At 43.3% G+C, this 72089-nt stretch overlaps 2 protein-coding genes and 1 pseudogene across 2 annotated transcripts in view; 1 reads left to right on the top strand and 2 right to left on the bottom strand.

Annotated features, from left to right (window-relative positions):
* Window positions 1-13677: 13677 nt before the first annotated feature.
* CD244 (CD244 molecule) lies at window positions 13678-60821 on the top strand. The gene is made up of 8 exons (XM_075540797.1): window positions 13678-13714; window positions 35815-36153; window positions 36238-36513; window positions 37648-37755; window positions 38071-38138; window positions 41865-41936; window positions 59610-59666; window positions 60741-60821. Exons 1-8 carry the CDS (start codon window positions 13678-13680, stop codon window positions 60819-60821), a joined length of 1038 nt encoding a protein of 345 aa, XP_075396912.1.
* Window positions 60822-67825: 7004 nt separating this feature from the next.
* On the bottom strand, window positions 67826-69097 carry LOC142437163 (alpha-enolase pseudogene; annotated as a pseudogene).
* Window positions 69098-71794: 2697 nt separating this feature from the next.
* LY9 (lymphocyte antigen 9) overlaps window positions 71795-72089 on the bottom strand; it is an 11919-nt gene continuing 11624 nt past the window's right edge. Inside the window, exon 6 of the mRNA XM_075540796.1 lies at window positions 71795-71844. Within this exon, the coding sequence (XP_075396911.1) occupies window positions 71795-71844 (50 nt within the window). The remainder of the gene's footprint in view (window positions 71845-72089) is intronic.

Genomic DNA, 72089 nt, shown 5'->3' with positions numbered 1-72089 from the left:
GACCTTGGAAACCCTATAATTCTGTTTAGACCTATAGAGTTCCCATCAACAACAGAAACCAATGATGGAGAAACAGGTGACATGTGGTGGTACCTTAGGGCCAGGCTGACAGTGGGGTGGGATGGAGACAACCCTGAATAGTACTTGAAGGACACAGTAAAGAATCTGCCCATTGTTGGAGGCCAGTGCACAGATTCACAAGCACTTAACTGGGTTCCCATGAGGCCTATGAGACAAGTAGGCTGGGCTGATATAGGTTCCAGCCCAGCCAGCAGCTAAGTTAACCTGTTATTGTTGTTGGTGAGTTTTCTCAAGTGGGTTGCACCTCACGGTGGCCTCTGTAAAGCTAACCTCTGACCCCACTGGTTTTCCTGGAATGTATTGAGAGTCAGATAGCAGAAACATGATTCAGAAACAGGATGGCATCACCGTGGCAGTCAACAAACATGGCCTCTCATCACCAGTTTTACTTTCATCATAGAGAGTTGGCTCGATTCATCCTTATTGTCTTACAGAACTGTTAAAGTTCCAATAGCTAGACCACTCACTTCACAGGTGTTAGGCATTTTCTTGTCTTTTTTCCTTTTTTTTTTTTAACTCTGTATGAACATTTTATTGTGGTTTGGGTGAAGATTTGCAGGACAGTCTGGTTTCTCATTCAACAATTTGTACGTAGATTGTTTTATGACATTGATTGTGGTCCCTTCCAGGTGTCAGAACCTCCCCTGCTTCTGCCTTGGGTTCCCATTCATCTGGCCTCTCTGCCACTTCCTGCCTTCTGAATTTTGCTTTTGAGCTGATGCTTCCCTTGTGGTCTAATGTGCATGAGTGTCATGGGGAGTGTATTCCTCACTTATGTTGTTGTTTTCTTTGTGGCCTGCTTATTTGTCTGTGGGGTAGTCTCTGGGGGAGAGCTCAGTGCTCAGTTTGAGGGTTGTCTGGGACCCATTATCTTGGGAGCTCCACTAGTCTCTATCAAGCCTGTGCGACTGGTCTTTTTTAAGAACTTGAATTTTGTTCTGGCTCTTTCTCTCACTCCACCTGGGACCTTCTGCTATGATCCTGGAGGGCACTGTTTGGTTCTTCTGGTCTCAGTTGTGGGGTCTGTGGTTCTCATGGCCCGCTGGTCCTTTGGTCCAATAATCTCCTGGAATCTTTAGCTTTATCCGTGTTCTGTTTGCTTGTTTCCCATGGGAAAAGCCACATGGTTATATCTTGGATGGCATTTGCAAGCTTTTAAGACATTGAACATTTTACCACTTATTTTAAAATCAGCTCTTTTTCTTTCACACTTTATGGACTCACCTATCAAAATATTGGTAAGAAAAGATGATGTTTTGAATCAGCATGCCCAGCTTACTTTGTAGAGTAGGATTTTGTTTAGTAAAAAAAATCTTGTATTAGTGAACAACAACAACAACAAAACTCTATGTACAGGAGTGAGCCTGAACTCCCAAGTTCACTTTGAATCCAAAATACAGATTGGGTTGTGAAATCCTAAAGCAGTGGTTCTCAACCTTCCTAATGTCGCAACCCTTTAATACAGTTCCTCATGTTGTGGTGACCCCCAACCATAAGATTATTTTCATTGCTACTTCATAACTGTAATTTTGCTACTGTTATGAATCATAATGTAAATATCTGATGTACAGGATGTATTTTCATTATTACAAATTGAACATAAAGCATAGTGATTAATCACATGAGCAAATGTAATCATATATTGTGAAATATTTATTTCTAATCACAAATAAATGAAATTTTGTCTTGAAGCATGGTGTAGCATGGGTAACAGTCTTCACACTGGGTACACATATATGGGTGTCTCTGCATATGGGCGAAGCTGCCTAGAGACGGACAGAGGAGTGGTGTCTTAGTTCCTAAGACCACCAGAAATATGTGTTTTCTGATGGTCTAAGGGGACCTCTGTGAAAGGGTTGCTTCACCCCCAAAGGGGTTGCAACCCACTGATTGAGAACTGTCACCTTAAAGGCTACACTGGGACCTGGGGACAGGACCAGAAAAGGGCAGGGCCTGCATCTCTTGGATGGCCGGGACTGTCTGGTTTGGGGGATTTCCGTAGCAGAAAGGTTGAAGATGACCCTACTGAGTCTGTGTGACAGGAAAGCGATGGTTTCTCAATCCCGTGCTTCAGGGCTTGGGCCTCATGTTTGGGCAGGGGGTTGACAGGCCGATGATAGGGTGGGGCTGCGTGAGGGGCACAGCAGTAGATGGACCTACTGAACTTCCTCCTCTTGCTCTGTTGAAACTTTCACTTCTCAGGGAGGGGCTCTTAACTGCTACTGCATTGGCTAGGCGCTAGGCACGCAGAGAGGGTGGAAATAGTTTTTTCTTGCTTCCTTGGGACAGTTTTTCTCATATCAGTGGACACAGCACCACTCTGAAGGGAACCCAGCCTCATGGAAATCACTCTTTCTATAGTCAGGCCACTGGATTTTTAAACAGATCCTTAAAAATATATATAATGTAAAGCTATTTTTACCAGTAAAATATATTAATTTTACAAATGTAGACTTTATCAACTGTTGAGCGTTTGCAAAACTCACACATTCTATTTCAGCTTTATTGTATGATATCTATAAGAAAATATTAATTTTAAATAAGAAAAAATAAAAATGCTTTCAATGTAGAAGACAATAACGCTATATTTAAAGACAATAACTCTACAAGAATGTCTACCCCAAAGATAACAAACTTGCATAGTACAAAGTTTAAAATATGCTTTGGCAGAGAGCAGGCCAAGATACTGAACCCAAACTGTATCATGACTCTTTATTAGAAATCTAAATGCCATCCAAGCTGACTTCTGTTTTAAAAAGTCGAAGCATATCTTTCAGTTGTGCATACTGAATATCTCTTACATAGCAAAAGCCACACCTTCAACTTAACAGCCATTTGAAAATTGTTGGGTTTTCTTTAACTCCCCTTTTTGGACATTCTTTTTTTTAAAAATCTTTTTATTGGGGCTCATAAGGCTCTTATCATAATCTGTACATACATCAATTGAGCAAAGCACCCTTCTACATTCGTTGCACTTGTCATTCTCATAATTCACCTTCCACTTGGGTTCCTGGAATCAGCTCGGTTTCCCATTTTTTCCCCTCCCCGCTCCCCCCTGGTCCCTTGATAGTTTATAAATAATTATTATATCCTATCTTACACTCCCTGGCGTCTCCCCTCACCCGCCTCCCCATTGCCCATCTCCCAGAGAGGAGGTTACACATAGATCTCCAAGATCAGTTCTCCCTTTCTACACCCCCTTCCCTCCTGGTGTTGCCACTCCCACTGCTGGTGTTGAGGGGCTCATCTGTCCTAGATTCCCTGTGTTTCCAGATCCCTACTGCACCGCTGTACATCCTCTGGTATAACCAGGTCCGCAAGGTAGAATTGGGGTCATGATAATTGGGAGGGGAGGAAGCGTTCAGGAACTAGAGGAAGGTTTTGAGTTTCATTGTTGCTACACTGAACCCTGAGTGACTCATCTCCTCCCCACTACCCCTCTGGAAGGGATGTCCAGCTGTCTACAGATGGGCATTGGGTCCCCATCACGCACTCCCCTTCATTCACGGTGATGTGATTCTCACCCCCACCCCGCCTTTGTTGTTTGAGACCTGTTCTCCTCTGCCCTTCACGATCACCCATGTTGGTGTGCTGCTTCCGCGTGGGCTTTGTTGCTTCTGGGCTAGATGGCCGCTTGTTTGCTTTCAAGCCTTTAAGTCCCCAGACGCTATATCTCTCAGTAGCTGGGCACCATCAGCCTTCTTCACCACACTTGCTTATGCACACTTTCATCTTCAGCGATTATGTGAGGAGGGTGATCATACAATGATTGTTTTTGCTCCTTGGTGTCTGCTACATGGTCCATTCAACACCTTGTATTCGCTTAGGCCGTGTTTTACACATTCTTTATGTCAATTGTTTATAATGACTATCAATTATCATTTAAATCTATTGAGTCTGATATAAAGCACCAAGTTAAATATACTTTTAAAAACTAGTCTTTTACAAAAATCTTAAACAAACTTTTAATGTGGCAAGGTATACATTACAGAACATTTGCCATTTCAACCATTTCTATATGTATGATTTCAGTGACATTAATTACATTCACCATGTTCTGCAGCCATCATCGCTATTTGGTTTCACATTTTTAATCACCCTTAATAGAAACAGCACCCCACCTCACAGACGGGGCATAAGGAAGGGATGTGTCAACCAGAGCACAGTATAGCACCGATGAAACACACAATATTCCTTTGGTTCTTTGAGATTTCCTCACCCCGCACTATCCTGACCCAGTCCTGCTTCAGTTCTAGCTGGAATGGAGCATGTACACAGGTACAAGATAAAAGCTCACAACACATGGAATCCAGGTGGGGAGGAAGGAGGAACCAATCACAATGATTGACTCATACCCTGCCTTCCCCTTACGGGTCCAACAACAGCAACATGTGTGAATAGAGACAGCTGTCAGTGTAAGATATGAAAATAATTTATAATTTATCAAGGGGTCATGAGGCAGGGAAGGGGGAGGGAGGGCAAAAAGAGGAACTGATACCAAGGACTCAAGTAGAAAGTAAATGTTTAGAAAATGATGATGGCAATATATGTACAAACATGCTTTATACAATTAACATATGGATTATTATAAGAGCTAGAAGAGCCCCAATAAAATGATCTTTAAAATAAAGAAGGAAACAGTACTATTGAAGCAATGATTTCCCATCCCTTCTGTCACTACTCATAATAAATTTTGGTGTCTATGTATTTGTCTATTCTACATATATTACATAAATTTTATCACACAATGTTAGACCTTTGTCTGTCTTCTTCACTTAGCACAAACATCTGTTGTAGCATGTATCAAACCTGTATTTCTTTATATGCGTCACATTTTATTTATCTGTTAAACTGTGGTGACACCTGGGTTGTTTCTACCTTTTGGCTATCGTGAATAGGGTTGTAATAAACACTGGTAAGCATGTGTCTGAGTCCCTGCTTTCAGTTCTTTTTTTTTTTTTCTCTTTTCTTCTTTTACATTTTATTAGGGACTCATACAACTCCTACCACAATCCATACATATACATACATCAATTGTATAAAGCACATCCATACATTCCCTGCCCCAATCATTCTCAAGGCATTTGCTCTCCTCCCAAGCCCCCTGCATCAGGTCCTCTTTTTTTTTCCCCCCTCCCTCCCCATTCCCCCCCCCCTCATATGCCCCTGGTAATTTATACATCGTTGTTTTGTCATATCTTGCCCTATCCGGAGTCTCCCTTCCCCCCCACTCTGCTGTCCCTCCCCCAGGGAAGAGGTCACACGCGGATCCCTGCAATCAGTTCCCCCTTTCCAACCCACTCACCCTCCACTCTCCCAGCATCGTCCCTCACACCCTTGGTCCTGAAGGTATCATCCACTCTGGATTCCCTGTACCTCCAACCCTCATATGCACCAGTGTACAGCCTCTGTCCTATCCAGCCCTGCAAGGTAGAATTCGGGTCATGGTAGTTGGGGGGAGGAAGCATCCAGGATCCGGGGGAAAGCTGTGTTCTTCATCGATACTACCTCACACCCTAATTAACCCATCTCCTCTCCTAAACCCCTCTATGAGGGGATCTCCACTGGTCGACACCTGGGCCTTGGGTCTCCACTCTGCACTTCCCCCTTCATTTAATATGATATATATATACATATATATACATACATATATACATATACACATATATACACATGCATACACACACTTATATCTTTTTTTTTTTTGCATGATGCCTTATACCTGGTCCCTTGGGCACCTCGTGATCGCACTGGCCGGTGTGCTTCTTCCATGTGGGCTTATTTGCTTCTGAGCTAGATGGCCGCTTGTTCACCTTCAAGCCTTTAAGACCCCAGACACTATCTCTTTTGATAGCCGGGCACCATCAGCTTTCTTCACCACATTTGCTTATGCACCCATTTGTCTTCAGCGATCCTATCATGGAGGTGTGCAGTCAATGATATGATTTTTTGTTCTTTGATGCCTGGTAACTGATCCCTTTGGGACCACTCGATCACAGAGGCTGGTGTGTTCTTCCATGTGGACTTTGTTGCTTCTGAGCTAGATGGCGCTTTCAGTTCTTTAGGCATATGTGTAGGAGTGTAATTTCTGGATCCCATGGCAATGATGTGCATAGTTTTCTGATGAACTGTCGAACTGTTTTGTACAGTGACTGCATCACCTTTAATACAGCCAGCAATGGATTCCTCCTCTCCAACTTTTGTTATTGTCATTTTTTTAGTCACCCCAATGGGGTAAAGTAGCATCACTGTGGTTTTGATTTGCATTTCTTTAATGATGATAAGCATCATTTCATGTGTTTGCTGGTCATTTGTGTATTTTCTCTGGAGAAATGACTAGTCGTGCCTACTAAAAAAATTGATTGTTGTCAATTTACAGGAGTTTCTTATGTATTTTGAGTACTAAACTCATATCAGATCCATGGTCTCCCAGAAAATTTCCCCATTCCATTGATTATCTCTTTATCTTCTGATAAAGTTCGTTGATGCACAAAAATTTTAACTTCTGATGAAGTCCAATTTATCTATTTTTTCTTTTGTTGATTGTGTTTTTGGTATCATAGCTAAGAATCCAGACCCTGAATTATTACTCCTATTTCTTGTTCTAAAAGTTTTAGAGTTGATGAAACATACAACTTTCCTGTAGTTCTTTGATGTTTCCTCCGCCCCCCTGCCCACTATCATGTTCTCAATTCCACCTTACAAATCAGGCTAGACCAGAGGATGTACACCGGTACAGATAGGAATGGGAAACAGAGGGAATCCAGAACAGATAAGCCCCTCAGGACCAATAATGGGAGTCATGATACCAGGAGGGGAAGGGGAAGGTTGGGGAGAGAGAGGCAACCAATCACAATGATCTACATATAACCCCCTCTGTGGGGGATGGACAACAGAAAAGTGGGTGAAGGGAGACATCAGACAGTGTAAGACATGAAAAATAATTATAAATTATCAAAGGTTTGTGTGAGAGAGAGGGTGGGGGAGGGAGCAGAAAAAAATGAGGGGCTGATACCAGGGCTCAAGTGGAAGGAAAATATTTTGAGAATGATGATGGCGACAAATGTACAAATGTGCTTGACATAATGGATGTGTGTATGGAGTATGATAAGAGTTCTATGAGCCCCCCAATGAAATTATTTAAAATATAAATTATAAAAAGAGAAAATAAGAAAAATTGAAAAAAAAGAAAAATTAGATCATTTCCAGTTTTGCTATTATAATAATACTGCAATGAGTCTTTTACACATTTTTTTGTTCATGCATGGGTGCTGGGCATCTTTGTAGGATTAACACCTGCTGGATCATGGGGACTTATGTGCACTCTCTTCTAGAAGATGCTTTCCAAAGTTGTTGAATGAAATCAGCGCATGAGAGCGCCACCTTGCCTCAAAGCTACTAGCTTTTTATTCTGCAGTCTGCAACAGGAGGGTGTGAGCACAGGGGTACGGAATCTGAAAAGCAAGATGCCAAAACTAAGGTAGCTATGCTCCTGTGGCTTTCCTGATAGTGTACACAACATGTCTACCATTCTTCGGAGATACATGAGATGATGTAGTCTTGAATTCATTTAATTAGGCAATGAAACAAAGAGATTCATTACGTACCCACTATGTTCTGGACTATGCCAAGTTTTGTGGGGGAGCAAAAATGAAACATGTTATTTCTGTCCTGAAGAATATTTCATACTGTTAGGGGAAAATGTTGTCAGCGTCTATTGAGTCAACATTGCCTCCAAGTGACCCTACGTACAACAGAATGAAGCATTGCCGGCTTCTGTGACATCCTCACAGTCACCGTTATGTCAGTCCGTCTCCCTGAGGGCCTCCCTCACCCTCCTTGGCACTCTACTTCACCCAGCATGGTTCTTTCCTCTCGCAATCGATCCCTCCTGATGACTTGTCCAAACACGTGAGGCAGACAATGCTCTCTGTGAGCCCTAAGGTTTTCATTGGTGAAATTTTGGACACAGAATATTAGCCTTTCTGTTTCCTCTGTCTTAGTGTAGAAACTGAAACCTGTTACCAGGGGGTGACCCTTCTGGTGTTTGAAATAATAGAGACATAGCTTCCAGCAGCACACAAGCCACCCCAGTAGGACAAGCTAACAGATGGGTGGTCATAGGGGAAAATAGACATGTACAGTAATAGCCTTAAGGGAAAATAGAAAATGCTAAACACCATTGGCAGTCAAATACATACAGAATACAAGGGGGGCTAAGGAAGTGGAGATTCATTATAGGAAGGGGCCCTGGGGACTTAGTCTTGAAGGATAAATAATGATGATGAGGTGGGGTATAAAGTAGAAGGGCATCCTAAGCAGAAGGAACAGCTTGCACCAAAGCATTGGAAATTCAGGGTTTGAATGGGAAGCATGAACAGCAACTCCTCTTATATTGGAGAAAGATAGGGTTCTAAGTGGATGATGTGGCAACTGACACGTACCCTGAAGGAATGGAACCGGTGCTAGGTAAGTACTGATGGAGGAAGGGGGTTGCCTTGCCCTAGGAGAGGAGTCAATATGGTTGAGATGACAGATGGGTCTCTGTTGAGAAGAAAAGAGGAAATAAAGTGGGGATTTGGGTCCTAGAGGATGCTTTACATATTTTAGGCGTTTGCTTTGACTATATCTGGCTCTCGTATTTTTGGGAAACTCTGAGCTCTCTTCAACTGTCCCCAGAAGGCCCCTCCACCCCCACTGCTGCCTTTACACCAAACATGGCTTCACTAGCTTGAACTGAGAAAACCTCAACATCCTTTCTGTGTGTTGGTGGCAAGTATACTTCCTCTAAGCATGTCCCCTGTCCTGTCTCCAGGCTCTCAGGCCTTTTGCCTCAGGCTCATCAGGTCCCAGTTCCAAGGAGGCTACCCAGCTTTGGAGCCTGCAGTTCCTGCATCAGGGTCCAGGGAGGGACTGGATGTATGGATGGGTTAAATGGCCAAGCTGATTATCACGTCTTTCTGAGAAGCTAGTGTCCTCTTCTGGTCTTTTACCAGAGTTGCTGCATCTTACCACATTCTCTTAACCACTGTAGGAGGACCAGAAGCTGCTTAACAGTGGCAGTGACCCCAGGTCACATCCCTGACCACTAGAGGCTACGATAGATCCTCTCTTCTGAACTTCTTGGTTCTCATTGCCAGGCTCTCTTCCATCTCTCCCTGAGCTTTTGAGGACTTGTGTTGGAGATAACTTTTCATACTACCATTCTTTTGTCTATCCATTTGGTGTGTACACCATGTTGGGATAAGGCCTAAGTTCTTTTTGTAACACAACATTTCCATGCAATTCCTAATCACTTGCCTTTCTAGTGTACCCACCTCTTGTCCCATGTCTGCTCCTAACCCCTTCCAGCCCTGTTTAGATCTTGTTCTCTTGCTATGATTTGGCTTCAATTTCTTATTAAAATCTTGCTTTTTCCCTGTGTACTTTGATTTTAAGACTAATTATTCTGGCTCCTGTTTTGGTGCAACTTGCCTTGATGCTCTTAGTATTTCCTGTGAAATACTCAGTGCCCATCTCAGTCCATCAGTGCATCAGGCAGAGTGGATAGTTGAATATCTGTTAGTTAGGCCAGGGCCTGGCTAATGACATCTGTATTCATCTGTGTGGCCTCCTCTCTATCAGGCCTCACTCTTGACCCTTCACAATGAACTAGTTTGGGGTGTCCCATCTCTTCACCTGTTGTTGCTCTTGTTCCTGTGTGTTGTCAGGTTGATGCTAACTTATAGCAACCCTATATAACAGAGTAGAGCTTTCCCACAGGTTTCTCATGCTGTGATCCCCATCGGAATTGACCACCAAGTCTTGTATCCCACAGAGATGCTGGTGGGTTCGAACTGCTGATCTTTAGGTTAGTAATCAAATGCTTAATCAGTGCATCACCAAGGATCCTCTTCACTCTAACACTATGTATGAGGTGGGGCCATTTCCTCTAACTTCACAAGGTTGAGGGAAGGGGAAGAGATTCATCATGAGCATCACTCAAAGCTTATTCCTATGAGATCGGATGTCAGAAATACCTATCGCCAGCCTTTTCAATTTTTTTAAACCTATTGTGACACCAATCATTTCTTCCATAACACTCTGTCCTTTTTTGCTGTGTTCTATAATTAGTTGCATTGGCCACACAGAACTCACAGACAATACTCAGTGATTGTGAAATTTCTTAGGGAAGCAACAGGTTAGAAGTCAGGATCTGAAAGATTCAGGATAGAATTCTTTGATAAGGGCAGCCTTCCCCAGCTGTGTTGTAGGCAGTACTCGCTGTGGCTCTTAGGCCGTCAGCCTGGCCTCTGTCCTGTGTGGGGTAGAGTTACAAAGCTCTTTTAGCTCTGCCGATAAATGCCCCCAGGCACCCTATCCCTCGTGAAGCCTGTGCCCAAAGGCACTCAGCTCCAGCACTGTGAATCAATAAACCTAGTTCTATCAAGTGCTTAGAGCCACCCCATGCTGCCAGCAAGCCTTCTACATTAAGAAACTCATATTTCTCACTCCATTAGCACCACTGAAAAATGCCCAGAGGCATCCCACTTCATCAGCAAGCCTCCTGCCTGAAAGTACTCAGCTTTCTTACTCTGTGGTCATCAAAGCCCATCACTCTATCTGTTTCAATTCCCTGGTTCTTCCACTTGCACTGCCAACATTTCCCTGCTGCTGCTTCTTGCCATCTCCAGTGTCATAGCTTTCCAACTTCTGGATTGAGGAAGATCTCAGTACAAGGATACCAAATCCACAGGACTTTCTCTACTACTGGCCCTACTCTCTCAATGGTGGGGAGGTATCCTTTTTTGCCTCTGGGATGACTCATTTTAAGTCTAGTGGGATGACAAAATTGACCAATACCCATGGTAGGGTTCTATATATCTTAGTTGCACGGTCTCATCCCAGCAAGAGTGACATGGACCTTATTAGTCATGTACATTTTCCAGCCTGATTGTTGGCTACAAGCACCTTAGGTTGATCAAACACGGCCAGAAAAACTACACCTTCCTCACAATCAATTTTAGAACCCTTACTATTCCCCTGTACTCATCATTATTGGCTCTCCTCTACCCCTCCCCTCCCATGACCCCAGGAACCATTGTTCCTGTCACTGTCCATAGGATTGCATATGCTGCTTGTCTTGTATAAACACACACACACCCATATGTAAAACCATGTCATCTGCAAATAACAATCATTTCAAACGTATACCAGTGTATCTTTCCATTGACTTAAATTATTAGCTAGGACCACCAGGATAATGTTGTATAGAAGTAGGGACAAGGGGAATCCTTATTGGGCCCTCTTTTTCAGTGGGAATGTTTTCTTTTATTCTCCATTGATTATAATGCTGGCTGTTGGTTTTTCATATACATTTTAGTATCTTGAGATCATTTCCCTCTAATCCTATCTTCTTGAATGTCTTTATTAGGAGTGGGCATTGAATGCTGTCAATTGTCTTTTCTTTTTCTGTGTCTAGTTATCACATGGCTCTTGTCCCTTTTTTGTCAATATGATGGATAATGTTGATGCATTTTTGGATGTTGAACCATCCCTGCATCCCTGTTATGAATCCCATTTAGTCATGATGGATTAATTTTTTGTATTCTATTGGCCAAGATTTTGATAGAAATCATTTGAGATGTCGGCCTGTAGTCCTCTATTCTTGTGGGATCTTTGCCTAGCTTTGGTATCAGTGCTATACTAGCTTCATAGAATGTGTTTGGTAGTTTAATGTCCTTTTCTGTTCTAGAAGCCCTTGTGTAGAGTTGGTGTCAGCTCTTCCATCCTGAATGCTTGGTAGAATTCTCCTGTGAAGCTCTCTGGGCCAAGGCTTCTTTTAACTTGGTTTTCCCTTGATAACCTTATCTATTTCTTCTTTTGATATGGGTCTATTCAAATTCTTGATGACCATGTGAGATAAGAGTCCTCAAGAAGAAGAATAAAGTGGGTGGGTTTGCATTACCTGACTTTAGTCATAGTTGTCAAAACAGCATGGTACTGGGGAAGGACTGTTTTCCGAGGTGTTGTCCATTTCTTCCAGGTGTTGAATTCATTGGAGTAAGTTCTCCTAGTACTGTGTAATTCGTTTTTAAATTTCATTGGGGTCCATTGTAATTTCCCATTTCATCCCTTATCCTGGATATTGATGTCTGCTCCTTCCTATCTTTTGTTAGGTTTGCTGGTAGTTTGTTGATTCTTTAGAAGAACCAGATTTTATAGTTATTTGTTTCCATGGCTTTGTTTGTTTGTTTGTTTTCCAACCTACTTATCTCTGTCCTTATTTTAATAATTTCTTTCCTCTTGCTAGTAGAAGACTTATTCTGCTGACTCTGTTCCAGCTGCCGAAGGTTTTATAAATAGGTGTCAACTATAAGTCTCTTCCTTCTTCATATGTGTGTGCTTATTGCTACCAAGCATCTTCTGATAACTGCCTTTCTGTATCCCATACGTTTTGATATGTTGTATTCTAATTGCCATTTGTTTCTAGGAACTTCTTAATTTCGTCTCTAATCCATTCCTTTCTAAGAAGAAGTTATTTAGCCTCCATGTATTTGTCCTTGTTTTCCTGTTCTTTCTTTTGTTGATTTCCAGCTTTATGATGTGGTGGTCGGTCAGAGAGGAAGTCTTTGTGACATCTATATGAATTTACACAAGTTTGACCTGTGTCCCAGCATATGGTCTATTTTAGAATATGTGCCACATGCACTCGAAGAAAGAAAATGTGTGTGTGTGTGTTTGGAAAGTCTGAATATATCTATCAGGGTGAGTGGTTTGATTGTAGTGTTTAGTTCTGTAGCCTCTTTGTTGAGCTTATTTACCATTGATCGATCTTTCTTGGAACGGGGTATTAAAGCCTCCTACTATAATTGTCGATCCTGTAATTTATTTTTTCTTCTTTTGAAGGATTTGTTTGACAAATTTTGTGTGTTTCTCATTGGGTGCATACCTATTTGTTTTGCTCACTGGCTCTTGGTCTACGGATACCTTAAGCATTATATAGTTCCCATACTTATCTCTTCTTATGTCTGCACCTTGAAATTGATTGTCAGAGATTAGAATTGCAACCCCCATTTTTTTTAGATTGCCATTCACTTGATATATATTTTTTGCCATCTTTTGATCCTCAACCTCTTTTTGTCTGTGACATTGAGATGTGACTCTTGCAGGTAGAAGAATGATGGGTTTTGATTCCTCATCCAGTCTGCTAGTCTTTGCCTTTTGATAGGTGAGTTCAGACCATTTATGTTCATTGATGTTCAGAGTAATTACATCCATGTGTGGATCTTTTGCTTTCATTTTGTACCTTTTGTGTTAGATATTTTCCTATCTCCTTCCTTAGTTATATGCTGTGCATGAATGGGAGATTCATTCTTGCCTTTTTTTCTTGCCAAGGCTCAAAGAAGCCTTGGGCGTTGCTCTTAGTGTGCAGGCCAGTCACTGGTGTTGGTTAGGAGCCTCAGAGCCAGGCCAGTTGCAAGTAGCAAGGGAAGCACTGAGCAGGCCAAGTGCATGAAGTGCAGGCAACTCAGGAGACCTGTGTACAGGCCAGTCACACGTGCTGATCAAGAGCAGCAGAGCCAGGCTGGTCATGAGTAGTGGGTATCAGGCAGGATGATCGCCTGCAAGGAGACCAACATTCTCAGGCCAGGTAGGGAAGAAACTACTCAAGGGTGTTGTGCACAGGCCAGTTGCAGGTGCTTGTCAGACTGATCACACTCAGGTGGACTAAAGTTCAGGGTTCCCAGTGGGGTCAGGAGCCACCCAAGGACCTGTGCACAGGTCAGTCTCAAGTGTCATTCAGGGCGACCACACACAGGTGGACCGAGTTCAGGGTCCACAATGGAAATGGGAGCCACTCAGTGGACCTATGTGCAGGTCAGATGCAGGATCTGGCCGCAGGCACTGGTCATGCACAGTAGCCCCAGGCTGGTCGTGAACGTGCTGGGATCACAACATGTGTGGGGACTGGGGAGGGGGCTCTCAGGGGAACAGGGTGGGAAGGGGTCTCTGGCCTGGGATTAACCAGGAAGTGCTGGCTTGTGTCATGCAAGAGGAAACAACAGGGGATGTGGTGCATGGGTCTCTGGTGCAGGAGAATCACAGGGGGACATGTGTCATGGTGAGCACAGCTTTGCAAACCATGTGGAAACTATAAGACCCCCAGGGTGCTGTGAAACCAACACTAGGTTAGAATCCCCCAAATTGGACCCCCTCACCCACAAATATGACGACTACTCACAGGGAACTGAAGATGCATGTCCCTAGATGAACACCATCCTCCAGTTTTCATTTCTGATATTATCTGATATTATTTAACATTTTTCTTTTCATTTTAAGCTGTTAATTCATTTAATCAATGCCTTGAGCTCTTACATTTTTCTTTCTTGAAACCATTTTATTGGGAGCCAATACAGATAGCATAGCATTCCATAGTTCAATCACATCAAATAGTATACAATAGCTGCCACAATCCAGTCATCCTTCTTGAACTCCTTGATATCAACTCCTCTTCCTCACTATACCCCCCAGGTATCCATATTCTACTCATTGTCTCTATAGGTTCATCAATCCTGGGTTTCATATACCAAGAAGCAGAAATACATATAACAAAAATTCAAGGAGCTACTCCCAATGATAAAATACATGCGAGATAAACACCAATATGAAAAAAGTAAACCCACAGAAAATGTTGAAAACCAGATCAGGCCCACAGTGTGTCTGAGGATCAAGTGACAAAGTCTTAACTGTTTGTTTTAGTCCGGGTTGACTAGTGAAACAAATCCAGAGACACTCATATATGTGTAACAGAGAACTTTATATCAAAGAGTAATTGTATATTAAGAAAACATCCCAGTCCAGATCAAGTCCATAAACCAATATTTGTCCATATGTCTGATACCAATCTATAAATCCTCTCAGATTCATGCAACACATGAAATGATGCCAAATGCAGGAAGATCACAGGCCAATGGGTAGAAAGTCTTATGGTCCAGTGGTGGTGGAATCATCTCAGCACTGGTGTGGGTCTGCATGTGGCTCTGCCAGCTCCAGGGCTCTAGCTGCCATCCGCACAGCTCAATGTGACCTGTCAATGGGAATGTGCAGCAGGGAGGGAGTGTCTCCCACCTCCAGGGAGGAAGATAGGAATTCCAAGAATCCTCAGGAGGCCATGACCACACAGAGACCTCATTGGCTATGACCTGATGGACAGGCTAGACTTCACCCCTTCACAAGTTGAGAGGAGATTATGTAATGGCCACACCATTCAAGTCAAGTTTATAATTTTGCTCTAATACACTCTGTTTAATAACCAGTTTATTCCTAACCCCCCATTGTGGATAGAGGAAAATCACCAGAGGCTTATTTCCTATGTAGGTCTCACAAATATATCTTGGGCTTCCACTGTCATCCACAGCCTTCTGCAAACCAGAATCTCATAGTTTAGACTCTGATACTATTCCCTCTTCAGCTTTGAAGTATATGATTTACAATCTTTGAGCCACTGATGGTGGTGTGGTTCTTCCATGTAGACTTAGTTGATATCTTATTTAGATGTCTGCTTGTTTGGAACCAAACACTTAAGACCCCAGATGCTATTTTATCTGATAGTTGGGAACCATCTAATTTCTTTACCACAATTTGCTGTAGCACCCATATCTTCTACGTTCTCTTCTTGAGGGTGAGTATTGACAGGGTCATGATGTAAGAACTAATTGTTCTTAAATCGAAGCTAGGATTTAATGCTAGTCCCTAATCCATTACTGGATCTTTGTTTTTTAATCTGCCTTTGGCTCCTGTTAGAGACCTCCTTGCAACAATTTCTTATCTGAAGAACTAACTTTTAGTTTGGCAAATTTTCTCTTTTGGTGTTTAGTTTCTATTTCATAGTTGCCTACTTTTGACTTTATTATTTTCCTCCTTTCAACTTTTTTGTGGGACTATTATTTGTATTTATTTAATAAATTTTTATTTATTTAATGTTTTAGTTTCTTGAGATTAAAATTTATAGTAGTAATTTTAAGACCTCTGTCTCTAATATTTGAATTCACAGCTATACTTTCCCTCTAAGTCATGCTCTAGCTATATTCTATGTTTGGTATTTATTGTCATTTAAAGTATTTTCCAGATTCTATTTTAATTTATTCTTTGGCTCATGGATGTAATGCACTGACAGCCAATATTGCTGAGCTTCCCTTCCTCAGAGAAAGGTTGGCAAGTATCTCCTGAGCAGTTTGACACCACAAGAGAGGAAGCTACCCACATAAGACAGCAAGACATGATAGTATGATAGGACACTAAGTGGAGCAAAGATTTAATAAACAAAGCATGCTTCGATCATGACATGGGTCCTATTTGAGGAAGACCCCAATCTAGGAGTATTACGTCAGATTTTATAGGGTTGAGTAGGAGGCCCTATCAACTTGCCTCAGTCCTTGTTCTGCTTTCCCATTGGCCCTTATTCTTGCTCCCTGATTGGTCCTAAATGCAGTTGCCTGATTGGTCCTTATTCCAGTGCGAGGATTGGTTTTGCAATCCATGCTTGGCATTTCTCATTATCATGTGAGGCAGTTTTGGATGAGTCATCCAGGCCTTGGGTGGAATGGAAGTTGCTAGCTGACCCTGACAATGGGTTGTTTAGAAATATTTTGCATATGTTTCAAACATCTGTGAATTTTCTGGTTGTTATTCTGCTATTTAGCAGATCAGTGAAAACCAAATTGCATTGCACTTATGGTAGATTTTGTCACGATATCACAGTTATCTTTTTCCATCTTGCTTGTATGCTTGCATCCTTTTGTTTTTCTGCATTTCAATTTGTTTATTTTATTTTGACTTCTGGTTGTCTTTCTGTAGTGTCTTAATGACTTGGAAAGCCCTCAATTGAGTTCGTTGCCTGACGATTTTTTATTTTACTTCTAGAATTTTTAGCCAATTAAAAAATTCAGTTTAGCAGTTAGTTTTTTGTTGTACAGTGGAATCTCTGGAGAACTGGAACTGTCAAAAGATTGTGAAAAACTACATTGTTTTTCTGGACCTTGAAAGCTTTCTGTCTTTGTTAGGGTATAATCTTACCACTTTTCTTTGCTCATTTTAATAGGAAAGATTTGCATATTTCTTCTCTGACAGGTTTCTGCCATACACAGGTTTTACTGTTTAACGAATCACTTTTAAACAACAACTAAAAAGACAACTACCTCTTTAGCCAATTGTGCTAATTGATGATTTGGGTTGAGTTACACTGGCATGTTCATCTAGTTTCAGTTTGCATTACTCATGCTCGATGGTCAGCTGTCAGGTTGGTTGGGGTGACTGATCAAGGATGGCCTCAGCTGTATTGATTCATCTTTATTCCATGTGATCTCGCATCTGTCATCAGGCTTCCCTGAGCTTGTTCACATGGCACCTGGACAAAGTTCTAAGTGTGCAATGTCTCTTCAGTTTTATATTAGAACTGGCACTTCATTTGTGTTGCATTCTATTGCCAAAGGGAGTCAGAAGGTTAGCTCAATGATAAGACTGGAGAAGTTGATCCTACCTCTTGATAATGTGAGATTCTACAAGGTCACCTTGCAAGGGAGATGGCAATATTTACCTTCTGCCACATTAATTCTCTGCCGAAATTCTCAAACTTACATGTTATTTTCTTGAACTATGAAACAAAATTATTTAAAATAATTAAAACTATTTTAAATTCTGTGACTTTGAATGATGCTCTATGGATATGCTTAAACAAAATCATGTTTGGACATAGTTCCTCCTTTTATACCTGTTCATTCTTTATTGCATTTTGGACATTGTATATGAAAAAAATTAGAAAGAATTTAATGGTTTGCTTGATGTTATTTTCTGCTAGAGATAATTTATATTTGCCTGTGGTAGTCTTTAAGGTAGAAATACTAGATATTCCCTCATTCATGGCCATCAAATATATTCTTACAATAGGACAGAATAGAATTACTTTTTAGGATTTCTGAGGCTATAAATATTTATGGGAGCAGACAGCTTCATCTTTCTAGTGCAGAGCAGCTCCTGGGCTTAAACTGCTAACCTAAAATTAATAGTCCAATGCTTAACACACTGGGTAAACTGGACCCCTTACTAGAGATCCTAGATTCCTTTATTCTAGTCTAGGCTCAAGATGATTTTTAAAAATGGGCTCTAGTTCCTATTAGGGCTGGTCTATTTCTCAACCACCTTTATTCTTAAAAAAAATCATTTTATTAGGGGTTGTACAAGTCTTATCACAATCCATAGATCCATTCATTGTGTTAATCACATATGTACATTTGCTGCAATCATCATTCCCAAAACATTTGCCTTCTACTTGAGCCCTTAATATCGGCTGCTCATTTCCTCCCCCTCCCTCTCTACTCCCCTCTCCCTCATGAATCCTTCATAATTCATAAACTATTATTATTATTTTGTCATATGTTACACTGTCCGACGTCTCCCCCACACTCTTCTCTGCCTTTCATCCCCCAGGGAGGAGGCTATATGTAGATTCTTGTAATCGGTTCCCCCTTTGTACCCCACATTCCCTCCACCCTCCAGGCATTGCCACTCTCACCACTGGTCCTGCAGAAGTCATCTGTCCTGGATTCCCTGTGTTTCCAGTTGCTATCTGTACCAATGTACATCCTCTGGTCTAGCCAGATTTGTAAGTTAGAATTGCGATCATGATAGTGGGAGGGGGGTAGCATTTAATAACTAGAGGAAAGTTATATGTTTCTTCGATGCTACCCTGCATTCTGACTGGCTTATCTCCTCCCTCTAACCCTTCAGTAAGGGGGTGTCCAGTTGCCTACCAATGGACTTTGAGTCTCCACTCTGCATTCACCCACATTTACAATGATATGATATTTTTGTTCTTTGATGCTTGATAACAGGTCCCTTCAACAGCTCATGGTCACACAGGCTAGTGTGCTTCTTCCATGTGTGCTTTGTTGCTTCTGAGTTAGATGGCCGCTTGTTTATCTTCAAGCCTTTAAGACCCCAGACGCTATATCTTTTGAGAGCTGGGCACCATCAGCTTTCTTCACCACATTTGCTTAAGCACACGTTTGTCTTCAGTGATCGTATCAGGAAGGTGAGCACCCACTGACATGAATTTTAGTTCTTTGATGTCTGATAATTGGTCCCGTCTACACCTCGTGGTCAGACGGGCTACTGTGCTTCTTCCACGTGGGCTTTGATGCTTCTCAGCTAGATGGTCACTTGTTTATCTTTAAGCTTTTAAGATTCCAGACACTATATATTTTGATAGCTGGGCATCATCAGCTTTCTTCCCCACATTTGCTTATGCACACATTTTTCTTCAACAACCTTGTCGGGAAGGTGTGCATCCTGGAATGCCAATTTAATAGAACAATGTGTTCTTGCATTGAGTAAGTACTTGAGTGGAGGCCCAATGTCCATCTGCTGCCTTAATACTAAACCTATAAATATATGCACATAGATTGATTTCCCCACATTCTTATATAAATATGTTTACATATGTACATTCAAGTCTTTAGACCTCTATAGATACTCTTTGTCACCTAATTCTTTCCTTTCTTTCCTTTCACTTTACTCTTGTCCCGTTATCATGCTCAGCCTTCATTTGAGTTTCAGTAATTTCTCTCAGTTACATTGCCCTTGCTGAATCCTACCAGCCTTTCACACTCTCCTTGCCACTGATTTTGGATCACTTGTTGCTCCCCTGTCCCTGGGTTGGTCAGCACCACCTCATTACCCCCACGCTCCCTTCTCCCATGTCCCCCAGAACCATTGGTCCCATTGTTTTCTCCTCCAGATTACTCATCCAGTTTATCTTATCTAGATAGATGTGTAGAGATAATAATGTGCACCAAAAATCAAGGCATAGAAAAATAGGCAATGAATGAGAACACAGAGATGACAACAAAAAAGAAAACCAATTACCCATAGAAGAATAAATTAATTAAAAGAAAAAAATTTAAACATTTTATTAGGGGCTCATACAACTCTTATCACAATCCATACATATACATACATCACTTGTATAAAGCACATCCGTACATTCTTTGCCCTAATCATTTTCAAAGCATTTGCTCTCCACTTAAGCCCTTTGCATCAGGTCCTAAAAGAAAAAATTTTTAAAAAGAAAGAAAAACCTGTAAATAGATCAAGGTCTGATATTTGATCTTTAGGTGTGTTCTTCACTCAGGTCCGATGGGTGCCACGCTCTGGCCCCAGAGTCTGTCCTTTGTACTTCTTCAGGGACTCCCTGCTCTGCTCCCACAGTTGCTCTGCCTCACGCGCCTTTAGTGGTTTGTCTCGGTGTCACGGGGTCAGTCTGGGCCAATCCCTACACTGAGTCTCCAGTGTTGTCCCCCTTAGAGCCCTGGGCCAGCAAAGGATGGCGTGTCTCATAGTGGGATCAGCCATATTTTCCACTCTGTGCACTGGCTGTTCAGAGCAGGGATATCATCCTCCAGGGCTGGTGGGCCAGGATGTGCTCCACTGTCTCTTCCTCCCCCTTCATTTATTCCCATTTGCTCTGATCAGACATGCCCTTCTCCCCTAGCTGCAGCTTCAGTGCCGTCCTCTCAAGTAAATTCTTCTGGGGGGAGGGGCAGTTGTCCACGTAGCTGGTATGGGGGCCGAGCCCTCAGGCCCCTCCACTGGCTCCCCACTCCTTGCCGGCACGCTGCCTTAGTCTGGCACTGGCTTTAAGTCTGGTCCCTCTTTCCCTGTGGAGATACAAACAATAACCTCCCCTGGGGTGGGTCAGTGCCCTATTCCCCCACCACACATCCTTTTTTTTTTTTCTTTCCCTTTTCCTCCCTCCCCGCCCCCTTTTTAGTTGGCTACCATATTTACCCCTGGGTTTGGTCTGGCCCCTGTCATATTACCTGGACCTCACCCCTGGAGTGTTTGAGTACAGTAGCTTTTTCCCTGCATATATATAACTTACCTCAGTGGACTCATGTTATACTTGTCCCTTTGTGCTTGGTTTACTTCACTTAGCATAATTTCCTCCAGTTCTTCCCATGCAGCGATATGCTTCATGTGCTCATCACTGCTTTTTAGCTATGCATAGTACTCCATTGTATGTATGTACAACCGCATTTTAATCCACTCGTCTGTTGATGGAAATTTGGGTTGTTTGCAACTCCTTGTGATTGTGAACTGTGCCGCAATGAACATTGGAGCACAGATGTCTGGTGTGGTTTGTTTCTGGCCTCTTCTGGGTATATGCCCAGTAGGGGCATTGCTGGGTCGAATGGTAGCTCAATTTCCATCTGTTTTAGATATCGCCAAATCGATTTCCATAGTGGCGGTACATACCTACAAGTCCACCAGCAGTGGATAAGAGTTCCTATCTCACCACAGCCCCTCCAACACTTGTTGCTTTCTGATTTTTTTGAATTGGGCTATCTTTGTGGGTGTTAGGTGATATCTCACAGTTGTTTTGATTTGCATTTCTCTTATGGCTAATGATCAGGAACATTTTCTCATATGTTTATTGACTATTAGGATTTCAGACTCTGCGAAACTTCTGTTCAGGTCCTTTGCCCACCTCCTCAGTTGGCAATTAGTTTTTCTCTTATTGTAAGGTTGCAAAGTATAGTAGATTTTAGCAATAAGGCCTTTGTCTGTTTTGTCATTGCTAAAGATGTTTTCCCAGTCGGTGGACTCTCTTATTACTCTCTTGGTGAATTCTTTCGATGTACACAGGTGTCTTCTCTTCAGTATGTCCCACTTGCCTATTTGTGACTCTTCTGTATTTGTATCCTTCCCTATTTCTGGTAGCCTATGTATTCCCTGTGCCAAGGTTCTCAGGTTTGTCCTAATTCCCTCATTGATGGCCCTAATTGTTTGGGGTTTTATCTCAAGGTCTGTGATCACCTTGAGTTTATTCTTGCACATGGAGTGAGGTAAGGATCTTGCTTCATTTTTCTGCAGGTAGATATCCATTTTTTCCAGCACCATCTAGTAAAGATGGCATCTGCTTTCAATTTAATATTTTTCAGGCCCTTATCAAAGATCAGTTGCCTGTATGCTGATGTTTTTATTTCTGGGTCTTCAGTTCTTTTCCATTGGTCTGAATATCTGTCAGTATACCAGTACCACACTGTTTTGACTACTGTGGCCGTATAGTGTGTGCTAAAGTCAGAGAAAGCCCTCCCACTTTGTCCTTCTTTTTGAGAAGTTCTCTGCTAATTCTGGACTTTTCACCACTCCATATGAAGTTGGTAATCTTTTTTCCAGTTCTTTGAAGAAGTATGGTGGTATTCATATCGGGATAGCATTGAACTTATATAGTGCCTTGGGCAGAATTGACATCTTTACTATAATGAGTCTGCCAATCCACGAGCATGGGATATTCTTCCATTTGTTGAGGTCACTCACTCTTTATTTCTTGTAGTAGTGTTTTATAATTTTCTTCATAAAATCTTTCATTTTTTTTAGTCAGGTATATACCTAGGTATTTCAATTTGTGCTTGGCTATTGTAAAGGGTACTACCTTAAAAAAATAATTTTATTGTGGCTCATACAACTCTTATCACAATCCATACATACATCAATTGAGTAAAGCACCCTTATACATTCGTTGCCCTCATCATTCTCAAAATTCTCCTTCCACTTGAGTTCCTGGAATCAGCTCATTTTCCTTTTTTCCCTTTCCCCCTCCCTCCCCAACCCCTCTCCCTCAGGAACCCTTAATAACGTATAAATTATTACACTGTCCTCTCTTACACTGCCAGGCGTCTCCCCTCACTCACTTTCCTGTTGCCCATCCCCCGGAGAGGAAGTTACATGTAGATCCCCAAGATTGGTTCCCCATTCCCTCCTGCCACTCTCACCGCTGGTCCTGAGGGGTTCATCCGTCCTAGATTCCCTGTGTTTCCAGATCCCTACTGCACTGCTGTGCATCCTCTGGTCTAACCAGGTCTGCAAGGTAGAATTGGGATCTTGATAATTGGTGGGGAGGAAGCGTTCAAGAACTAGAGGAAGGTTTTGAGTTTTATTGTTGCTACACTGAACCCTGCGTGACTCATCTCCTCCCCACAACCCCTCTGCAAGGGATGTCCAGCTGTCTACAGATGGGCATTGGGTCCTTTTAATCGTCTCTTCTGTGATCTTTTCTGATGTGTAGAGCAGTCCAATAGACTTCTGTTTGTTGATTTTGTATCCTGCCACTATACCATATTCCTCTATTGCTTCCAACACTCCACTTGTGGAGTTTAAGGGATCTGTAATATATAGAGTTATATCGTCTGTGAATAATGATAATTACGCCTCTTCCTTCCCCAGATGAATACTTTTAATATCTTTTCTTTGTTTTATGTTGTTAGCTAGGACCTCTAGTACAATATTAAATAGAAGTGGGGACAAAGGTCATCCTTTTCTGGTCCCCTTTTTCAGTGGAATTGTTTCCGTCTTTTCTCCATTAACTATCACGTTGGCTATTGGTTTTTCATATATGACTTTTATAATATTGAGGAATTTTCCTTCTATTCCTATCTTCTTGAGTGTCTTAAATGGGAATTCGTGTTGGATATTGTCTAATGCTTCTTTTTGCATCTATTGATCTTATCATGTGGTTTTAATCACTTTTCCTGCCAATGTGGTGAATAATGTTGGTGGTCTTTAGTATGTTGAACCACCCCTGCATCCCTGGTATGAATCCCACTTGATCACGGTGAATTGCTTTTTAAATATGTTTTTGTGTTCTAGTGATCAGTATTATGTTAAGGAATTTTACATCAATTTTCATTAGGGATATTGATCTGTAGTTCTTGATTCTTGTGGCATCTTTGCCCGCTTTAGGTATCAGAGTTATACTAGCTTCATAGAAAGAGTTTGGGAGTGTTCCGTCTTTTTCTATGTTCTGGAAGAGTTTGTATAGGATTGGTGTGAGTTCTTCCCTGAATGCTTGGTAGAATTCTGTGAAGCCATCTGGCCCAGAGGATTTTGTTGGTAATCCCTTGATTTTGTTGTCTTTTTCTTCCATTGCTATGGGTCTGTTGAGGTTTTTGACATCCATCTGGGATAGTCTAAGGAAGGATTGTGTTGCCAAATATTTGTGTATGTCTTCCAAATTGTTGAATTCGTTAGAGCATGTACTTTCATAATATTGTGTAATTATCCTTTTGATTTCAGTAGGTTCCATTGTAATGTCCCCTGTTTCATCCCTCATCCTTTCAAATGTCATTTCCCCCTCCCTTTTTTTGGTTAGGTTTGCCAGAAGTCTATCAATTCTATTAATTCTTTCAAAGAACCAACTTTTATTGGCATTAATTTTTCCCATTGTTTTCTTGTTTTCCCTCTCCTCTATCTAGTCTCTGATTTTCATTATATCTATCTTCTTGCTATTAGGAGGGTTTTTCTGTTGACTCTGCTCTCATTGGTGTAAGTTTTGTGCCAGTGTCTCATCCACGAGTGTCTCTTCTTTTTAAATGTATTCTTTTATTTCTATCAGCCTTCCTCTGATAAATGCCTTTGCTGTGTCCCACAGGTTTTGGTACATCATACTTTCATTCTCATTGGTTTCTAGAAACTTCCTGATTTCATCTCTGACCTGGGTCAATACTCACTCCTTTTGCAATAGGACATTGTTCACCCTACAACTGTTTGCCCTTGTTTCTTCACCGTCCTTCTGTTAATTTCCAGTTTTGTGGCGAAGTGTTCAGAGAGAGATGTCTGTATAACCTATATGTGCTTGAATTTACTCAAGTTCGACTTGTGTCCAAGCATGTGGTCTATTTTCGAATATGTGCCATGTGGACTTGGAAAGAATGTGAGTTTTTTGCATGTGGCTGGAAAGCTCTGAAAATATCTATCAAGTCAAGTCGTCCAATTGTGCTATTTAGATCTGTAGCCTCCTTGTTGAGTTTCTTTCCCAATGATCTGACTTTTTCAGAGAGTGGTGTATTAAAGCCACCAACTATAATTGTTGAGCCTGTGATCTCTTTTTTTCATCTTTTGGAGTGTTTGAGTTACAAATTTTGCAGAACTCTTATTAGGTGCATATATGTTTATTTTTTTATTTTTGCATATATGTTTATTATGTTCACTGGTTCTTGGTCTATTGTTCCCTTGAGCATTATATAGTGCCCCTCCTTGTCTCATGTTATGGCCTGTATCTTGAGGTCAATTTGGTCAGATATTAAGATCGCTACCCCTGCTTTTTTTGCATTACCATTTGCTTCGTATACTTTTCTCCAGAATTAAATTATCAACATGTTTTTGTCTGAGAGCTTGAGATGAGTCTCCTGGAGGCAGCAGATTAATGGACTATGTTTCCTGAGCCAGTCTGTTGGTCTCTGCCTTTTAATGTCTGAGTTCAAGCCATTAATATTCAGTGTTATTATATGCATCTGTGGACTCTGTGATGTCATCTTGTACATTTTGTGTTGGGTATTTTCCTATATACCTATCTTATCTGCTTGTTTTGTGTGTGTGGTTTATGTTTGCCTTCTTTCCACTAATGAGCTGATGCTATCCTGGGGCTGTTTCCTCTTTGTTGCCCTATGGGTGGAGTTGCTCTATGTGATGGTCTTTTATTTTCCCTCAGTGAGTGTTGGTCTGCCCATATCAGAGAGGCAAGGATCTTTTGTAGGGCTGGGTTTCTTTTTATGTATTCTGTGAGGTTTCCTTGTCTGGGAAGACTCTTACTTCTCCATCTATCTTAATAGATAATTTGGCTTGGTAAATATTCTTGTTTTCCTTCAATTTTTGGAATATGTTACTCCATTACCTCCTCTTCTTCATCATTTCCGCTGACAGGTCTGAACATGCTTTTATTGGGGTACCTTTGTACGTGACTGTTTGCTTTTCCCTTGCTGATTTAATGATCTCCTTTTCTTCATAGTTGGATAATTTGATAATTATGTGTCTTGGTGACTTTTTCTTGGGATTCAGTCTGGTGTTCTTTCAGCCTCTTGAATGGTTGCCTGTTTTTCATTTATTAAGCTGGGGAAATTTTCCTCTAAGAATTCCTTTGATATTTTCTCTGTTGACTTCTTTGTTGTGTCTTGTTCTGATAGTCCAATTATTCTAATATTGTTTCTTTTCATAGCATCAGACATGGCTCTCAAGTTTTCTTCAGCGTCTTTGATTGTATTATTTGACTGCTTTTCCTGTTTGCTGAGGTCTGCTTGGTTATCCTCTAGGTCACTGGTGCGATTATCTGTCTCCTCAAACCTATTGGCAAGGTCTGTCAATTTGTCACTGGATTTTGTTATTTCATCCCTTAACTCTTGTATTTCCCTTTGGTGCGTTGCCTTGATCTTGTCTATCATTTCATCTTTCTTCTGCATTGCTTCCCTCATATCCTTTATGACTTCAAGCAGCATTTTGAAAAAATCTTTTTGTGGCAGGTCAATATCTGCTTCTTCTATGCCCATTGTAAGGTTCATGACTTCTTCTGGCATTGTCTTCTGTTTCTCCTGCTTTTTCGTTGAAGCTGTTAGAACTGGATGCTGTTTACCTGTTGTTTTAGAAGAGCCTGGAGCTATCTTCCTGAGCCGAAGAGCCCTGGACTCTCTCTTGGGGGATTTTTATGAGTACTTCTATGAACTGCCTGTTGGTAGCTGTACTGGGGGGTCAGGATATCGCTATATCTTCCTGTGGCTTCACTCTTATCCTAGCCATCCAGTATTCCATTATTTGGAATGTCTGTTGGCTATTCCTCTCATGTGACAATGGTCGGGTTGTTGTAGGCCCACGAAGGCGTCACTTCCAGGGTCAATCTCTAAGTAGGCTTCACAGCTCTTGGAGAACCTCGGCTGGCCTGTGGTGTTTTCTTCTGCAACTGGAGTGCTGAGGAGGGCATGTGGGTATAGCTTCATTGGTGTAGAGCTCTGTAGATAGCAGGGGAATTACCGTAGACAGAGAGATCGCCTTGAAGATGGGTGGATGTTCCTGCCATAGCAATGGAACCCCACCAGTGGTTGTCAGTTGTTTCCTCCAGTCACTTGGAGGGCCTCGGGATTTAGGCTGGGGATGCCCCCACTATTTGCAGGGAAAAACACCTTGATGTTTGGTATGTGAAAGTGGACCAGCGTGAATTCCCCAGCTGCTTACCAAGCCAATAAATGCAGGTGGGAGCTCCCCCAGTTGGGCCTTCAGAGTTTCCTAGGCAGAGAGGGTAGCCTGGAGGTTGCTAGTGGCTTGTGGCATGAAAGAGAGTGAAAGGAGAGGACAAAGAGAGAAAGAAGAAGACACAGACACACACACACAACTAAAATGCACAGAGTAAACAAAAGTGAAAGCAGTAAAAAAATTAAAAAGAAAACAACAAAAAGGAGAACGGAATCTGCTGAAGCTGTGGTATTAAAGAGAGAAGAGCTAGGAGAATAGGAAAAAAGAATAAAAAGTGAAAGAAGAACACAAAGAAAGAAAGAAAAAGAAGAAAAATTGAAAGAGGAGAGAGAATTTTAAAAAAACGGTAAAGAAATAGCTGACACCGTGCTGTGGTGTGTGTAGCACTGACTCGTCCTGTGTGCAGCACAGTCTAAGGGGTCAGGCTGCCCACTGGGTGGGTAGAGTTGCCTTAGGCAGAGGGTAGGGGTCTGGGAACCAGCAGTGGCATGTGAAAGGAGTGAGAGGGAGAAGAGAGAATTATACAATCAGAGAGAGAAGCTAAGAGAGCAAAGAAAGAAAGAGGAAAGAATAAAATAGAAGAAAGAGAAAGGAGAAAAAAAACCCCAACTGTGTTCATTAAGATTGGCTGCGATGGTAAAAGGGAAGAGAGAGAGGAGGAAATAAAGAATAGATAGCTGATCCCTGATTGCTTGAGTGTGTTGTCAGAGGGGTGTAGATCCTGCCCCACAATGGCTGGTTGGTGTGCCCTTTTAATGCAGGGACCCAGTGGTACTGGGATGAATTTCCCTAGTTGACAAGATCGCCTTCGAGGTCTGATGGAGGTTTCCTTAGCAGCACAGCATGGTGAAGATCGTTGTCTCAGCTGCCTTGTGTTGTGTACAGCACTCCCACGAAGGGCAGGCTGGAGTTCCCCCTGCTTTTTGGGTTCATTTGTCCTAAGTGGAGAGTAATGACCTGGAATCCAGTAGTGGTGTATGATAGGAGAGATCGGAAGCTAAGAGGAGAAAAAGGGAAAAAAAGAAAGAGAGAAAAAAAAATCCAACACAAACCTGAGCTTGTTGAGACTGACTTCAGTGGGAAAGATGGAAGGGATAGTGATTAAAGAGAAAAGAAATAGAGTAGTAGGTAAGGAGATAACTGAGACTTGATCACCTGTTCTTGAGGCTGGAGGAGTTCCAACTCTTCCTCAAGGCAGTGAGGTGGTATACCCGTTTGATGTAGGGTTCCACAGATGCTGTATGGGATTACTTTCAAAGGCAAGATCGCACCCGTGCCCAGGCATCAGTTGAGCGCTGGAGTTCACTGGTATAGCTGCCTTGTGCTGTATGTAGCACTGCAGCAGGGGCTGGGGATGGGGTGTTCCCACAGCATCATCTAGGGTCCCCGGACAGGCAGGGCCTCCCAGCTATGTGTAGAATCACTGAGAGGGAAGCTGGGCTTATTGTCTTATCTAGACTGCTGGTGCCCTACTAGATCAGAGGATTTTATTATTTTTTATTTTTATCCCCTGACCAGCTAGAATAGAATCGAATTAAATTGTCTCCCACATTTTCTGGGCTGCAACTCTGTGCTGTTTGAAGCTGAGACTTGCTACAGCAGGTCTTTGTTATGCAAAAAGCCACCAGGCCCTGTAGGCCAGTTTTGGCATTCCTTAGCTAGGCTTCTTTTTATGCTGATTAATGTTAAGCTTATCAGGGAATTGTTTCCTTCTCGGCCAATTGGAGCTAAATTCACCCCCTGGACTCCTACTATCCGTCTATTTTCTCCCACACCATGATCTCCTTCAGGTAAAAACCTGCTTTTTCTTCTACTCTAAATTATGGCTACCCGCCACCCCCACTCCCCAGGTTGTGAGCTCAAGGAAGCCAACAGCGTGGAGAGCTCTGGCGTGGGGCTCTCCTTGTGTCTGGGATTCTTTCCCCTTTAGGGTGTCAGCCTGGAGAAATCGCTGCTCCTGGCACGGGCACAAGGAGCTTTCCTGCTGGCGCCTGCAGGTTTGCCAACCCTAGAACGCTTTAAAGTGTTCTCGGTTTGCTTTGCAAGTGGAAATCATACACTAAAAAGGGGTTCAGGAGAGATCCTAGTACCCTAGTTCTAATTTCAGGACTCCATCTCCCTGTTTCCTTCACATTACCTCCCAATTTTCTAGTCTGGCAGCAGGAGCTCCCAACGGGTGAGTCCTATCGAGTTGCCATTTCCCCCCACTAGTCTCTCACTTTTACTCTTAATATGTAGTCTTTTGGGATATGAACCTCAAATGTTATGATTTTATACATGTCCATTTCTTATTTTCATGTGTTGATTATAAATTCTACTCAGTTCCTGAGACTTCCCACTGCTTTTTTGGAATTAGAAGTGCCTTCAGGCAACAGTAGCCAAAAATGCTGATATTACACATCTGAGATTTTTCTTTTTAAAATATCTTGGGCCAAAAATATTTTACTACTTTATTAGATCTCTGGTGGCTTTAGTAGCTTGCTTTGATATTTTGTCCATCCCCCCATTCCCCTGCCATATGCTCAGAAATGGGGTAGGTTAGCACCCTTTAATTTAGTCTTCAAGATCAGAATTAGAATTCTTTAGAAGATTATTTAAATAATCATTAACATACAGTACTAACAGATGAAGCTCAAAGACCAGAGCTTTCAGTATGAATTACACCTCAATGTAAAAAAAATAAAATTCAACGTAATTGGATCAATATCTGATAAACAGGAAAGATCCCAGTTGCCAAGGATTTCACCTTACTTGGGTCAATAATCAATGCCCTTGGGAGCAGCAGTCGAGAAATCTATTGGTCTTTATAGGTTTGCCTGTTCTTGTCTTTTTATATAAATGAAGTTATACAGTATAGATCCTTTTGTGACTGATTTACTTCACTCAGCATAATGTCATCAGTTATCAAATCAATCAGAAAAGGATATATACTATATAACTTCATTTATATAAAAAGACAAGAAGCCCTGGTGTCATCAAGGAGCCCTGGTGGTAGTGGTTATGCATTTGGCTGTGACCTGCAAGATTCGTAGTTGGAAACTACCAGGCACTCCTCTGGGAAATGAGGGCTTTCTACTCCCCTAAAGGGTTACAGTCTCGGAAACCAACACGGGCAGTTCTACCCTTCCCTAACAGGTCCCTGAGTCAGAATTGACACGATGGCAGTGAATGTCATCAAGTTCCATCTATGTTACCACCTGTCAAGACTTCATTTCCCTTTCTGGCTCAGCAGAATTACACTGTATGCATGCACCATGTTTTGTTTACCAATTCATGCACTAATAGGCATTTATGCTGCTGTCACCTTTTGTCTATTGTGGATACTGCTGCAATGACTATTGGCGTACATACGCCTGTTCATGTCACTGCTTTCAAAGCCCTTAGGTGTATCCCTGGACATGGAATTACTGGGTCAGAGTCGTTCTATTTTTATTGCTTTTTGGAGGAACCACCATACTGTTTTCCACAACCAGCAGATCAGATTTCATTGTCCTGAAATTTTAGCCAACATTTGTCAGTACTTTAAAAATATTATCTACCCTTGTATGAGTGTGATGCTATAGTAACTGGTTTTTATTTGCTACTGTCTGATGGCTCATGATGTTGAGCATTTTTTCATCTTTGGTGGTCATTTGAATATCCTCTTTGGTGAGATATCTATTCACTTTCTTTACCAATTTATTAATTGGGTCCTTTTGTTTTTAAGGTTTCAAAGTCTACATATAGTTATTAGATTCTTACTGGATATGTGGTTTCTGAAGATATTTTTCCAGTTGGTGGTTTGCTTATCACTTTTTTTTAAAAATCATTTTATTAGGAGTTCATACAACTCTTATCACAATCCATACATACATCAATTGTGTAAAGCGCATTTGTACATTCAGTGCCCTCATCATTCTCAAAACATTTGCTCTCCACTTAAGTCCCTAGCACCAGCTCCTCATTTCCCCCACTCCCCTCTCCCACTTCCCTCATGAACCCTTGATAATTTATAAATTATTATTTTGTCATATCTTGCCCTTACAGTGTCTGATGTCTCCCTTCACCCACTTTTCTGTTGTCCACCCCCCAGGGAGGAGGTCACATGTAGATCCTTGTGATTGGTTCCCCCTTTCCAACCCACCCTCCTTCTACCCTCCCAGTATCGACACTCACACCACTAGTCCTGAAGGGATCATTCGCTCGGGATTTCGTGTTTCCGGTTCCTATCTGTACCAGTGTACATCCTCTGGTCTAGCCAGATTTGCAAGGTAGAATTGGGTCATGATAGTGTGAGGGGAAGCATTTAGGAACTAGAGGAAAGTTGTATTTTTCATTGTTGCTACATTGCACCCTGACTGGCTCATCTCCTCCCCGATACCCTTCTGTAAGGGAATGTCCAGTAGCTTACAAATGGGCCTTGGGTTTCCACTCTGCACTCCCCCTATCATTTGCTATGATAAGATTTTTTGTTCTGATGATACCTTATACCTGATCCCTTCGATGCTTCATGATCACATAGGCTGGTGTGCTTCCGCCATGTGGGCTTTGTTGCTTCTGAGTTAGATGGCCACTTGTTTACCTTTAAGCCTTTAAGATTCCAGATGCTATATCTTTTGATAGCCGGGCACCATCAGCTTTCTTCACCACATTTTAATCCACCTTGTCTTCAGCGATTGTGTCGGGAAGGTGAGCATCATAGAATGCCAATTTAATAGAAGAAAATATTCTTACATTGAAGGAGTACTTGAGTGGAAACCCAACGTCCATCTGCTACCTTAATACTAAACCTATAAATATATGCATCTAGATCTATTTCCCCATCCTCATATATAAATATATTTGCATATGTACATGGCTTTATCTAGACCTCTATAAATACCCTCTGCCTCCCAGTTCTTTCCTCTGTTTCCTTTGACTTTCCTCCTGCCCCACCATCATGCTTAGTCCCCACCTGGGTTTCAGCAATTCCTCTTGGTTACATTACCTTTGATCATGCCCTATCAGGCCTCCCACATCTTCCTCACCACCGATTTGGATCACTTGTTGTTCCCTTGTCCCTGGGTTTGTTAACACCACTACCTTTCCCCCAACCTCCCTCTCTCCCATGTCCCTCGGAACTGTTGGTTCCTGTTGTTTTCTCCTCCAGATTGTTCATCCCAGCCTATCTTATTTAGACAGACTGGCGGAGATAATAACATGCACAAAAACAAGACAGAGCAAACCAAGCAACAATATACAACAAAACAACAACAACAAACCAGTGACAAAAAGCGAAACAAAACACAATAAGAAAGAAAAGCTTGTAGTTAGTTCAAGGATTGTTTTTTGGCCTTTAGGAGTGTTTTCCAGTCCAGTCTGTTGGGGCACCATGCCTGGCCCAAAGTTCTCCTTCAGCATTCCCTCGGAACCTCGCCGCTCTGTTCCCTTGCTGTTCTGGTTGCACCTCCTTAGAGTTTTTCCTTGGTGTGGCAGGATCAGAAGGGGTGTAATTCCCACACTGTGTCTCCAGTGTTGTCCCATGTAGGGCTATGGATCAGTGAGGGGCATCATGTCTCATTGTGGGGCTGACCATATGGTCCTCTCTGTGGATGGGTTGCTCTAATTGGGAACATTGTCCTCACAGCCTGGTGGGCCAGGATGTGCTCCACTCCTCTTCCCACTTCATCTGCTCCCTTGTGCTCTGATCAGATATGTCTCTCTCCCGGGGCTGCAGATTCAATGCTGTCCTGTGAGATAAATTCTTCTGAGGGTAGGGGCAGGTGTCCACATAGTAGTTGGGATTGGGGCAGGGCCCCAGACCTCTCCACTGGTTCCCTAGTCCACACCGGCATGTTGCATTCACACCTTGGAGCACTGGATGCTTATCACTGTTTTTGTAAAATCTTTTGATCAACAAAGATGTTTTCTTTTTATGAGGTCCCGTTTATTTATCTTGTGTTTTAATCTTTGAGCTTTTATATTAGATAATCTATTCTTTTAAAATTAGGTCTGACAGCCTTGCTCCTGAATTTTCTTTTAAGAACTTTATGGCTTTAGGTTTCACATTTGGGTCCTGAATTCATTTTGAACTTTTCTTGTTCGTGGCATGTGTGAGACATGGATCCTGTTCCATGTTTTTGCATGTGGAAATCCAGTTTTCCCATTCATTGAAGAGGTTTTCCATTGAATCGAATTAGAAACTTTCTTAATAAAACAAAGCAAAACACTTGTTACATGTATCTACTATTTTACCAGTGCCAGCTATTTTGATTACTGTAGAGATAAAATGACTATCGTGTCAGGAAGTATGAGTCCTCCTAGTTGGTTCTGACCTTTCAAGATTGCGTTAGTTATCCAAAGCCACTTGCTATCCATATAATGTTGAGGATTGTTTTCTAAGAATTTCTGTAAAGAAAACTATTGAGATTTTGATAATTGCATTTAATCTATTGATTGTTTTGCATAATGTTGGCATCTTAACAATAGTAAGTCTTTTTTTTCTTTTTAAAATCATTTTATTGGGGGCTCGTACAACACTTAGCACAATCCATCCATACATCCACCCATCCATTGTGTCAGGCACATTTGTACATTTGTTGCCATCATCATTCTCAAAACATTGACTTTCTACTTGAACCCTTGGTATCAGCTCCACATTTTTCCTCTCCCCCTCATGAACTCTTGATAGTTTTACAAATTATTATTATTTTATCTTGTCTTACACTATCCGACATCTTCCTTCACGCACTTTTTTGTTGTCCATCCTCCAGGGAGGGGGTTATATGTAGATCCTTGTAATCAGTTCCCCCTTTCTACCCCACTTTCCTCTTACCCTCCTGGTATTGCAACTCTCATTATTGGTCCTAAGGGGTTTATCTGTCCTGGGTTCTCTATGTTTCCAGTTCTTATCTGTAGCAGTGTACATCCTCTGGTCTAGCCAGATTTGTAAGGTAGAATTGGGGTCATGATAGTGGGGCGGGGGGAGGGGGAGGAAGCATTAAAGAACTAGAGAAAAATTATATGTTTCATCGTTGCTATAGTAAGTCTTTCAACCCATGAACTCAGAGCATATTTTTAATCATTTGAAGACCTCTTCAATATCTTTCAGTTATGTTTTATAGTTTTCATTGTATAAATCATTAAGATTCCCAGTTTTATTCCTAGGTAGTTTATTATCTTAGATGGTATTGTAAATGGAACCAAACTAATTTCTCTTTGTTGACCTTGTACCCTATAACCTTGCTAAACTCCACTGGTCCCAGAAACTTTCTTGTATATTCTTTGAGATTTTCTCTATATAGCATCATATCATTTACTAATAGAGATACTTTGACTTCTCACTCCCCGGTTTCTATGTCTTTTATTTTAGGATTTGATTTTTTTGTTTGTTTTCTTTATTACTCTGACTGGAATTCCTCACAGGCTTTTTGATGGAAGTGGCAACAGATGACCCACTTGTGTTGTTCCTAATTTTAAGGAGAAAACTCAATCTTTCTCCACCAAGTTTAATTTTCATTGTTGGCTTTTCATACATGAGTATGCTCAATATGATTATTGAAGAACTTATCTTTTTCCAATCTTGTTGAGGATTTTCATCAATAATGTTAGATTTTATAAAATAAAGTTTCTTGTGTAAGATACACTTCTAATTGTTTTCAAGGTAGGGACTCTTGTGAATACTTGCTCAAAACCAAACCAAGCTCACTACCATGCCGTCAATTCAGACTCAGTGTCCCAACAGGACAGAATAGAACTGTCCCTGTAGGTTTCTAAGACTATAAATTAGCAGTTCTCAACCAGTGGGTTGTGATCCCTTTTGGGGTCAAATGACCCTTTTACAGAGGTCGCCTGATTCATAACAGTAGCAAAATTACAGTTATGAAGTAGCAACAAAAATAATTTTATGGTTGGGGGGCCACCACAACATGGAAAACTATATGAAAGGGTTGAGGCAATAGGAAGGTTGAGAACCACTGTAATAATCTTTATGGGAGTAGAAACCCTCATCTTTCTCCCATGGGGCAGCTGGTGGTTTAAACTGTTGACCTTGACATTAGTAACCCAATTCACAACCCATTACACTACTAGGCTTCTGGATACTTTCTAGTGACTACAAAATTGCCAAAATTAAGTAATAACTGCAATCTAATGTGTCAAGTGCTATAAGAGAGGATGATGAATTCAGGCCTATGAGAAGACACAGGAGGAAGCCATGAATTCTCTGTGGAAGGTCAATCTTGCTGGGCCTGCCCATTTGGTTCCTGTAGCAACCACCATTGGTCATTACGGACTTTAGTGTTTAATAACATCATGGTTCTGATATCATGCTTTAAAGCATAAGACATTGGGTTTCAACCTCATCGTTTTTGCTCTGTAACTTGAACCAATTACTAAGTTCCATTTCAGTTTCCTCACCCGTTAAATGGGAGGGGGTGGGGCATCAGTTATTGTGAAGTTAAATAACTAGAATATAAACCTGCCTGTCACATAGTGAGTACTGAAGAGATGCTAGCTGTGAGTATTATTGGCCTGTGGGCTCCTTCAGACTAGGGCACAGAGCTTGGGAGAAGAGGAGGCAGATAAGGGATATGTGCATTAGCACTCTCAGGTCCTGGGCTCCTTATACCTACACTTCTCATACTTTGGGCTCTCTTCTCATTGCTTAGGATTGGTTGATGCCTTTCTGCCACTTTCCCTCTGGGTTCTTGTTCCTAGAATGCCTAAGTTGTACGGAATATATGATTCGCCTCTCGGGAAGAAATCTCCATTTACGTCCATGCAGCAAGTTACAACTGGGAACTGTAGATTCTGTCAAATGGAAGGTGCGGTTCCATTCAAAATCGACATCTCATGTGATACTGACTCAGAAAAATGGCTATGTGCACCAAGAATCTTGGGTTCCGAATCATTTCAACAAAAGACATATTGATATGAAAAAAGACTTGACTCTTTTTATCAATGCATCTCAGCGTCAAGACAGTGGCATTTATTACCTGGATGTCACCTTGAATTCTGGGAAAATTAACAGCAGTCAATTCCATGTTTCTATATTTGGTGAGTCCAGAGGTTAGTCTTTCCTCTAACTCCGACAAATACTTGTATTTTCAATGCGTTTCTTACTAGAATCTCTGCTTCCAGATCATGTTGAAAAGCCTCAGTTGCAGGCGCAGGAGAAGAGCCTGGTTAATGGTATTTGCCAAGTGACTCTGTCCTGCTCTGTCTCCAAGGATGAGAATGTGAGTTATGCTTGGTACAGAGGAAGTCAGCTGATCCAGGCATCTAGGAACCGAACCTACCAAGTGGAGCAGATTAATGTTGGAGTCTCACAAACATACACTTGTAATGCCAGCAACCCTGTCAGCTGGGCCATCCACACCCTCAGCCTCACCCAGGGGTGTCAGAATACTCATCAGAGTAAGTAGGCCACTTTTGGGTGTCACTGGGGCTCGAGGAGTTGAGCCCAACAACCAGGCTCATGTGCAAAAGAGATGTGGTATGACATTCTTAAACTACAATCCTGCAATGGCTCCTGACCATTCCTCTAAGACACTGATGGAAACCTACTTCTTCCAACTGAGTGATAACTTGTCCCAAGTCATATAATTCTCCCAAAGATAACGGACCATGCACAGCAGTACCCTGAGCAGTGGGTTTTGGGTTTGCGTTTACATGTTCTGAAAGTTACCCTGAGTTAAGTTTATACCACTTTTTATTACACGAAGGAAGATGTAATGGGCCACCAGTATGGCCTTAGAGGGAAAAGCAACATGCTATCCCTGTCCTTAAGGAACTTATGCCCAAACTGGGACCAAAAAACTCAGTATTTGTGGCAAAAAGAAATGGATAACATTGAGGCAACAGGTGTAGTGACAAGGACAATGGCTTTGGAGTCATTAATAAGCCTCCACCATTCAAAAGCTTTATGATCTCAGGCAAATTCATCAACTTCTCTGAGTATAATTTTTTCCCCTTTTGGGTAAAATTGGGATGGTCATAAGATTGTTATTAAGTTTAAATGAGATCATGTTTGTAAAGAACCTAGTTACCCAGCCGATAAAACATTAATTTCTTTCCATTTCCCTCTTGTTGGTTGGATTATATACTGGGCTACAAAGCAGCGAAGTCGCAAGGACTTCACGAGGGTTTTATCCCCATTTAACAGGGGGATTGATGTAACTTTTGCCAAGTCATATGCTTTACATAAATTAGTTTATGTAATGAATCCCCATAGGTACAAAACAGTATCTCTGTTTCAGAAGCAAGAAAGCTGAGGATAAGGGAGGTTAAGTAAGTTGGGCAAGGTAAGTTGGGTAAGTTTATGGGGCAGAATCTGAATCAGGCTTATCAACTATTAACATTTAAGCTCTAGACCCTCGAGAAGGCACCTAAATGATTAGAGAAACAGCCTTGATGGTGAATTGGCAGGGCATGTGAAGACCAGCTTCACCAGAAAGGGGTGGGGGCTTGGAGATTGCCCCTGTAAGAGGCAAGTGGGTCAGGCCGTGGGAGAGTTGCTCTCTCAGTCCCCTGACCTTCTGTGTCCCTCAGAATCAACATTTCTGCTTTACCTGATGATCACCATGGTTCTGCTATCCATACTATTCTTTGGCACCCTCACCTGCTTCTTTGTGTGCAAGAGGAAAAGGAAACAGCCACGTAAGTGGAAGATCCTGAGAGGGTCTTCTTTTATCTGAGGCGTCATTTATCAGGTGACCTGGTCCCATGCCTAGCAGGGGTCCTGGAAGTGCGGCATTCCCTTGTCCTCAGGAGTGCCGGGATACTCACGAACGTGGTGGGAGGGAAATGGCAGCTGCTCCGCCCTTATCCCCAGTTTACATGCTATGTGGTGGCCACTGGTCTCGAGATCTTGACCATTTGGAAGGAAGGTGGGGTTTGCCAGACGGGGAAACATGCCCTGGATGGTGCCTGGATGTCTCGGCAGGTGTCCTCTTTGCTTCCTTCCTCATGTAGGCCCCAGCGCGGAAGAATGTCTGACGGTGTACGAAGATATCAACAATCTGCGAGTCGGCACAAATCAAGTATGGCACCCTCGGGCTGGGGTCTCTCTCAGCTTGTCTGGAGGGTAAATTTGAGGGGATAGCCATTCAGAGCAGGAATCGTTCTCCTAAAGTGCTCCTTAATCTCCCCTTACCGTTCTTTTCTCCATAAACTTTGGAAGAGGAAGAACGAGGAAAAGAAAGGAAACAGAGGAGATGGGCGGGAGGGCAGATGGGGCCTTTGGGCATAGACTGCAGCTCAACAGAAACCAACAGTGGGGGTCATAATGCTGATGACTGGGTCCCGTGCCTGCCTCGTCTCACAGAATGAGCCGAGTCCCAAGAGGAATTGAGCCTTCTTGTATTTTCCAAACCAAAGCACACATTCTTGTGTCTATGGCTTAGTTTTCATAGCCCCTTACTCCTTGCTCAGGCGGGGAAAGGGGCCAGTGTGGCTGCAGCTTCGTGGTTGACCCACTGGGCTCTGTTCTCTGCCATTTCTGAAGAGGACTGAATCTGACTGAGGAGCTAGAAAGAGAAGTCAGGTAAGCGCTAAGATACAGGCAACTCTGGGAACCATTCCCTGAGCTCTTTGAAGGCAGCGAGTGCCTCGTATGCATACAAGTATAAAAATGTATAAAAATGTCACGGTGGCTTCTGACCTCCTCTACTTCGACAAGGGGCAAGAAGCATCAGCATCAGCAGCCCAAGGCTGATCTTTATGAGCTGAATATCAGGCAGGCTTTCCTTCTCCAACCTTTCAACCAATTAGGACAGCAGCCATCCTTCCCCGGCACTCTCTACGTTTCTATTGGGCTCACATGAGAGTTCATTGCAAGGACCATACAAAACTCACAAAGGTGCACAATTAGTGGGGCTTCTTAGGGAAGTGTCAGGTCATAACTCAGGTTCAGGGAGGACTTAGGATGCAGTTCTTTAGTTAGGACAGTTTCTTAACTGTGCCCACAGGCAGGCCTCTCTCTGGCCCTGGGTCTCAGCTTTGGCCCCATAGGCTTCTTGGACTTCTTGGGCCGGCCCGGTGTCTACTCTGCACACGCAAAATATTACCAAGCTCTCTGGAGCTGCCAGGAAGTGCCTAGAGGCCCTCCATCCCATCAGCAGGTCTCTGGCTCAAAGGCATTCAGCTTGCCCACTGTGAGGGCGAAAAGACCCAATGAGTTATCTTCTGTTGGCCAGGTTCTGTTGCTTGTATTGCTCTTTGTCTCCTGGGTCTTGGAGGTCCTCAGCACAGGGGTTCTGAATCCAAAGGACATGCTCCAGTCCCATCTCTTCTTTCTTTGTGGTTGCGAGGTCGTCCCCTACTTTGGAATTGGCTCTTGTTTACCTGGTGGGAGGGGAAAAATGTCCACTGCTGTGGTGCCAACATCTCTCTAACTCATTGCTATTGAGTCAGTTCCCACTCAGAGCCCCCTGAAAAGCCAGGGTAGAGCTGCTCGTGTGGGTTTCTGAAGCTGTAACTTTTTGTGGGAATACAAAACCTCATCTTTCTCCTGTGGAGCACCTCGTGGTTTGAAACTGCTAACCTTGAGGTTAACAGCCTAACATGCAACCACCATGTCATCCTACCCACACAAGGCTGACATGCACAAATGTTTGGTGGGCCACAAACACTTTATTTGCTTAATCCCACCAAGTCATTTGGTGAGAGTTGTAGGACTATAGCTCTAAGCACTAGATTAAGCTGTTCACAGCAGCTCAAGAGGGGTAGGAAACCACGGAGGATCTACAGGTTGTCCCAATCCACTGGCTGCTCTGTGGGCAGGTTGTGGTGACAGGCCTAGTGGAGAAGCCCGCACCAGATTATCTTGCTGGCAGACAGCGGGGCAGGATGATGCATGGGAGGAGGTTCCCGCTGCCCGCTCCAGCTCCTGGTTCTCTGCTTCAAGAGGTGACGCACTGAAAGTCACTTCAGGCACAGAGCCTCACAGAGCAGACAAGCAACTTCCCTCTACCCTGGGCTCAGTGGGACCAAATGATCCTTACTTTCATTTGTGTTTTGCTCCAGCAGTGGGAGTATTGAATCATATGAATTCCTGGAAGCAGGTCCATTGATCTATAGATAGTGAAGCCCCCAGCCCCCGTGCTTGTTAAAAATTCCATCCTCATTTTCATTAAGAAACTCTGAATTCGTAAAACAAGGGCAACCACTTGAGGTTCTGACCTCTTTACCCTGCTTCTGACTTTGGGTTACCCCCTGGTTGGTCTCATCTTTCCCTGACTTTTCCCAATTCTCTCCAGACCCACCGTCTGCATGGGCTCGAGTTGATGTGGTCTCACATTGGGACAGTTCAAACCGTCTCTGGAGACACATTGTTCTGGTCAGAGAGGGAAGGAGTACAGCACACTTGTGAGGCAGCTGGTGCCTGTGGCTCCCAGACTCCCAGGAGGGTTGGAATTTCTGTGTCCCACTTGACTTCCTTGCACCTGGTCGAAGGAGCTTTGTTGGCCCCACTGGTTGCAACCAGAGGCCAAACTGGCAGGGTTTGCTCAGGGGGCAAGGGGCAGAAAATACCTCTACCTATAACCTGTTGTAAAGGGGCTTGAGAAGGGGCCACCATGTTTCTTGTCTTTGGCCTTACACTTGGGTCTTCATCCATCTCTGCAGCTTTCTGTGGGGCCGGCCTGAGGCCAAGGGAAACTAGTCCCCAAGACTAGCTTCAGCCTGAGGGTCAGTGTGCTCAGTTTTACAATGTTCAAGCTTTTTAAGCTTTAGCGCCCATATCAGTGGAAGGCACAGAGCAGAGTCCCACTCAGAGTTTATATGGTTTATTTAGTTGAAACATTAGCAAAAGAAGCCACCAATATGAAGCAGGAAATGTCAGGAAAGCCAACCCCTAACATGTCATCACAGGCCTGGCAGGTACAATTGTACAGGGATACTATGTAAAGATTATAGTAAACTCAGAGAATAGAAATAGGAGATATTGTAAAATGAAGTCAGACACATTTTATGGTAGCATGCTCACCTCAGCCCCGCTTGGTGGTCCACATGAGGATATGTAAGGTGGGAATTGGGGAAGCGACTGAGAGAGATTTATTACTAACCAAAGCTTACATTTCTTTTAGGGGCGAGCAAGCTCCCTAATTACTGGTAAAGACATGTCACAAGAAGGGGTTGTACTATAGGTAATACAGTAATTGGAGGGGGACGATGGGGTGTACATGCTACAGGAAGAGGAGGGATTAAGGGTACACATGTGACAAGATGGGCAGATCCTAAATTCATGATAGAGGCCTGACCTTGATTGCTCTTGAGCTGGATAGTTGATTTAGTCTAAGATTTCAGGGGAAGCAATCCACTCTTCCTAACTGCAGGGAGTGAGCCCTACCTATGGTGGGAATAAACAATAGTGTCTGATTGCTCTGGATGGCTGAATGCCTACTGGGAAAATATCTCTAAGCATCTGACCTCCCACCTAGTGCTGGCAAACAGCCTCCAATGTTTGGCATATCTTTGGGGAAGACAAAGCTGGGGAAAGTCTTTTTATTTCCCACAAGGAAACCCTTGAGAAGTGTGGTCTGGTCACTTCTGGGACATACAATTTCCTGACACTTGTCTCTTGTGGGTCTTTTAAAAGAAATTTAAAAAACCCAAAAAACTCCACTTCCTGAATTTAACTGACAAAGATGCTCCCAGGCCCAGTCAGTTCCATCCAGGTGCCTCTCCTTTGTGCTGTCACTTCCCCGCAGTCTAGAAGTAGACAGACTTCCTGGTTCTGACGGCTCTTTGAACTGTTTCTGGTGCAGGAGCAGGAGCAGGAGCAGGAGCAGAATCCCTCCGGAGAAGGCAGCACCATCTACAGCAAGCTCCAGCCCCAGGTACCACTCTGATTTCTGCCCTCCTTCGGGTGCTGATCTTTGGGCTTCCTAACCCCCCTAGACACTTGGTCCTTTGTGGCAGAAGGAGGTCTTGGAATGCTGTGGGGTCGAGGCAGCCAGGCTTCAGCTGGAGGAAGAAGCCATTTGAAAAGTCCAACTGCAGCATGTCAGCAGAGCTGGGATGTCGGATGTGTTTGCTCCTTTTCATCCAGGCTTGCCAGGAGGGCTGGCCCCTCGAGTGGGCGGGAGGAGGACTCTTGTCAGGGGCTCAGCTTCTGTCCTCTCTCTTTGCACCCTTCAATTGTTGTACATGAACCAGACAAGAACAACCCAGTCTCTCGTAAGAAGCTAAACAGTTCATTTATTTGTTTATTTTAAATCATTTTATTGGGGGCTCATACAATTCTTATCACAATCCATACAGACATCCATTGTGTCAAGAACATATGTACATTTGTTGCCATCATCATTCTCAAAACATTTGCCTTCTACTTGAGCCCTTAATATCTGCTTTTCATTTTCTCCCTCCCTCCCCACTCCCTCCTACTTCATGAACCCTTCATCATTCATAAATTATTATTATTTTGTCATATGTTACACTGTCTGCTGTCTCCCCTTGCCCTCTTTTCTGTTGTCCCTCCCCCAGAGAGGAGGCTATATGTAGATTCCTGTAATCAGTTCCCTCTTTCCACCTCACATTCTCTCCACCCTCCAGGCATCGCCACTCTCATCACTGGTTCTGAAGGAGTCATTTGTCCTGGAATCCCTGTGTTTCAAGATGCTATTTGTACCAATGTACATCCTCTGGTCTAACCAGATTTGCAAGGTAGAATTGGGATCATGATAGTGGGGTGGGGAGGGAGGAAGTATTTAAGAACTAGAGGGAAATTATATGTTTCATCGTTACTATCCAGCACCCTGCCTGGTTCATCTCCCCACAACCCCTCAGCAAGGGGTGTCCGGTTGACTGGCATTGGGCTTTGAGGCTCCACTCTGCACTCACCCACATTTTCCATGATATGATTTTTTTGTTCCTTGATGCTTGATACCTGATCCCTTCGACAGCTCATGGTCACACAGGCTGGTGTGATTCTTCCATGTGGGCTTTGATGCTTCTCGGCTAGATGGCCACTTATTTATCTTCAAGCCTTTAAGACCCCAGATGCTATATCTTTTAATAGCTGGGCACCATTAGCTTTCTTCACCACATTTGCTTATGCACACGTTTGTTTTCAGTGGTTGTGTCAGGAAGGTGGGCACCCAGTGATATGGTTTTTAGCTCTTTGATGTCTGATAAGTGGTCTCTTCGACACCTCGTGATCAACCAAGCTGGTGTGCTTCTTCCTTGTGGGCTTTGATGGCCTCTTGTTTATCTTAAAGCCTTTAAGACCCCAGACGCTACATCTTTTGGTTAAACAGTTTATTAAAGGGGGACCAAAAAGAGAAAAAAGAACCTGCACAGGGACCAGCCTCCTCAAAGAGAGGGAGGATAGCTGGTCCCGATTGCTCACAGACTTGGGTTTTTACAGGGTGGGGTAAACAATGGGGGCTTTTCAGCTGTGCGAGCAAGCAAGAACAGAAGCAGACTTTGCAGTTATCCTTGACATTTTAAAACTATTTTTTTCTTCTAGATAGATGGTGTGGCCTTCTCTTGAAGCTGCTTTTTTCTGGCAAATGTTTGCTTGACCTTAACCTCAGGGGAATTTCCATAGCTCGACACAAAATGAAGCCTGCTACAAGATGGTTCCACTCAGGCTATTACATAATATGTGGGGTACTTGCACTTATACAAATCATTTTATTGGGAGCTCTTACAGATATTATAACAATCCATAATTTAATGAGATCAAACATAATTGTACAAATGGTGCTACCACCATTTTCAAAACATTTTCTTTCTTCTTGATCTCTTTGATATCGGCTCCCCTTTATCCCCTCCCTCCCCCACCATACCCTCCAGGAATCCTTATTTTATTATTGTTATTTTAATCATTTTATTGGGGGCTCATACAACTATTATAATCCATACATACATCAATTGAGTAAAGCTCATTTGTACATTCGTTGCCCTCATCATTCTCAAAACATTTGCTCTCCACTTAAGCCCTTGGCATCAGCTCCTCATTTTTCCCTCTCCCTCCCTTTCCCCTCTCCCACATGAAGCCTTGACAATTTATAAATTATTATTTTGTCATATCTTACACTGGTTGACATTTCCCTTTACCCACTTTTCTGTTGTCTGTCCCCCAGGGAGGAGGTTATATGTAGATCAATTCCTCCTTTCTACCCCACCCTCCCTCCACTCTTCTGGTATCGCCACTGTCACCACTGGTTCTGAAGGGGTCATCTGTCCAGTATTCCCTGTGTTTTCAGTTTCTATCTGTGCCAGTATACATCCTCTAGTCTAGCCAGATTTGTAAGGTAGAATTAGGATCATGATAGTGGGTGGTTTGCGGGTGTGGGGAGAAGCATTTAGGAAGTAGAGGAAAGTTTTATGTCTCATTGTTGCTATACAGCACCCTGACTGGCTTATCCATCCTTCACCTTGCAGCAATTCATCTTGGCTACATTTCAATTGCTTAGACATGACCAGAAACTCTACACCCTCCCCACTGTCAATTTTATTTTAATTAATTAATTAATTTTTAAGTTATACTTTCCCTTCTCGCTTTAAAAAAAATCATTTTATTGGGTGCTCTTGTAACTCTTATCACAACCCATCCATTCATCCATTGTGTCAAGCACAATTGTACATTTGTTGCCATCAGCATTCTCAAAACATTTGCTTTCTAACTGAGCTGTTGGTATCAGCTCCTCATTTTCCCCCTCCCTCCCCATCCCCTCTTCTTCACGAACCCTTGATAACTTATAAATTATTATTATTTTGTCATTTCTTACACTGTCTGATGTCTCCCTTCACCCATCTTTCTGTTGTTCTTTCCCCAGGGAGGAGATTATATGTAGATAAACTCCCCCTTTCTACTCCACCCTCCCTCCACCCTCCACCCTCCCCGCATCACCACTCTCACCACTGGTCCTGAGGGGTTCATCTGTCCTGGAGTCTCTGTTTCCAGTTCCCATCTCTACCAGTCTACATCCTCTGGTCTTGCTGGACTTGCAAGGCAGAATTGGAATCGTGATGGTGGTGGGGAGGAAGCACCAAAGAACTAGAGAAAAGTTGTATGCTTCATCATTGCTATACTGCACCCTGACTGGTTCATCTCCTCCCCAGAACCCTTCTGTAAGGAGATGTACAGTTGCCTGAAGATGGGCTTTGAGTCTCAACTCTGCTCTCCCTCTCATTCACAATGATATCATTTTTTTTATTCTTTGATGTTTGATACCTGATCACATCGAAACCTCGTGATCACACATGCTGGTGTGTTTCTTCCATGTGGGCTTTTTTGCTTCTGAGCTAGATGGCCGCTTGTTTACCGTCAAGCCTTTGAAACGTCAGATGCTATATCTTTTGATAGCCGGGCACCATCAGCTTTCTTCGCCACATTTGCTTATGCACCCACTTTTTCTTCACCCATTGTGTTTGGAAGGTGAGTATCATGAAATGCAAGTTTGATGGAACAAAGTGTTCTTGCATTGAGGGAGTACTTGAGTGGACACCCAATGTCCATCTGCTACCTTAATACTGTACTTATAAATATGTACACATAGATCTATTTCCCCATTATCATATATGAGTATATTCACATATGTACATGCCTTTATTTAGACCTCTATAAAGGCTCTTTGCCTCCTACTTCTTTCCTCTATTCCCTTTTACTTTCCCCTTGTCCCACTATCATGCTCAGCCTTCATTTGGGTTTCATAATTCATCTCGGTTACATTGCCCAAGATCAATCCCTACCAGGCTTCTTATACCCTCTTTGCCACCTATTTTGGATCACTTGTTTTCTTGTTCCTGAGTTTGTTAACACCCATGCCTCCCCCTCTCCTGTGTCCGCCCTTGAACCGTTGGTTCCATCGTTTTCTCCTCCAGATTGTTTATCCCACCTATCTTATCTAGATAGACCTGCAGAGATAATAATATGCACAAAATCAAAACAGAGCAAAACAAAACAACAAAAGAAAACAACAACAACAATCCCAACCCCCCAAATAACCAATGACAAAAAAAAAAAGAAAAGAAACCCCTGTAAATAGTTCAAGGTCTGTTTTTTGACCTTTAGGAGTGTTTTCTGGTTGATTCTGATGGGGTGCCATGCCCTGGCCCCAAAGTCTATTTTTTTTATTACCTCAGGACTTCCTTGCTCTGGTCCCCTTGCTGTTCTGTTGCCTGCCCTTAGTGTTTTGCCTTGGTGTCCCCACCGTCAACTTTAGATCTCTTTTTATTTCCTGTCCCTGTCCTTATTTGCTCATCACGTCCCCCCCTTCCCACCTCCTCATTTCCCATGCCCACCCCAGAACCATTGGTCCCATTGTGGTCTCCTTGGGATAGTTTATGTTGCCTATCTTATATAGCTCGACACCCGGTGTGTGTGTGTGTGTGTGTGTGTGTGTGTGTGTGTGTGTGTGTGTGTGACAGAGAGAGGAGAGAGAAAGAGAGAGAGAGAGAAAGAGAGAGAGAGAGAACACCAAATATTTTCAAGACACCAAATATTTTCAAGTCTAACTGTTGTCCAGACCTAGAGCATTCCTCTCTTAAATAGTGAGCCGGCCATGTTATATTCCATTGGTTCAATTCCCTTATTTTTCAGGGTTCCATAATCTAGACCCTGTTTACCTGACAGCACTTAAACCTTTTTAGTTCTCAGTGTTCAAGTCTGAGGGGCATGCCTTCTACAAGACCCCATTGCTCTTCCTGTAGTCAGGGAAGGAGGGGTCTAGTGCCCCACCCTCCACCCCAGTGCACCTTTAGACTTTCGTGTGTCCTCTTGTGAATGTCCCCCAACCAGTTTAGATGAGGTTCCAGGTGCTGTCGCCGGAGTCTGAAGTCTATAATCAAGATTCCACAGGGACTTGCCCCCACTGCTATTCTCTGGTACTGCCCTATTGGTTTATCCCCTGTGGGCGGGTCAGACCAGCCGCACCCCCCGAACTGTATCTTCAGTGCTCTCCTCTGTAGTGCTGTTGTCTAGGGAGGGGACGTCATGTCTTGAGCTGAGGTGGGCCCTGCAGTTCTCTCTCTGTATGAGCAGCTCTGAGCAGGAACGTCACCCTCAAAGCTTGGCACACCAGAATGAGGTTTCTAGAAATTTCCTAATTTCGTCTCTAATTTGGGCCAGTATCCACTCCTCTTGAAGAAGTAAGTTATTCATCGTCCACATAAATGGCATAGGTTTCAGAGAAGGAAGTCTGAGTGAACTCTATATGTTTGAATTTGTTCAAACTTGACTTGTGGACTACTTTTGAATACGTGCCACGTGAACTTGAAGATCATGTGATTTGTTTTGCAGTTGGAGAGCTCTGAATATGTCTGTCATCTAAAGTTCTCTTATTGTAGAGTTTAGATCTGTAGCCACCTTGTTGAGCTTCTTTCCCACTGATCTCCCTTTCTCTGAAAATGGTGTATTGAAGTCTCCTACTATGATTGTCGATCTCGTGAATTTTTTTCACCTTTGGAGGATTTGATTGATGTATTTCACTGGTCTCTGGTTGAACGCATATATGTTTAATATGCTCACTGTCTTTTGGTCTACTGATCCCTTAAGCATTATATAAGACCTATACTTATTTCTTGTTATGTCTTGCACCTTGCAATCGATTTTGTCATACATAAGAATTGTGACTCCTGCTTTTTTTAGATTGCCATTAACTTGATATACCTCCCGTTAACCTTTGATCCTCAAGCTGTTTTTGTGTGTCTCTTGCAGATAACAGATTGCTGTGTTTTGTTTCCTAATCCAGTCTGCTAGCCTTTGTTTTTGATGGGGGAATTCAGACCATTGACATTCAGTGTTATTACATCTATCTATAGATTCTTTGCTGTCACCTCATACCTTTTGTGATAGACATTTTTCTCCCTCCTTTCTTAGCAGTGCGTTATGTATGTGCGGGGGGAGGGGGGATTAATTCTTGCCCCTTTTTTACACCTTGGCTCAAAGATGTCTTTGGTATTGTTTTAATTGTTCTGACTTCTGGATAGTGTTACATTAATGAGGTGGTCTCGTGTTTGTGCTCTGTGGATGTTGTTTTGACCAAAGTCAGTTGGAAAGTAATTTTTGTAGTGGTGTGTGTGTCTGTGTGTGTGTGTGTGTGTGTGAAGTATTCTCTAAATTTTTCTGAATCTGGGAAAACCCTTACCTCGGTATTTTGATGGACAGTTTGGCAGGATAGCGGATTTCTGGTTTACCATAATTTTCCTTCAATTTCTGTAAGATGTTATTCCATTCTCTCCTCTTCTTCATGGCTTCTGATAGGTTTGAACATATTCTTATCCAATTACCCTTATATAGGTGATTGAATTTTTTTCTCTATCTATTCTTATAATTTTTCTTTTTCCTCAAGTTGGATAATTTGACTATTATATACCTTGGTGTGTTCTTCTTGGGGTCCTGTCTAATTGTTGTCCTCTTTGCTTCCTGGATGATTGTTGATTCTCCTTCATTAAATTGGAGAAATTTTCTTCTAGGAATCTTGCTATTTTGGTTGTTGATTTTTTTCATTATATCATATTCTGGTAACACAAATTTTCAAATATTGTTTCTCTTCATAGCATTACTCATTGTTTTCAGAGTTACTTCAGTTCTTTGATTATCTTGTATGATTGTCTTTCATGTTTGATGAAATGGGCTTGGCTATCTTTGAGGTCGCTGATAATTATCAGCCTCTGCTCTGATTTTGCTGCATATGCCCTTAACTGTTTTATTTCCTTTTGGTAAGTGGACTCTATCCTCTCTATCTTTCATCCCTTTTCTATATTGATTCTCTTATATCCTGTATGACTGTAAGCAGTGCACTGAAGATTTCTTTCTGTGGCAGTTCAAAGTTTGCCCCTTATATGTATTTTGCTAGGTATTTTTTCTCTTGCTTTCTTGACTAGGCTGTTGATGTGAGTTGTCTATGTGGCATTTTGGTGGATCTTGGGGCCATTTTCCTGGGAGTCCAAGGGTTCTGTTATTTCTTTTTCAGAAGCTAGTAGGGATGATTCTAAGGACTGCCTAGGTTCTAGCTGTGTATTTATCTCACTGGGACTGACTCTTCCTCTAGACAGCTGGGATATGTGGATGTCTCTTTCAGGCAGGGTGGGTGGGGTGATGGAAAGATGGTGCTGGGAAGGCCGATAACACATAGTTAGGGCTGGTGCTCATGAGCCTTAGTGGGGGAGGGATCTAATCAAGGGATGTTAGGGTCTCGTCCAGCGAGACCCTCACGCAGTGACCCGGAGGGGCAACGAACCTGGATGAGAAAAAGAAAGAGAGACATGGGGCAAGACAGGTGCTGATCAAGCCCGTTTATTTTGCCAAAACTCTGGGTGTATATTCACAACAGAGAAGGAAGTGGGAGGCACATATTCCAATGAAGCACATTGTGTAACAACCGCACACTGTACAACAACCAATAAGTCACATGTTCCCAATAACGTACAAAGGGTGCGCAACAGTACTCAAAGACATCGTGGTGATGTACGGGTGAATTTATCACTATGTTCCTAATATGGTATATCTGCAGTTCATTGGGTGCTCAGTACTTTGACTAATGGCAACAAGGTCAGTTATCGGAACTGCTCATGCTACAGTAGCTTGGATTGTGGGGGCGAAGTTGGGCAGGAAACAAAGCCTTGCTGTTACAAAATGGCCAAGTTTCTGCTATGTGTCTGAGGCCAGGGTCTTAATGGCTATCGGCTCCCAACAAAGGGACCTGTGCACAGACTAATGAGACTCTGGTCACTAGCACTAGTACAAGGTCTGCCTTGAGCAGTGAGGGTGTCACTGGAAAGGCCAATCACGTGCAGGTTCATGAGGACCTGGGTGCAGAGGATTTGGGGGAAATGTATTTAGTTTGTAAGTTGGTGATGAATAGGTATTGTCAGTGTAGCAAGCAGGTTTTAGATGTGGTGCTCGGGTTGTGCGATGGGAATGTTAAATCTACCAGGGTCCCTTATCAACCCTGTAAATTGTGAAAGGGAGAGTGCAGACCTTTAATGATTTGTATTTATAACTGAAGGCCCTTATAGTGGGTTGCTACACAACTTTGACGTCTCCTCTCCTTACTTAAACCCAAAATAGATATAGGTTATTATTGTGGGTACCCCTGTGAGGTGGGGCTTCTGTTCAGAGTGGTCAGGGTAAGGGAACCCCATGTTCATGGGCTACCTTGTCAAGGGTAGGGAAGTTCATCAAGTAACCCTGACATAATAAATCCCAATGCCTGGGGAGGGGGGGGGGCGGGGATAAAGGAGCCCTGGGTTTTCTTTTTCTGAAGCTAGTGCAATTATGTCTAAGAACTATCTGGAGCTACCTGTGTCGTGAGTTCAAGTTGCGTCTCTGACTCCCTTAGGCCAACTATCTCCATAGAAAGCTGAAATTTTACTTGGTGAATTTAAAGGAGGTTGTGTGTTACTGACATGAAGGATCAGGTTCCAGAGGTTTTGTGGTGATGGTAAAAGAGGAGTATAGTGGATCCACCAGGTTCCCTTGATAATACTGTGTATTATGTAGGGACAGGGGTTGGTGGTATGTTGTTTTTCTACCTCGTGGTCCTGTGGGTGTAAGAAAGGGAGTGAGATTCAGCCTATGGGGATGCTTTGGTGTCTGTTCTGGCTGCAAAATCTGTATTCTTGTGATCGAGTGAGTTATCTTGAGAGAATGTATCTCTGGGGAATCAGGTCAGAGGGACTGGGGGTGATGGAGGTGGCCAAGTGGAGGTAGGGGAATGGGGTCTATTCTTGTGGCCTACCTAGGTAGCCTAAAGGTAGTAGAGTATAGCAATGTCTTACTCAACAGAAGTCTTGCTTTGCTGACTGCTGTTGTGTAGTCTTTTAACAGTCTTGCAGAGTTTCTCTGTCAAGCCTCAAACTGGTAAAACCAGTTTTTGGCCAAGGCTGCAGCTTTCAACTCCTGTTGGATATTTCCTGTTTTGTTACGTTAAAATTGTGTTAATGAGCCTGGCTTGTGGTAACTCACTTTCAAAGTTACACAAAGGAACACAGCTTTGGAATGAAAGCATTTTAAAAGTTTTTTTTTTTTAAATGGGCTGATACGCTGCCCTGGTGTGAGGGGAATAGATTAGCTAAATGAGTTTGAGGCCCCCTGGGTCTGAATTCTCCTGTCTTCCTTCCGGTGTCACTCCTGGCTCTCTCCTGCACAGCTCTGTAGGCTGTGGTCTGGAGATCTGAATTTTTCTGTGGGTAAATATCCTAGGGGCTCTCTGATTGCAACAAATTAGTGTCTAATTATCTATCACTCCCCATGTGGCAGGCTCTCAAGGAACTGGGGAGAGGAGGAAAGGGGATGGCTGATGTGGTTGTTCAGTTCCTCCTCAGGGAAGGGAGATGAAATGCCCGCAAATGCATGAGCACAGAGAGTAGCAGAGAGTGGAGGCCTGGTGTGATCTCTTGTGTCTAGTTTTTGGAGGCTCTCCATGAGTCTGGGGTTATGACCACCTCTAGAAATTACTGCATGCTGTGGGTCTTGAATGGCAGCCACAGGAAGGGGTGGTGAGCACCTGCCCACTGGACCTGGCAAGGGATTAGTGAAGTTCATGGGCAGATATGGCGAACTTAGAGTCATCTCAGTGATCTCTCAAATCGCTCTGTAGGCAAAAATCACAAGGGGGCTCTGGCTGAACCACCTACCGTAGTACATTGGAATTATATTCCTACCACTGAGCCTCCCAATATTGGCCTCCTTACCTCTTACTTTTCCAATTTAACAACAGGAGAATATGGTGATTCTACCTGGATGCCATCTTGACTCTTCCTCACTTACACTCTTCCTCCTATCACACCTACGTTCAGGAAACAGTGGATCTGAATGGTTCTCCTTTATCTCATTATGATTTATCACATACTAATCTTTTGATATGTAACAGGTACTGTGAAAAGTGCCTTATATACATGTTCTTGCTGAATGTTACATAACTGCCTCATTAAACTGAGCATCATAGTGGTATGCTAACTGGCTGAAATCTTTATTTTGGGGCTAAATGGTTTGAGTCTTTGATCTACTTCCTCCTACCCCACCTGAGCATTCTGGCATCATAACAATTTATCCACAATATGGAGACACAAGTTGAAGATCAGTTACCATCTCATCAGGTCCAACATTGGTACTTCCTTGCATAAGGATTACAAGACTTGTGCTCCATAGAGTTTACAAACACTACATTTTGGGAACGTTTGACAGGCCTTTCTGCCAGGTGCCTCTGGGTGGATTCAAACCTTCAACCTTTAGTTAGAAATCTGCCCCATTCATGATTTGCACCACAGCTTCTTCTAACATTGACAGTTGTTTACCTTGTATCTCTCTCTTACGTTCTAAGACCTCAAATAGCAACCTCCTCTGAAAAATAATAGAGAACTCAAAGAAAGATCCGGAAAAGGAAGGATACAGGAAGGGAAGTGTGAGAAAAGGAAAAACAGTAGGCAGCGAAGGCAGGAAGCAGGGAGGGAGATGAAAGGAAGAGGAAAGAGACAGACAAAGAAGGCACTTATCCTTTCAGGACCTCTCTGGAATGAGTGGGGTTTGCCTTTCCTAATGCCCTGAGATAATGTGCTTCAATGACAGGGGGTGGAAGTCACCACACATCAAAGAGAAAAGCTCAGCAATTTATTTCTGAAAAGTAGTCAATACAACCCCTGAGGCTGATCAGAGTATCTCGTCCTTATAGTGTTAGATGATGATCCCTTAGGTCAGAAAGATCTCTGACCTAATATACATTGGTTACAACAATGGCTTCAGTAAACAACCACCTGTGAGGGTGTACAGGCCGAGCAATGGTTCATTCTGTTGTACCTGTAATCCTCGTGGGTTGGAGGTGACTTGACAGCCATTAACAACAACAATAGGGTTATTACAAAGTTTAGGAATGAATACATGCACAGAACAAATTCTCAAAAACATTAGCCAGTGCTCTGCTCGATATTGGCCCCCTGAAGAGATTGCTGGAGAAAAGGGTGTAATGGCAGTGTGGTGAAGAAACTCGTTGGTATTCGGTTATGAGAAAGAATAGGCGTCTAAGGCATTACATGCTTGCCTTTAAACAAGCAGTCATCTAACTGAGCTGTCACTAAGTCCTCACAAAAGAAGCACAGTAGACTGTTTTTATAAGAATTGTAAATAATACAATGCAAAAGGAGGGAAAGTATCAGAACATAAATTCTGAATACCCAATTTGCAAAAGGTTATGGACAACAGTGAAAGTTCCAAATCCATTTGCACTGTCCCCACATGGATTTAGCCTCTGGTGAATCTCCTCTGACCACAGTCCAGGGATCTGAATAAAATTGTGGTCAAACAGATAGCGTTGCAAAGTAGATGATGGTAGAGGTTGCTAGGTTAAAATGTAACAATTATTACTTGAGCTTTCTTTTGATGCATTTTAATGTTGTTTCAGTTTTTAATATTTTCTGCTTTCTTTTCATTTTCAAAATGACAATTTGTTTTGTCGTTGTTGTTTTGTATATTTGCTTGTTTCTTATTTTTTTATTTTGTATGTTTTCCTGTGTAAGACATCCAGAATAGGTAAATCTATAGAGACAGTAACTGGATTTATAATAAACCCAGTTTTGTAATAAATAATTGAATTGATAGTAAATCCATTAGGGGCACGGCATGAGAGGCTGGAGGGAAATGAGGAGCTAACAACAATGTGTATGAAAAAGAAGAAAATGTTCTGCAAGTTACTGTGCTGACGATTGTACAACTCTTAAATATGATAAAAAGTATTGGATTGTATGGTATGTGAATTATATGTCAATAAAACTGTTAAAAAACACTAACTGTATAGTTCAGCAAGCAGCCATATGGCAGGGAAGCAACAAGCCCACGTGGAAGAAGCACACCAGCCTGTGTGATCATGAGGTATTAACCGTAAAAGGTATCAGAGTTTCAAAAGAAGCAACCAAATCAATGTGAAGGGGCATAGTTGCAGTGTAGCCCCCCAAACCCCTGTAAGATAACTGGACAGTCCTCAGAAGGGCCACATGGAAGTGATGATAACTCCAGTGTGTGGCATAGCACTGATGAACCACATAACTATCCTCTAGCTCTTCAATATTTCCTCCCCTTATTTTTACTCATTTTACCTCATTTACCATGTTATATTTGTGTATGTTCATTTGTATATTTAAGATCATCCAGTGCATGAGAGCCAAGATAGATCACCCTTCAGAAATAGTAACGGGAGTAATGGTTCCCTGAGGGTATGGGAAAAGAGTAGAGAGAAAGAGCGAGTAGCGAGCTGATAGTATTGATGGCTGTATAACCACACTCAATGGGATCAAACAACAGAATTGTATGCAAATGGATCCAAGGGGATAAGAAAAAATAAGGATTTTTCTTTTCAAAGCTATGTATTTAAAACTTTTTTTTTTTAAACAAAACAACCTATCACCCTCAAGGTACGCTCGATTACACTTAATACATTTGTCAAATCTGTGATTCCATTCTTGAAAACATATTTTAAACTCATCTGTTTAGATGGTTGATAGGATCTCTCCCTCATTTTTTTCTTCACCTCTTCTACATTGTTAAATTTCTGTCCTTTCTCGCTTCATTCACGAAAACAAAAAGAAGCCACCCAGAGCAAAGTCAGATGAGTAAGGTGTGTGGGGCAAGAGAGACATGCAAATTTTTGCCGAAAACTGGTGCACTGAGATGGCTGTGTGAGGGAGTGCATTGTCGTGGTGGCAAAACCAGTCCCCCGTCTGCCATAAATTAGGCCTTTTTTGTTGCACATTGTGATGCAATCTCTTCAGAACATCCAAATAGAAACTTTGATTAAGAGTCTGACCTGGTGGGACAAAGTCCAAGTGCATTATCCACCTCATATCAAAAAAAAAAAAAAAAAGAAAGAAAAGAAATGAAGATCATCTTGATCTTTGATTTTACTTGGCCAGCTTTGGGGTGGGGAAAGGTGATGCTGGCTTCTTCCACTGGCTTGATTGATGTTTGTTTTTGGGGTTGTAAGAATAGGACCATGTCTCATCACCAGTAATGAGCTTGGGAAAAAGTCCGGGTTGCTTCAGCGTTGTTCTTTCAAAGCATGGCATGTTTCCACTTGACAGTCTTTTGTGTGGTCAGTCAGAATCCAAGGCACAAATTTCACAGCGACCCTTCTCATTCCCAATTCTTTCATTAAAATTTGCTGAACCAAGCTCCAATATAGTCCAGATAACTTCCCCATCTCTTCAATGGTCCGTTGTTGGTCTTCGAGCCCAAGGACATAAAATTTAAAGAAAAAAATCATTTATTGGGAGCCAGTGCAACTCTTATCACAATCCATCCATTGTGTCAAGCACATTTGTACATTTGTTGTCATCATCATTCTCAAAACATTTGCTTTCTGCTTCAGTCCTTGGTATCAACTCCTCATTTCCCCCCCTCTATCCCCACACCCCCTCCCTCATGAACCCTTGATGATTTATAAGTTATTATTATTTTGTCATATCTTACTTGGCCAACGTCTTCCTTCACGTACTTCTCTGTAATCCATTCCTTGTAATCAGTTCCCCCTTTTTAATCCACCTTCCCTCCACCCTCCCGGTATCAGCACTCTCACCACAGGTCCTGAAGGGATCATCCACCCTGGATTCCCTGTGTTTCCAGTTCCTATCTGTACTAGTGTACATCCTCTGGTTTAGCTCGATTTGTAAGGGAGAACTGGGATCATAATAGTGGGGGTGGGGAGGAGGAAGCATTTAGGAACTAGAGGAAAGTTGTATCTTTCATCGTTACTACACTGCACCCTTACTGGCTCATCTCCTCCCTGCGACCCTTCTGTAAAGGGGTGTCCAATTGCCTACAGATGGGTCTTGGGTCCCCAATCTGCACTCCCCTTCATTTGCAATGATTTGATTTTTTATTCTTTGATGTCTGAGATCTGATCCCTTCGACACCTCGTGATCACACAGGCTGGTTTGCTTCTTCCATGTGGGCTTTGTTGCTTCTGAGCTAGATGGCCACTTGTTTACCTTCAAGCCTTTAAGAAACCAGACACTATCTCTTTTGATAAGTGGGCACCATCAGCTTTCTTCACCACATTTGCTAATGCACCCATTTGCCTTCAGTGATCATATTGGGAAGGTGAGCCCATAATGATATGATTTTTTGTTCTTTGATGCCTGATAACTGATCCTTTTGGCACCTCATGATCACACAGGCTGGTGTGCTTTTTCCATGTGGGCTTTGTTGCTTCTGAGCTAGATGGCTGCTTGTTTACCTTCAAATCCTTAAGGTCTTATATGCTATAATTTTGATAGCCCGATTCTATCAGCTTTTTCCACCACATTTGTTTATGTATCCACTTTGTCTTCAGTGATCATGTTGGGAAGATAAGCATCATGGAATGGCAGTTTAATTGAACAAAGTGGTCTTGCACTGTGGGAGTACTTGAGTGGAGACCCAATGTCCAGCTGCTACTTTAATACTAAACCTCTAAATATATGCACATAGATCTATTTCCCCATCATCATACATAAATATATTTACATATATACATGCCTGTATTTGAAAGCTAGCAGAGTATTGTAGATTTTAGTAATAAGGCCTTTGTCTGATGTGTCATTGCTAAAGATGTTTTCCCAGTCCATGGGCTCTCTTATTACTCTCTTGGTGAATTCTTTTGATGTACACAGGTGTTTCATCTTTAGTATACCCCACTTGTCAATTTGTGCCTCCTCTGTGTGTGTGTCCTTCTTTATTTCTGATAGTCTATGTATTCCCTGTGCTGAATTTCTAAGGTTGGTCCTGATTCCCTCATTGATGGCCCTAATAGTTTTGGGTTTTGCCTTGAGGTCTGTGATCCACCTTGAGTTTATTCTTGTGCATGGGGTGAGATAAGGGTCTTGCATCATTTTTCTGCAGGTAATATCCATTTTTTTCCCAGCACCACTTGTTGAAGAGGGTATCTGATTCCCATTGGATACTTTTTGGGCCCTTATCAAAGATCCGTTGTCTATATACTGATGATTTTATTTCTGGGTTTTCAGTTCTTTTCCATTGGTCTGAGTACCTGTCAGATACCAATACCATGTGGTTTTGACAACTGTGGCTGTATAATATGTGCTAAAGTCAGGTAAAGCAAGCCCTTCCACGGTGTCCTTCTCCTTGAGGAGTTCTCTGCTAATTCTGGGCTTCTTCCCTCTCCATATGAAGTTGGTAGTCAGTTTTTCTTCTTTGAAGAAAGATGTGGGTAATTGTATTGGGATTGCATTAAACTTAGATAGTGCCTTGGGCAGAACTGACACCTTTACTATATTGAGTCTTGTTGAGTTCGCTCTTTGTTTCTTGTAATAGTGTTCTGTAGTTTTCCTCATTTAGGTCTTAGTCAGATATATCCCTAGATATTTCAATTTGTGCTATCCGATGTATATAGCAGTCCAATGGACTTCTATTTGTTGATCCAGGTGCACAGATTTTGGTCTGGTTGGGAAGATAACAGGTATCTATAATGCGGGTTTTCGTAGATTGACATTTCACCTTTTATGAAATGAGAAAACCACTCATATATCGAATTTTTCCCATAGTTCTGTTCTTGTAAGCTGTATTCAACATCGCAACAATTTCTGTGGCATCTTTCCTGAGCAGGAACCCCCATTTTACAGTTGCACTCTTTTCTCTTAAATTGGTCATCACAAAAAATGTGGTTCAGGTGAAACTGTTTTTATGACAAAATTCACTCTGACCAGAGAGAACTTTCCCAGGTGACACCACTGGGTGCACTAGCTCAGCGAGCTGCTCCATGCTCGCCTATAAGGAAAGATGCTTACTACAAAGCTCCACCACTGGAGCTTTTTTTCTGCTTCTTAGGGGGTGGGGTACGCCCTTGTGTTTTGGATTGTAAAAGATATGTCAAAAAACCCCAACCAATTATAGGGAAGAAAAAAGGGGTAGGGGATAGGGTGGGGATAAAGGGGATAAAGGGGATCTGATATCAAGGAGTTCAAGAAGAAAGAAATGTTTTGAAATTGATTGTGGTAGCAATTGTACAACACTGCTTTATGTGATTGAACTATGCAATGAATGATATGATATGTGGAAGAGCTCCCAATAAAATAATTAAAAAACCCAACACTACCCATTATTAATGACACAATAGGACCAACTCAAGTTGTCTGACCTTGGTGCCTGGCTATCAAAAGATATAGCATTTGGGGTCTTAAAGGCTTGAATAAAGGTAAGCAAATGGCCACCTAGCTGAGAAGCAACAAAGCCCACATGGAAGAAACACACCAGCCTGTGCGATCATGAGGTGACAAAGGGAAGAGGTATCAGTCATCAAAGAACAACAAATCATATCATTGAGAATGAGTGGCAGTGAGGAGTGGGGACACAAAGCCCATCTGTAAGCAACTGGATATCCCCTTACAGAAGGATTGCGGGGAGGAGATGAGCCAGTCAGGGTGCAGTGTAGCAACGATGAAACATATACCTTTCCTCTACTTCCTAAACACTTCCTCCCCTCCACTATCATGATCCCAATTCTGACCTACAAATCTGGGTAGACCAGAGGATGTACACTGGTACTGATAGGAACTGGAAACACAGGCAATCCAGGACAGATGAACCCTTCAGGACCAGTGGTGAATGTGGTGATACTGGGAGGGTAGAGGGAAGGTGGGCTAGAGAGGGGGAACTGAGTATAAGGATCTACAAGTAACCTCCTCCCTGGGGGATGGACAACAGAAAAGTGCGTGAAGGGAGACATCGGACAGTGTAAGACATGACAAAATAACAATAATTTATAAATTATCAAGGGTTCATGAGGGAGAAGGGGTAGGGAGGGAGGGGAAAATGAGGAGCTGATATTAAGGGCTCAAGTAGAAAGAAAATGTTTTGAGAATGATGAGGGCAACGAATATACAAATGTGCTTGGTACAATGGATGGATGGATGGATGGTGATAAGAGTTGTATGAGTCCCCAATAAAATGATTAAAAAAATAACATCCTTGCACTTCAATACTTTAAAGAGTTCTTGTACATCAGACTTACCCAATGCACCATGTCTTTTGATCACTTGACTCCTGCTTCCATGAGTACCGATTGTGGATCCAAGCAAGACTAAGTCCTTGATAACTTCCAACTTTACTTCATTTATCATTATGTCACCCATTGGTCCAGTTGTAAGGATGTTGGCCTTCTTTAAATTGAGTTGCAGTCTACACTGAAGGCCGTAACCCCTGATCTTCATGAGCAAGTGCTTCTAGTCCTCACTTTTAGTAAACAAGGTTGTGTCATCTGCATAGGACAGGTTGTTAATTAGTTTGTGTTAGAAGTGTTTTAATTACATGTGTGTGTGTATATGTTTTGTGTGGATTTCAGGTATAGATGGGTTTGTTTCTAACCCTGGTTCAAAGAACATCATCATATCATTAGCAAAAATGAACTATGCCTTCCTTGGAGACAACAAGCATGATGGTTAGTTTCTATGGTAGGAGGTCCTGTTCACTTCTGTTTGAAATGGTGCTATAGGAGCTTTCTGGGCTGAGTCTCCTTTGGAAGCAACCACAACTTTCATTATGATGCTAAGCACTCTTAACTCTTTGCTTTGTTCAGCCTGAATCCGAAATGAAGAACCACGGCCCTTCCTTCAATAGCACCATCTATGAAAAGGTAAGATTCCGGACCCATTTCTGAATGGGCTGAGTCTCCAAAGCCCTGAAATCCAGCCTTCCAGAAATGCTACTCACGGAGCCTCAAAGCTGAAGGGCTTTTAAGAGTCTTCTAATCTAATCATCACTTTAGAGATAAAACACTTGAGACTCAAGGAGGGCTAGCATCCATCTTAAGATCATACCACACTGGAGCTCGCCAACGATTGGGGAGCTGAATGTCTATCGTAGGACTGTCCGCAGACTATGGGCAACAGACTGGATTTCTCTTTTTACCAAAAGTGTGCCTATAGGGACAGAGAGGGACATCAGCTAAAAAATAATCATAGTTTTTTATGTTTATCACGTAATTGGCAGTCATTCTAGGACAATGGTGTTATTGAGTTGCTGCTGGAGTGGACATTGTTAAAAGACACCTGATCATGGTGGCTGACTTTGTTCCTATCGAGCCATTTAGGAAGTGGAGAGGAAGAGCCAAATGTCATTGAGGGCTTTTGATGTCTATGACACTCTGTTAGAGTTTTCACATGAATGATCTCAGTTAGCCTCACACAGTCCAACGAGGTAGGCATACTTAAGTTTCCATTGGCCCTTGGAGAGATTTAGACTCAGAGAAGACTCCATCCCTATTAGTCTTATACCAGAGTTACTACCTCTGGTTCAATAACGGTATTGCCTTTGGCCACAGGTGGATCAGTATAAACTGCACAGCAACCTGAGGTGTTTACTTTGAGTCAGCAGTGCCTGCTGGGTTCCTTGCCCTTTACCTGTAGCCAACATTGAAGCCAACGTGACAGTCCAGGCCCATGAAGGATACTGTGTGGACCAAAGCAAACTCATTGGGATTCTGAATAAACAAGCTGGTGTTGAAAGAGCCCTGAAACTGGAGCCAACAGAATTGGATTCAAGTCCCTCCTTTGTGTTGTACAAATTTTTGACATGGAGTAATTTGTTTCATTGCCTTGAACTTTATTTTCTTAATCTGAAAAATTGAAGCTAACAATTCATATTCCACTGGTGGTTGTGCAGATCTCCTAATGGGAGGGCCTGACTTCTGTTCTTCTTCTTTCGGTAGGTTGGAGAGATACACATCAGAGCCCAGAATCCTATGCGACTGAGCCGCAAGGAGCTGCAGAGCTTCCAAATTTATTCCTAGCTGCGGAGGATCTCTTCACCGGTCTAGCAAACCAGCCTCTGTTTTGAGAACAGCCCAATGCTGATGTCACACGAGTCTCTGCAGGAGAGTGGACAGTCTAAGGAGGACATGGGAGTTTGCCGTGGGTTTCTAAGAGTCATTGTAGGAGCACAGCTGTTTAATAGGACCTCTCAGCTTACAGGTGGGAACAAGAAGAGATGGAGTACTTGGGCAGTTCACAAAAGTATCCACATCAAGTCCAAGTCCTTGTAATGAGTAAAATGCGATGTAAATGTAGGATTAGATTTATTATTCTTAGCATTGAGATTACCTTTTCCTCTTTTTCATATTTGTCTTCCCTTCACTGCAAACTGGATGACAACATTTCGGTCCCATCTGCCTGTCCAGGATAATTTTCCAGACCAAGAAGAGAAGATAATGGTGACTTAGGGATATATTAGACAGCCCCCCTTTAAAGTTGGGCTAGCTTCTTGTGCCCAGATGGGCAAGTCTCCTAAGGTGGCCTGGGTGTGACTTTCCCTTATATTTTAACCTCTGGCTAGTGTGTCACAAAGTGGATTGGGCAAGAGTAAGAGTATAGGGTGTAAAGCAAGTCCTTCTCTGAACAGAAAAAATGAAGTAAACGATAACCGGATATTGAGACATATGGTTGATCTATAAAGACATGCTATTAGAAATATATATTTGTTATTTTACAAAATTCCCCAGAAGCAGTATCATACAAAAGTTTCTAGTGCTGAAGAGACACTGGAGAAAGGTCACATAGCTGAATCCTCCAGATGAAGCAACTGGACACAAGAAAGTACACTGTACACCCTGAGGCTTTAGGCTAGTCTCTTAGCTAGTGTGTGGTGAGCTTGGTGTAGACTCTGTGGCCAGACAGAGGCTGCATAGGACCCCAACAGGTAAGATTGCAGGAGTTGACTGTTTAATTGCCCCAGCCTTATTTACCACATGGATTTAAGAGAAATAAGTGATGTTATAGAAGAGAGAATCTGCCAAGAGTCAAAACTAGAGAAATATATTCAATGAGCCATCTGAGCTGGGGACCTTGGGAAGAGTGTTGGGAATTAACATGGAGATCAAGGATTCCCGCAAATACAGAGGGAACTGAAAATGATGGGTGTCACAGCAGTGCAGATGAACACAAGTGAAACTGACCCCGACTGCTGGGGACCTTTCATGTGCCCCGGGTTGTGCAGTTCTTCACCTGGCAAGCATTACTTGGAATATACTAAGGTACAAAATGTAATATCATGTGTCTCATTATTGAACATCCATGCTGATGCCCTACAAAGATCACGATCCATGCAAACAGTGAGTCAGGGAGTGAGCAGAAGTGAGGCCCCTGCTGAGTCTGAATCCTGCCTGCCCCTGGGAGGACCTGTGACAGCCACAACAAGGCTGAGTGAGGCAGCAGCTCTGTGGAGGGAGGGCAGCACAGAGCTTGTCATCTAGGCTCTTCCTTCATAACAGTTGGGGGTATCCTTTATGGAGAAATCATGTATAGTGACTGGTCTGGAGAAGTCATTTCCAGACATGTGAATGTGAGGTCTGCAGGGGTGACTACAGTAAGCAAGAAAATCTCCCACTGCTTCCTGTGCACCTGCACCAACGTGGGATGAGATGGAAACCTCTCTGGAAGGGATGTTGTGTTCTCTCAGGCCTACCTATTGATGTTCCCTGATTCCTTTGTCTAGAACAACGTGGGGGTCAGTATTAACCAAGCTCACGTTCCAAGTGTCCTGGAAATCATCTCTTCTTTCAAAAACTTCCCCTTGTGTTTTCACAAAAGCCATTTGGACTTCACGTTCCATATGCAAGAGTATAACAATATGTGATAGTTACATAATTTCATGTCAGCTTGAAGATCTATAAAAGTTTAGGGGTGGAGGTTAGCCTGTCAACCAGGTCACAACCTGATAGTGATTCTTTGTGGTCATGAGGAGAGTTCTGGGAACTTCCCCACTCCCCTCTCTGCCTTTGACTTCTTACTGACTCCCCCTGATGGCTGCCAGTGCCACCACCATTGGATCCACATGACTTTGCACCCACCGGCCTGTGATCTAACCGCATGCTGCATCCTTGCATGTGGCTTCGTGAATGTGAAGAGGGACCTATGGACTCGTATTGGATTTATGGACTTGAGTTGGACTGGGCGGGTATGTTTCCTTCATATCCAATTACTGGTTGATAAAAAGCTCTCTCACATACATGAGTGCCACTGGATTTGTTTCTCTAGTCAACCTGGCCTACCAATGTAATGCCAACATTAGAGAAAATGACTGTAAGGTGTCTGGGACAGAAGTTTGTAAGACAGTATTGTGAGTGTGACTCAGGAATATGTGCATCTTGCTAGGGGACATCGGTGAATTATCAATCAAGGGAAGCAAGCAACATTGTGGTCCTTAATCCTTCAAATTGGGAAAGAAGGAGGAACATTAGGTGAATATGGGAAACTTACATAAAGGGGCATCTTAAACACTCAAACATCCATTGAAAGAGGAACAGCCCAGCATGTATGCATCAAAACAAGTCGACTACTTAATTCAAATTCCCAGTCTCTTTGCTGAGCTGGCGTTGCTGTGTTTCTTACTTATCTTGCCATAACGTGCTTTCTTTCCCCCTGCTATTGTAAGGACTACTCTATATCCCAGAACACTGGATTAAGACCTTACTGGATTAAGACAGACACTGGATGAACTACAGAAATTTCCCAAACTCTTGGCTGATACAAGCTAGAGTACGAGGCAGAACCCAGAGTAAGAGAGACGCACCTCAGAGGAGCTTGAGAGCAGATAGTGGGCTGCAGGAGGCCACGTGGGGCAAGCTAAGATCAGGAGTGTAGACTTAAGCCAGGGCCCAAGGCCAACCTTCCCTGAGGTGAATCAAGCCTCAAGTTGGGGTTTCCAGGAGCAAGACTGGAAGTGAAATGGGGCCAGCGGAGGGCATATCATGAAGGGTTTTCTTTTGTAACATTTTGGCGTATCCCTTATGGGAAAGTCGTGTGTTGTAGCCTGTCACGGGTCCGGCAGGCACAATTGTACAGCGATAGCGTGTAAAGATTACAGTATAGTCATAGCGAATAGGAGCGAGTGCAATAAAGGAGGCAGACTCATGTCATGCTAGCGTGCTCACCTCAACCAAGCTTGGTGGTCCACGTGAGGACGTGGAAGGTGGGAATTGCAGGAGTGAGCAAGGGGGCGGGGAAGGAGGCTAGGGAGAGAGGGGACGGGGAGGAGCACCAGCAGAAAGAGGACTGGGGAGCGAGAGCTCTTTATTTCTAACCAAGACTTATATCTCCTTTGGGGGGCATGCAAGCCTCCTAATTACAGGTGAGGACATATGTCAGAGGAAGGGGTTGCGCTACAGGTAACACAGTAATGAGAGGGGGACAACCTAGGGCTACATATGCCATAGGAAGGGGAGGGATTGGGGATACACATGTGACAAGATGGGTGGACCCTAGATTCAGGATGGCAGTCTAACTTTGGATGTCACTGAGCAGTTTGACCTGTTCTCTGGCTCTCCATGGAAACCATTACTATCCTTATCAGTAGGATGTGAGCCCCACTACAGTGGACCAGACAGTAGTCTGAGGGCTGAATGCCTTCAGAGAGGATATCTGAGCATCGGACCTCCCACCATGCGCTGGCAAACAGCCTCTGATGTTTGGCATGTCTTTGGGGAGACAAAGCTGGGAAAGTCTGCTTCTACCCCACCGTAGCCGGGCTGCAGCAGCCATCACTGGACAGGGAGCATGAGGTGTGTGGGAATGAGCGTGCTGGGCAGGGAAAGCTGCCTGTCCCTCTGTGCTTCTTGCAGTAACACTAAGGTGAAGTGAATCAGAAACCCTCCTGAGAAGGGATGCTGTTTTCAGGCCTATCGATTGCTGTTCCTCCGGTTACTTTGTCTGGAGCAACTTGGGGAGCAGTTAGGGGTTTCCTTAACTAAACCCACTTTCCAAGTGTCCCTGGAGTTATCCCTGCATTCAAAGACTTCCCCAGTTTTTGTGACCAGATTCTGACGACAGGGCTGCTGAACGGAGGGTAAGGCTGGGAGGAGGCTCTGATGGTGGCACCTCATGGCCAGGGTCAGGAGTGGAGGTGGAAGTGGGGAAAGCCTGCAGCGGCTGCAGTCAGGGCACATGGCCAGGCCAATGAGCAACGTGTCCAGCACAAAGGAGGTGGGGCATTGGAGCTGGTGCCATGCTTCATAACAGCTGACAAGAGCCATCCATTCAGTGGCTGGCTCGGCACCACCAGTGCTACTCATCCTGAGGAACTCTTAGGGGCCTTGGCCAGGGTTCATGTGCAGATCTAGGTTCAGGTACGCGCTGACCATGTACAAGAAGAGTTCCTGAAGTCCCAGGGGCAACCGCTTTTGTTGCTTCATGAGCATCTCTGTGTGCATGGATGACAAGCCTGAAATAAGGTGATAGACAAGGAGCAGGGGCTTGGAGCAGGATGATATACAGGGGCACAGTGGAGGGGGCCCTACAAAGGATATGGCCAACTTCTGTGTGGGCATGGCTTCCTGAGAATTCTGGGACTTCCTCCTAGGAGGCAGAAGACACTGCTCTCTCTCTCTGTCACTTCCTGGGAGACATTGCAGAAGACAAGCTACATGGATGCAACCAGACCTCAGAAGCCGGAGAAGCCACAGAGAGACACCTGTCAGCCCTGAGATGCTTACAACGCCACTGGACCCAACACCTTTCTTTTTTTAAAAAAACAACAACATTTTATTAGGGACTCATACAACTTTTATCACAATCCATACATACATCAATTGTGTAAAACACATCTGTACATTCTTTGCCCTCATCATTTTCAAAGCATTTGCTCTCCACTTAAGCCCTTTGAATCAGGTCCTCTTTTTTCCCCCTCCCTCCCCATTTCCCCGTCCCTCAGGAGCCCTTGACAATTTATAAATTATTATTTTGTCATATCTTCCCTGTCCGATGTTTTCCTTCACCCCCTTCTCTGTTGTCCGTCCCCCAGGGAGGAGGTCACCTGTAGATTCCTGTAATCGGTTCCATCTTTCCAACCCACTCACCCTCTACCCTCCCAGTATTGCCCCTCACCCCCCTGGTCCTGAAGGGATCATCCACCCTGGATTCCCTGTGCCTCCAGCACCTATCTGCACCAGTGTACATCCTCTGCTCTATCCAGACTTGCAAGGTAAGATTTGGATCAAGATAGTTGGGGGTGGGGTAGAGGAGGAAGCATTTAGGAACTGGAGGAAAGCTGTGTTCTTCATCGGTGCTACGTCGCACCCTGAATGACTCATCTCCTCCCCTATACCCCTCTGCAAGGGGATATCCAGGGCCGACAAATGGGCTTTGGGTCTCCACTCTGCACTTCCCCCTTCATTCACTGTGGTAAGATTTTTTTTTCTGATGATGATGTTTTATACCTGATCCCTTCGACACCTCGTGATCGCACAGGCTGGCATGCTTCTTCCATGTGGGCTTTGTTGCTTCTGAGCTAGATGACTGCTTGTTTACCTTCAGGCCTTTTAGGACCCCAGATGCTATCTCTTTTGATAGCCGGGCAATATCAGCTTTCTTTGCCATATTTGCTTATGCACCCGTCTGTCCTCAGTGATTGTATCATGGAGGTGTGCACCCAATGATATGAGTTTTTGTTCTTTGATGCCTGATAACTGATCCCTTCGGAACCACGCGATCACACAGGCTGGTGTGTTCTTCCATGTGGGCTTTGTTGCTTCTGAGGTAGATGGCTGCTTGTTTATCTTCAAGCCTTTAAGACCCCAGATGCTATATCTTTTGATAGCCTGGCACCATCAGCTTTCTTCACCACATTTGCTTATTCACCCGCTTTGGCTTCAGTGGTTGTGTCGGGAGAGTGAGCATCATAGAATGCCAATTTAATGGAATAAAGTATTCATGCACTGAGGGAGTGCTTGAGTAGAAGCCCTAGGTCATTCCGCCACCGTAATACTAAACCTATAAATATAGGCACATAGATCTATTTCCCCATCCTCATATATATATTTGCATATGGTCATGTTTTGTCTAGACCTCTATAAATGCCCTTTGCCTCCTAGCTCTTTCCTCTATTTCCCTTGACTTTCCTCCTGTCCTACTATCATGCTCCGTCACCACCTGGGTTTCCCAAAAACTTTCTACCCACTGGCTTGTGATCATCTGCATTCAGCTTCATTGCATGTGTTTCATGAGTCTGAAGAGGACTTTATAGATTGATATCGGACATATGGGCTAGTATCAGACTTATGGACTTGATCTGGACTGGGCTGGGATGTTTTCTCCATGTTGAATTGCTCTTGGATAGAAACCTCTTTCTTATACACTTATGTGTGTCCATGGATTTGTTTCTCTAGTCTACCAAGACTAACACACTGGGCACAGCATATACTGTGATGTGTAGCTGTCAGGGCAAGTGCCTACTACTGACAGTGCCCTTAGTTTGGCCCCCACATAGCTGGCCAGGAAGCCCATGACGGATGGGGGGGGTGTGATAGAGGGAGGCATCCTGGCCCATGCCACTGTTCCGTTTGTCCTCATGTTGCTGCAGGTGCTCCAGCGGATTCCTGAGAAATGCCAGATCCCTACACTTTTGAAGAGAAACCTTGCTACCTGTCCTCTTCCTCACCAAACTTGCTGACTCTTCACGACTTTCTTATGCCTATAGGAGCAATATACATTTACTTTCAATTCAACTGGTGGCATACATACACACTGTCCTGGGCCTTGTTTTTTTTCTTCTTTTCCCCTAGGGGTCACTGATGTTTATTTTGCAAACAAAGCCACTGGGGATGTTGCCTGTTGACGCCTCGGGATGACACTGGGACACTTGGTGGGAAGCTCTCGAGAAGGGTGAGGAGTTGAGTCACAGGGTCACAAAGCTGGGGTTCCAACAGGTGTCAGCTGGTCTGACTTGTCTGCAGGGCAGCTCTAGTGAAGCGGAGAGAATGCCGACAGGCTCAGGGAGGGGCTACCAGAGGTCTGCCTGCCCAGCTTATTTGGTGAGGGGATTTCTGAACTTCTGGCCAGCAAACTTGGCCTTGCTGCCCAGCTCCTCTTCAATTCTGAGGATCTGGTTGTACTTGGCCAGGCACTCAGATTGGCATGGCGCACCAGTCTTGATCTGTCCAGTGCAGAGTCCCACCACCAGGTCAGCAATGAAAGTATCTTCAGTCTCTCCAGAATGATGAAACACCATGATGCCCCATCCATTGGACTGGGCCAGCTTGCACGCCTGCAGAGACTAGGTCACAGAGCCGATCTGGTTCACTTTGAGCAGGAGGCAGTTGCATTACTTCTCGTCCACAGCCTTGGCGATTCGCTTCGGGTTTGTCACTGTGAGATCGTCCCCTACCACCTGGATCCCAGAACTGGCAGTGAACTTTGCCCAAGCATCCCAGTCATCCTGGTTGAAGGGGTCTTCGATAGACACCACTGGGTAGTTCGTGATGAAGGACTTGTACAGGTCTGTCAGTTGGTCAGGTGAGATGTACCTGCTGGGGTCATAAGGAGACTTGAAATCTAGGTCGTATTTCCCAGACCTGAAGAACTCGGAGGCAGCAACGTCCATGCCAATCACCACCTTGTAGGTGTAACCAGCTTTCCCAATAGCATTCTTCAGCAGCTCCAGGGCTTCTTTGTTCTCCAAGATGTTGGGGGCAAATCCGACTTCATCGCCGACATTGGTGGCATCCTTGCCGTACTTCTCCTTGATAACATTCTTCAGGTTGTGGTACACCTCGGCCCCGATGCGCATGGCCTTCTTGAAGTTGGCTGCTCCGACGGGGAGGATCATGAACTCCTGCATGGCCAGCTTGTTGCTGGCGTGGGAGCCGCCGTTGATAGCATTGAAAGCAGGAACCGGCAGGATAACTTCGGAATTGCCAGTCAAGTCAGCAATGTGACGGTATAGGGGGACTCCCTGCTCAACAGCTACGGCCTTGCACACAGCGAGGGACACGCCCAGAATGGCATTTGCACCAAATTTTGATGTATTCTCAGTTCCATCCATCTCAATCATCAGCTTGTCGATCTTTTCCTGTTCCGTAACGTTCAGCTTCTTGCTAACCAGGGCAGGCGCAATTGTTTTACTGATGTGCTCAACAGCCTCTGAGACACCTTTGCCCAGGGCCCCATAGATCCCAGTCGAGGCACCACTGGGCACGGCATCTCTGAAGAGCCCTTTGGCGGTGTACAGATCAACCTCAACAGTGGGATTTCCACGGGAGTCGAAGATCTCTCTGGCGTGAACCTTGAGGATAGACATGATGGATTTCTGGCCCCTGGTTCTCATCGCCCAGGAAGGAAGTGGAGGAGGCTGCAGACATCGAGACGGGTGTTGGGTCAGCAGAGGGCGGATGCTGCGACTGCCCGAGAAGCTCTCCGCACTACCTCTTGGGTCTTGTTTTTTTCCACGTCTTTTAGAGTTAATTACCTCCTAACATGAGTTGTGTAAAGCACATTTGTACATTCATTGCCCTCATAATTCTCAATACATTTGCTCTCCACCCAAGGCCCTGGCATCAGCTCCTTATTTTTTCCCCTCCCTCCCTGTTCCCCCCTCCCTCATGAACCCTTGATAATTTATTAATTATTATTTTGTCATATCTTGCTCTGTCTGATATCTCCCCTCACCCACACTTCTGTTGTCCATCCCCCAGGGAGGAGGTCACATGTAGATACTTGTAATCGGTTCCCCCTTTCCAACCCACTCACCTTCTACCCTCCCAGTATCACAACTCACACCTGAAGGGATCATCCACCCTGGATTCCCTGTGTTTCCAGTTCCGATCTGTACCAGCATTCCGATCTGTACCTGTGTTCCAGTTCTGATCTGGTCTAGCCAGATTTGTAAGGTAGAATTGGGATCATAATAGTGGGGGAGGAGGAAACATTTAGGAACTAGAGGAAAGTTGTACATTTCCTCGTTGCTACAGAGTACCCTGACTGGCTTGTCTCCTCCCCAAGACCCTTCTGTAGGGAGATGTCCAGGGGCATACAAATGGGCTTTGGGTCTCCACTCCGCACTCCCCCCTTCATTCACTATGGTAATTTTTTTTTCCTGATGATGCCTGATACCTGATCCCTTCGACACCTCATGATCACACAGGCTGATGTGCTTCTTCCATGTGGGCTTTGTTGCTTCTGAGCTAGATGACCACTTGTTTACCTTCAAGCCTTTAAGACCCCAGACTCTATATCTTTTGATAGGCGGGCACCATCAGCTTTCTTTGCCACATTTGCTTATGCACTTATTTGTCTTCTGTGATCATATCAGGGAGGTGAGCACACAATGATAGGATTTTTTGTTCTTTGATGCCTGATAAGTGATCCCATCGGTACCTTGTGGTCACACCAGCTGGGGCGGCCTTTTCTTTAAGAAAAGATTTGCTATTGCTTGGACATACTATCCTGTTTTAAGTGGACTCCCATTAATGCACAGTTAGGATATTTCCAGTCTTTTGCTTTAAATGATGCTGCAATAGTTATGATTTCCCATCAGTCTTTGCATGACTGGGTGCGAATATCTGTAGTGTTCATTTCAGTAACTGTTTACATTGGTTCCTAAGCTAATTTGGCCTTTTTAGGAAAAAAAATTACTTGTCCTCTCCCCATGATTACAACCTTTTTAACTACAGCTCATAATCCAGGTAAAGTGTAGGTATATGCTTTTGCGGCTCCCACACCTCCAGATGGCTCCAGAGTTCCCCAGGGGAAACACTGGTTTAGAAGATGGTGTGAAGGGTGGTCAGTCAAGGGCCCCTTGGAGGAACTTGAAGTCACGCAGGTGAGTTAAAAGTGGAAACTATACGACAGCACGCACATCAGTGGAACAAGGACACCTGCAGTCCTTGGGCTCCAAGCAGGAGTCTGGCTTTAGAGTGAGTTTATTCAGTAAGCAACACAAGCATGTGCTTAGCTGCACTGACAAAACAGGGTTATTAGTTGTTCACAGCAAAGAACCCTGGATGACAACCTGACAGGACACAGGGAACAGTGAGTGCCACAGTGGAAGGGGGCTGGCAGGTCACTGAGTGAAATGGATATCAGTTCCAGGGCATGAGAATGTGCTGGCTGAACAATGCATGTGTGCCCACGTAGTTTAATCTGTAAGGCACATCCCACGGAAACAACTACCTTGGCATTTCCCTACCAGAATCCCCTCCTGTATCCTTGAAACTCCTTATGATTGTGAGTTTCTTGGAACTACACTATTTCTTTCTAAAAAATTAGCTCTAATATGTCTTGGTACATTCACCCTATGAACCCACTGGATAAGGACAACTTATATTAAGAGATAAAAGTACTGTGATCCATTCTGAGAGAACAGTCTTGCACACCGTGTCTGCTGATTCAGCAGTTCCAGCCAGCAGGGCCAGCAATGCTTTTTCCCATAAAGCAAACACAAGGGCATGCTCTTGCATGTGTCCTGGGAAGCAACCAATGGGAACTGTAGTCTTAGATGACATGCAAAATTGAGGGGCCTCAAATAAGTCAACCATACTCAGTTAGGGTCTATGTTTTATAAACAATAATATTTATAACTTTAAAATAGGTTTTCCTCATAGATGGATTTGAGCACACTGTTAATTCTAGCTCCAATCTAAGAACAATTAATTATTTGGACACGGACCTGCTTGATAATCACCCTCATAAAGAGATCCCTGGAGATATGGATGCTACAGCAAAGTGTGGTGAAGAAACTAGATGGTGCCTCATTGTCAGAAAAGGCTTTTCTTTAAGCGAGCAGCCATTTAAGTGAGGGCTCAATTAAGACCACATGGACAAAGCACACCACCCTGAGACCTAGGGATTGTGAATAATTACATCCAAATCTCAAGGAGACTATTAGGCACTCATCAGTTCTGCATTCTCCTTACCGCTGCTATAGTCTCATTTAAAAAGAGGTCACACACACACACTCACACACACACATCCGTTTTTATTTTCAGGTGAACTTTTCCTAAGTAGGAATTTCAGGAGGCTCCTCATTCTGTGGTGGTGGTGGTTTCCCTGTGAGCCAGGAGAGATAAGAAAACAGTTAACAAGTCCTGGATGTCCGCCTTTCCCTACGCATTGTGCTGAATCGAAAGTAGAAGACGATGTCAGGGTATGACTGGTTGGTCTATTCTATGGAAGTAAGGACATATGGACTGGACTAGGGAATGTGTAATCAATCAAGTTATTGACAAGGATTTTGCAGTCTTTGTTCACTGCAGAACTAGGGACTCAACTGTGTAAAGGGAATATCAAACACT

This window comes from Tenrec ecaudatus, chromosome 1 (assembly GCF_050624435.1).
Source record: "Tenrec ecaudatus isolate mTenEca1 chromosome 1, mTenEca1.hap1, whole genome shotgun sequence".
NCBI classification, from domain to species: domain Eukaryota; kingdom Metazoa; phylum Chordata; class Mammalia; order Afrosoricida; family Tenrecidae; genus Tenrec; species Tenrec ecaudatus.
Note: the sequence above shows the minus strand (reverse complement) of the source record. Positions and strands in the feature narration are given on the sequence as shown.

What these genes read in the sequence shown, in the direction of transcription:
- CD244 (XM_075540797.1), top strand. Translation starts at nt 13,678, where the DNA reads ATGATCGCCTGCAAGGAGACCAACATTCTCAGGCCAG. An exon ending in ATTCCATGTTTCTATATTTG is followed by an intron (nt 36,154 to 36,237) that starts GTGAGTCCAGAG and finishes CTCTGCTTCCAG; the next exon opens with ATCATGTTGAAAAGCCTCAG. An exon ending in GAGGAAAAGGAAACAGCCAC is followed by an intron (nt 37,756 to 38,070) that starts GTAAGTGGAAGA and finishes TTCCTCATGTAG; the next exon opens with GCCCCAGCGCGGAAGAATGT.